This window comes from Lathamus discolor, chromosome 1, assembly GCF_037157495.1.
Source record: "Lathamus discolor isolate bLatDis1 chromosome 1, bLatDis1.hap1, whole genome shotgun sequence".
Taxonomy (NCBI): domain Eukaryota; kingdom Metazoa; phylum Chordata; class Aves; order Psittaciformes; family Psittacidae; genus Lathamus; species Lathamus discolor.
Window position 1 is genome coordinate 66,038,754 of NC_088884.1, and position 55,314 is coordinate 66,094,067.

General features: G+C 45.9%; 3 protein-coding genes across 4 annotated transcripts; 2 read left to right on the top strand and 1 right to left on the bottom strand.

Annotated features, from left to right (window-relative positions):
- Positions 1–4,306: 4,306 nt before the first annotated feature.
- On the bottom strand, positions 4,307–11,081 carry PDE6H (phosphodiesterase 6H). The gene is made up of 4 exons (XM_065665098.1): positions 11,046–11,081; positions 6,207–6,396; positions 5,901–5,941; positions 4,307–4,980 (listed from the first exon to the last, which is right to left on the bottom strand). The coding sequence occupies exons 2-4, from the start codon at positions 6,344–6,346 to the stop codon at positions 4,904–4,906; spliced, it is 258 nt and encodes an 85-aa protein (XP_065521170.1). The 5' UTR covers positions 6,347–6,396; positions 11,046–11,081; the 3' UTR covers positions 4,307–4,903.
- Positions 11,082–22,482: 11,401 nt separating this feature from the next.
- ARHGDIB (Rho GDP dissociation inhibitor beta) lies at positions 22,483–31,953 on the top strand. Its single transcript, XM_065675704.1, has 6 exons — positions 22,483–22,590; positions 26,050–26,238; positions 26,827–26,910; positions 28,289–28,365; positions 30,188–30,251; positions 31,169–31,953. Exons 2-6 carry the CDS (start codon positions 26,061–26,063, stop codon positions 31,366–31,368), a joined length of 603 nt encoding a protein of 200 aa, XP_065531776.1. The 5' UTR covers positions 22,483–22,590; positions 26,050–26,060; the 3' UTR covers positions 31,369–31,953.
- A 69-nt stretch (positions 31,954–32,022) lies between these two features.
- On the top strand, positions 32,023–51,872 carry ERP27 (endoplasmic reticulum protein 27). 2 transcript variants are annotated; one of them, XM_065675691.1, is made up of 8 exons: positions 32,023–32,239; positions 32,318–32,569; positions 32,759–32,859; positions 36,259–36,396; positions 40,148–40,261; positions 43,204–43,329; positions 50,480–50,677; positions 51,371–51,872. In XM_065675691.1, the coding sequence occupies exons 2-8, from the start codon at positions 32,449–32,451 to the stop codon at positions 51,413–51,415; spliced, it is 843 nt and encodes a 280-aa protein (XP_065531763.1). In that variant the 5' UTR covers positions 32,023–32,239; positions 32,318–32,448; the 3' UTR covers positions 51,416–51,872. The 2 variants fall into 2 exon arrangements, with proteins under 2 accessions (XP_065531763.1, XP_065531766.1); XM_065675694.1 differs by lacking the exon at positions 32,023–32,239 and having other exon boundaries at positions 32,253–32,569.
- The last annotated feature ends 3,442 nt before the right edge of the window (positions 51,873–55,314 follow it).

The following is a 55,314-nucleotide window of genomic DNA, read 5'->3' on the forward strand; positions in this document are numbered from 1 at the left end:
ACCACTGTCTTGACCGAGCCCTCAGGGTACCAAAAACTTTCTTCACTGCCAGTGCCTCCCTGACCAAAGTCATACTCTTCATAAGGTAATGATATAGTTCATCTGTTTGTGTCCTATCTATGGTCTGCCCAGCTATTGGGACAGCCTGGTGTATGTTATGTATGTGCTGGTGTTTGGTATGCTCAGCCACTTCATTTATAACCTCAGGAACGTAAGAGGCCCTTAGAAAGATGTCAGAGACAAGAAAGTGTTTGAAAACGCCTGAAGACAATAAGCCTTCATACTGAAACTATCTGTTTCACCCACCAGTAACAGAAAGGGCCAAAAATTTCACCACAGTTATGCTAAACTTCAAAAAGGGGAACCATGTAGAAAATGAGAGCACTTGAAGCTAGAAGTTGCAACTGATTCAGTTAAATCCTTAAGTGCTCCCAGCACAAAGGCTTCATCCTTCCCACTCCCTACAGATGGATTGCAGTCAGTGTGGGGAAGCTTGGGAGCCATAAGTGCTCACTGCCTTGGGCAGTCAGGACAACCTCTGGAGGTGCAGGAGCCTGACATCAGGCTGAGCCCAGCTTTAGCAACCCTGGCAGAACTATGGGGACTGGGAGTAAGATTTCAAAGTTAAGCAGTCCAGTATGAGGAAATTCCAGAACTGATCACATTTACAAGCATGTGATACTATCTTTAATTTTAATTGCATAATCTTCCGTTCTTTATTTTCCCCAATCTGTCTAGATTTACAGCATAGGGCTGTGGTGATGCTGAAACAGACTGCTGGCTGGAATAACCTGTTCACCCTGAGTGATGCTCAACATGTCATTACTATGAGGCATTGCATAAATACTCTCAAAATACATACTCATTTTTCCTCAGACCTCCAAGATGAGGTCTTGGATCTTACTGTCTGAGTGAGATCAGACTCAGAGAGAGTGAGACTCACTAATGAGTACTCATAGCTGCAACTACAACCAACAACAGCTGTATTTTAAACACCAAGACATACTGTTAAGCACTCTGAAAAGTCAGGTACTGGAGACTTAAAGGTGATGGATACTCTATACATTAAGTTTTCTAACTCTCAAAATATCATTTATAAAATAGAAAAATGTTCCACAAAACACAGTGGTATTGTCAGAGTACTTTTAGCCCATACTGGAAATTACAATAGTGGCTTGATACTGAGTGATGTGCTGATTTGAAAACTGCTGAAGGATGGGAATCTTGCACTGAGCATCTTCAGATCTCCTGAAGAATCCATCTTGCACTGAGGATTTTTTTTTTATCTTAATTGAGTTTTCTGAAGTGATTTGATATACTAAGGGAGGAAAAACAAGACAAGTGCTTCTCACTTTTCCCAAGGTCTATTCTTCTTTTCTTGCAGAGATTAAGGTTTATTTAACTTCCTCAGTAGATCCAGAAAATGAGGTCAGTGAGAATGGGACTCATCTTTGAGGTCACTCTTGCTGTGATACAGAATTTTACAGGGATCAGCTAAACCCATCATTAAGGTTGGTGCTATTAGGTGGCAGTAACCTTGTGGATAGAAGTTTCTTGGGTTTTCATAGTACTGTTTGGAAGGGATTTATAAAAAGGGCCCAGAATGACTCTTGCCTAACTCATATTTGTATCTCATATCAGAAGGCAGATAAAACTGACCAAATTGAAACCCCTATGTACATTTATAAAGAAGCAAAAGGGGATGAGTGTTAGCAGCTCTAAGTGGTATTCACATCTCAGTCGTTCTTTGCTATAGGGTAGAAACATGCCAAGCACTCAATTATCTAAAGAGTCCCAGAAGACATAACTGGCCAAAAGTTTTCAGCCCTAAGGAAATCATGTGCACCATGCCTGGGAGAGCACACCAATCATTACTAAGGAAAAACTGCTTCTCAGATGATACCACAGTCAGTCTTTATTGCCCATTGTTTGCAGATAGCTAGCAGCTTTTCTTTCATGAGGAGTGAGTGGTGTGTGGCTTTCCAAGCTTTCCTAAGGAAAAGATTTTAGAATGAAAAGCTAAGTCATCTGCCTTTCTCTGGATGTATTTTGTAAGCAAGTCAAACTATATTCTTACAATTTTAAAAATATTTTTATTCATTTTTATGACTTTTGACTTATTTTTATAGTAAAAGAATAATGAATAACATATTACAATGTATATAGACTAAAGTCCTTCAACAAGCTAGTTTAACACATTTACTTTCTTGCATCATAACTGTCTCACAATGTTTGAAAATGGAAATTTCAGGGGTTATAGCTCATTAGAAAAAAATCAGAACCTCAGAAAAAACAAGTATGAGGATGTATTAAGACTCTTCTTCCAAGCTTTGAAATTCCTTACAAGTAAAGGAAGGAATGTAATCACTATTAATGCATAGAAATCAGTTTTAAAATAACTAACAAACTGTGTTGACTCAAAATGTCTTCTGATACAAGTCATCAGGCAGGCATGAGAGCTGGGGTATGCGTATAATCTTACTGTACCCATCTAGGAAGGAGAATGGAGTAGTTCTCTGATGGGAGTTGGGATTATGACAATCAGATGTGAAATTTCACCAGTACCCTCACATTTGCTGAAATGCTTCAGTCCCTGGACTAAGGAGAACTTTGCTTTTATCCCAGTGTTTTCTGACAGAGGATCTCACCACCTTTGGACTGCTTTCCCAAGGCCTGGGATGAAATGAAAGCAAAAGGGCTAATTGAAAGTTTGTCTTCTTGATCTCTTGTTTAAAAAACACTTTAAAAAGGGAAAACTCAATGACAATAGAGGCAGCCAGCTTGCAGGATCCAAAACTGGATCCAGTTGTGTCTTTCCGCAGATAAAAGAGGGCAGACTGAAAGGTGGAATGAGGATCACATGCTACAGGATGATGTAATGTGAGGGAAAGCACACGAGCGTTGATATAGGAACATTCACATTTAAGCACAGAAGCAGAAGGCTAGCACAGGAACTTGTAAAAAAAGATGAAATTAGTCCTCTGCTGTAAAATCTAAATAAACTGTCATTTACATAAACAACACTTAGGGAAAGAAGAAAAGCCTTAAAAGGTGAGAAAGGTGGGAGAAATTAGGAGTAGGTGGGAAGGACACACTGCCTTTGCCCAAAGAAGTAGCTGTGGGCTGCAATTAGCTAAATGGTACATGACTCCTGCTCTGTGATTATGATGCGGTTCTGAACCACTCATTGGTTTACTCCTGTTTCTAATGGCAGGAGTGCTGAATAATAAAAGCTGTACTCTGGACTGCTAGCAGGAATTTCCTTTAGTTTTTGGTGCTGAAGCTATATTTTAAACAAAAACCATTAGCTTTTATTTCTGGAATAACACTAGTAGATAACTATATCACAACCATGGATTTATAGCAATGCTTTATGCATGGGGATTGGTCTTTTAGGCAGGCTTTGCTCTCCTGACTGCAACCACTCCTTGCTCCCATAAACATCTTTGGCATAGGAAAGGTAAGCTGGGGGGAGGTATTTCTTATGCAATGAAGCTCATCAAGTTGAAAGCAATGATAAAAAATGCCACCTCCTCTTATAAATATTATGTAGCTACAACAAAGCTTGCTCCTTGCCTCCAAACAAAACAAAAGCCCTTCCTTAGTGCCAGGGCAGCAGGAAATCTTGGTGCCTTCCCTGAGCATTTAAGTGCTTATGAGTGCCTCACCACTCACCAGCACTCAGGCTGTTGGCGACCAGGAGACACAAATCAATAGGGTTAAGTGGATTCGCTCTGTGCTTGCCTGCATATACACATCCTAATCTCCCCCTGCCTCCCCACCTGCTCTGCTGTTATCTCTCTCAAGGGAACTACCATTTGCTGGCTTGTCCAGACAAGCTCCAGAGCTTAAAGCTGCCAAGGGGTGAAAAAAGAAAAGCCTTCCTGCTGGTGAAGGTGTGTTTGTGGGAGGTGAAGGGAGACTTGTCGTATGTTAAATACAAGGAAGAGGGAGCAAGTAATGCAATACCATCTTCTGCTATATGAGACAGGTCTGCTGGCACTGTCTGGTAACAGATAATAATGATTCTCTGTCATAGCAGCTGGCAGCAAACATGTCCTGTAGAGCAAATGACTCATCAAAGTATTATGGGCATCAGGACAGTGCAAGTGTCACACAGGAGTGTTCCATCGAAGGACAGGAAACACAGTGTCATTTGGAGCACTGCTTCTTTGGAATTGTGACCACAAAGGAATGAGGAATAGGATTAATTCATTTAGCTATCGATCTCAGACACACACATTTTCATTTAACATTATTAGAACAGAATGGCTCATAGCTGTAGGCAGCACAGCAGAGACAACATCTACATTTCCCTTTGCTCATGAGGTAAATCTTAGCAGCCAATTCCTTATAATGAACCCTTGAGGAAGGTCTTCTTATGGAAAAATAGCCTAATGATTGGACTGGTGACTCTGCTTCTGTTCTCTACAAATATACTCTCAGCAAATAATCAGTGGCCCAGATAACATGGTGATATAGCCAGGTAAATTCTATGTAGAAAACTCTCAGGGAGGGAAGGAAACAAACAGAACAGGCTTAATATAATTAGGTCTGGATATACATGCACACAGTATCTCAGCAGATCAGGGAAAAAGTTCAAATACAGCCTCCCTGTATCTCCATAAAGAGCTACAACAGTAGGAGAAGACAGATTATGGTACAGGGAGGCATTAAGACATTTTTCAGTAGTTTCATCACATGGAGCATGAGGTCTGTTCAGGGACCAGAATAACTTCTTTGCCAAATTAATCTGCAAAGGACTTTCTCACAACTAGCTCTTACAGAATCCCTCTGCCCGTGAGTAAGTGAATGTAAGGGCCAAAAATAAGTTTCAAAGGTGATGAAGACCATGCTGGGACTGGTGGAGTCACCAGGTGACACCATTAGAGATGCTGGCACCTTAGATGATCCCAAACTGGGCCAGCTCGTGCAGTTCCAGATGGCTGAAAGCTTCCCATGGGCAAATCACTGTGATATCTGCAAAAGAGAGAGAATGAGAAATGGGTTCTGGTCACTGCATTTCTTGGATTTCTTTTGCATTAAGGGAAAGGCTGACTTACTTGGGAAACATTAAGAAGAAGACAACTCCATTTGAAGCTTAAATTAGCAGATGAGCTCTCCAAATTTTGTACTACCTACTAGACTGTATCTACCTACAGGATACAGGACAACCGTATCTTCTCCTGAGTAAGTTTTCTCTGTGAGAAAAATCAAACCAGCATTTCCTATATTCTCTTTAGTGACTGTGTAGACTGGTATAAAAATTCATTCTGGTTATGTGGTTTCAACTGTTCTTATAGACTAAGTGTAGCAAAACTGTGATCTCCTTGAAGACACATGCAATCTTAAATCAGATGCTGAGAAATTGTTCTACAACATTCAGAATCTGCAGCTCTTTGATAGGTGCAGCTATTATCGATACCCAAGAAGTTCTGACTGGCTACATCTCATCCTGTGCATGTTTCTCAATCCCAGACAGGTGCATAAAAGTCTTAAAATTAGAATTCTGGTGATAACACAAACACTTAACCAGCTGGAATTTAGTTCCTGTGATTTTTGGTATTAATAGCTTAGTATTTGTCATTTCTTTGAGAACCTCATTCTGCTGCAATTCTTAGCCAGAGTATTAGCTGAAAACAAACAAGCACGTTTGCAGCCAAATAAAAGTATCCAGAAATTGAAGCATGCCTAAATAGCCTTTCTGTCTTGGAGTGTGTCTAAACTTAAGCATGACTGTGGCAGCTTGTGGTGGAAGTACCAGCCTTCTCTGGTGATCCTGAGAGCTGCAGAGAGCCCAGGGAGACAGAGAGGCCATCCCAGAGAGTCCTCTCCTGTGCTGAAGCATAACTGCACAGACGTTCAAGCAGGACATGACAACAACATCCCACAGGGCTCACCTGTGCCAAGTCCCTCCATGCCTGGGATGTCATCTCCAAACCTAGGGGAGAAAAGTGAAGGTGAAGAGTTGAGTTTGGGCCAGCAGCACCCAGGAAAGGACAGCAGCCTTGCACATGCAGCCAGGGAAGGAGAATTGTAGGTGGGCAGCAGATGAAGAGAAGCAGCTTCAGGCAGGAGAGCTGATGGCACCAGGGGCAGGGGGAAACCTCCTGGCTCCTTGCCCAAGGGAAGATGCTACCACAGAAGCCTTAGCAATGGGGAGCCACCTACTAGCATGGCTTCTTTTCTTTTGAAAATGCTCTTACCCTTTTACTCCTTTTTTAGGGGGCTTACTCTTGAATTGCCTTGTCTGTCTCTGCTTGAACTTGGGAGGCCCCTTGCGTGGTGTGGTGGGACCAGTTGGAGCATCTCCAGTGTTGAGGTTGGTGGTTGGGTTCTCACTCATTTCTGGGCTGCTGTGTGTGCCAGGCACGTGCCTCTCTCAGATTCCTCTGGCTGCAAGATAACAGCAAGGACTGATGCAACATTCTGCTTAGCATTTCTAGGTATCAGTAGTCAGGTCACAGAATTATGAAAAATATAATTGTGACAGGATTAAAGATAAAGATGTTAAACATAAAGAAATATTGTAATGCATTCAAAGTAAGTAGGATAGCACTGCCTTTCATCTGGCATGCTAGAATTGAGATGCTAAACAAAGGACACTTGAGCTAAGGAGAAAAAGACACTTTGCCCCATAGTGCAATAATTTGCAGAGTCATGGAGAGTCACACCTTCTTTTGTCTCATACATAGCTGGACTTTTGGAGACAGGTCGCTGCAGTAGCTTTCCCCACAGTTTGGGTGAAATAGGAAGGTTAATGACAATGCAGTTGGTTTTCTAATAAGTCTTGAAACAGCAGTGCTGATGTTTTTACTTATTGGTTAAGGACATGACTACTAGGAGCTACAAAGACACACTTACGGCTTAGAGAAATATCCTATACTTGGGAATCATCATGATATACTTCACTTATGCCTAAGCGCAAGTACCTTTTACACACTGAATGCTGAGTTAGATGGGCCCTTAGTCTGGGTGCAGCTTCAGTTAGGGTCTCATATTTGTCAAAACCAAACTTACAGGAAATAGCACAGGATCTTCGAAAGGTGGTAAAGAAGGCTAAGGTAAACTGTTGGAGATTGTCTTTTAGACAGAATGTAATTCCTCAGGATTTAGGAGAGTAAAGCCTGGAACCTTCCCCAGGGTATGTTAATTTTTGTATTTTTGAGCATTATATTACATGTGTTGACCTCTTCTGCACCACACTGCACATAAGCCAAGCTCCGCTTCGCAAGGGCTAAGTAGTTATCAGGGAGCAATTCTTGTGCAGGAGACATCTCTCCGGCTTCAGAGAGCAGAACTGCTGCATTCAGAACCCTTTGCTTCCTTCCCAGATTGCACAGCAATAACTCTCACCAGTGCCCAAGGGGGAGATTCCAGCCCTTCATCAGATTTTATGCTTATTAGTATGCTAGAATGGTCTGAGCAAGTGAATTTATGGACAAAAATAAATGTCTTTTTTTTTTCTCCTCTCCTTGAAGTCACATTCTTCTTCCCCATGACCATTACTTAACTCCTCTCTCCAGGTGTTTGTCACTGTGCAACCAGGCTGGTGGAATCACTGATGGAATTAACTTCAGGATTTGCTACTAAGGGCTAATCACATTATGTCACCATAGTGCTCTGGCCTAATCCCCAACATCACATGCAGTGACACTCCAGACTTTTAATCTCAGAACTATAAATGCCATCAAAGATGTTTTGGTTTGTGGCTAATTCTGGTTTTCTTCTTTCCTTAGTCTGAAGACAGTTTGTGTCTTTGAGTGCCCTGAAATATCCAAAGTGCCAGAAAGCAAAGCCTGAGATGAGAGGAGAAAGATGATCCAAGCAATCCTGTGTCACTTCCACATCAGTGCATGACAAAGAGAAGGGTTTCTGCGTCTGTGGCAGTCTGGGAATACTTCGCCCCTGACATCTTTCCATCTGTGCTGACAGTGGCATGGATCCTAACGAGAGCACCTAAAGGCATTTAGTTCTCCTGTCACTTGCGGTCAGGCTCCTTTCTCAGCTGTAATACCCCGAGCAGGAAACTGGATGTGTTCCAGCAGCCCCAAATGGAGCAGCAGATGGTTGTGTCTGCAGCTGAAGTATGCACAGATGCTATTCCCCCGCCTGTAACACAGTGCTTCCTAAGTGCATACTGTGCCCACAAACACAAGGATCAACTCAGACTGTAGAAGTTACTTATTTAACTGCCATCTCTGCAGCCCAGTATTTACAGCTGTATCCTCACAACACAGTGGCAGGACAGGCAAACACTGTCACCTTCATCTTTTACAGAGTGGGAATGAGGTGCAGTGATTGGCATGACCTGGACTGCACTGCTGGAAGGAGTGACAAAATCTTTTGACTCACAGATTTTAGGACCAAACTGAGAGGTGAAGGCAGTTTGGCTCCAAAACAAAGAGAGAATTTGGTGCCTCACTTTTACTTAGGACCAGTGAGGAATTCAGATGTTACTGCTCTACAACAAAATGCTGCTCCATGATGTGTCTGCTAATGCCCCAAAGTATAACATTATGCTTCTGCCTCAGGTGCAGTTCTCATCAACAGCGTGTTTTTCTCAGTGCTAGACACCCCTCCTGAACTATGAGAGACACACATCCACTTCTAAGCACCATGCTCATCTGACATTGCAAGATACATGGTACCCCTCTCAAGGACTACTTGTAAAAGTACAACAGAAGAAACAAACCAGCTAAGAGATTTCCAACCCTTTGGACTGGCATCCAAAGCATGTAAAATACATCTGAGTTCTGTCTCCATGTGAGTTCCTGCCCTGCTTCACCAACCCTTGCTGTTTGCCAGCATAGTACCTTAACTACAAAAGAGTCTTTCAGAATCAGCTCCTCTTAGTTCCTTGAGACCACGCTTTGTCTCTGGCCTTTATTGAATAGGGAAATAGCTAATAAAAAGACAGTCTTTGGAGTTTCCTCTTCCCCCAGTCTGAGGTAGCTGTATCCACCTACCAGCTACTCGATAACCCAGGATTTTGTAGGAAAAGGTAGGATTTGGTAGGAAAATCTGCCCAAATCACACTTCACCTTCTCTCTCACCTGTATGAGTTCAAGAAAGAGCACTCAATGAAACTAAAAGGGACAATTCTAACTTCTTCCTTAACAGCCTCCCTCTACCTATTCTCTCTACACATCACCAAAAGAAATGGCAGAGGATGGAAAGCAGCCTTAATGCCACATAACAGCCTCTATCTTGCAGCAGGAATCAAACTGCCCTCCCACCATTGATCTGGTTGGATTCATACACAAGCCATCACACACAGGTATGTCTCCACTGATGCTGGAGAGAGCCTTGTCCCACAGCACAAGACCTGTCCCAGTTCCCACACCTCAGGAACTAGCTGCCTCTGCACACAGCCAGACATGGGGGGGGCAGACACCCCAAGATCACAGATGTGGAAGAAACACCACAGCAGCTTCCCAGGGAAATTTCCCAGCCTTTCACCTCCCCATACCTGGGTATTTGGATAGTCCTTGGTACCACACCAAGCAGATGGCTTGACAAAGGTCTGACGAGACTGAGTCTCCTTCTCTAGATCTCTGCAAGTGCTATGCTGCCTTCTCCCAGTGCTTCCTGGGCTGCCAGAGCCCTTCTGTTGCTGCAGGCGCTGGGATGTAGCTCCCGGGTGAGAGCTGGTGGCTGTGAAATCAAAGGCTGTTGAGGAGCAAGACGTTCTTCCATGCACTTCCTCTGCCCCCTCCTCTGACAAGGTATTACCAAATTTCCTTTGACAGCATTTCTGCTCATTCCAGGGTTTAATCCTGTGGTTATAAGCTTTGCTTACGTTCAAATGCTAATTATACCTAATACATGGTAATGGGCTTATCTCAGTTGCGTCAGATATCCCACCTCTGGGTTGCTGGCCAGGTTAATCATCCTTCTTTTAGTTTTGTTTGAACTCAAAAGGGCTTGAATACTTACTGGCAAATGCTTACTCTTTAATCTGCCCTCTCCTTAATCTCTGATTCTCTGTGGAAAATTTCTGTGACAGATAATGTAGATGCCTCACTTGATCTTCTTCAGACAGATTCAGTGTTGGAACTCATCTTCCCCTGTCTGAAACCTTCAAAAATATAGACTCCTCCAAGTGTCTCCGTAGTGCCTCAGGGGTGTCCCACACAGAACTCCCATGGCCCTCCATGCAGAGATACACTGGGAGCAGACAGCAACCAGGAGGAAATACCCTTGTTTTCACATCCCTTTTGATGGGGTTCTTGCATTCTTAGCTTTTGACTTCATAAGAGCAACTAGCATCACCCTTGCAGCCAGGCTCTCATCATGGAGTATTGCATCTGGTGTAAAATGCCTGTGAGGAGTATCACAACTCCAGTCTCAGTTGCTTGAGCTGGGTAATCATAGCGATGCAAAAAGTCCACTGGTTCACCCCTCTCTGTTCCTGTATTTTACACAGGATCTCAGGCCCTTCATTCCAGCAGGCAGAGACCCATTTAAAGTAGAACTATATTCCCACAACTGTTTCCCAGACGGGGACCATTGGATAGACTATGGCAGTTTAAAGAATTCAGTAACTCTGGAAGTACAGCATCACACGGTATAAACTCCCCACCAATGAACCCTGCATGTACTGCTGGGCACTGAGACAGGAGACACCATCTGTCTGTCCTGACTGCTCCTCAGGAGCCCCACCAGCGCTGCTCACACACAGGCTCATCTAGCCAAGGGCACAAGCCAAGAGGGTGCCAGGGAACCCCAACTAAGGGATGCCCGACATGAGAAACTGAGCAGCCTCATGGAGGGCAGAGCTGCTCGCACAGCCAGGGAGCTTTGAGGCAAACCACTGCTGCAGCACTTGTCCTAATGTTAGAGGAAACAGAAAGCAAACACCCAACAACTACATCTCCTTCTCTTAGCTACTGGGTCTGTTCACACCCTCCAAGCACAAACAACCAAATTTCTCCCCCATGGGGTTTTATCAGGACTTTTCCCTCCTTTGGGTTTTGCAGTCAGTTCTTCCTCCGTCCCCCTGCCCCCCTCATTATTGCTTTGAGATCCTGGGAAACACTTACAGTGCCAAGGGCTCCTCTTGCAAATCATTCAACTCCAGTACTCCAGCCTGTGTAGAAAGTGTCTCAAGATGTCCTGTCTCCTCCAGATATACCCTGCCACCAGGTGACATCCGGGTGTCAATCATAGGCGGGTGCCCACATGGCCGGGGGCGGGGGGGACACATGTTGAGAGTACTCTGTGATCCCGGCACTCTGCAGGCACAGCTCCAAGGAGGTCTGGGGAAGCAGCAGAGCCTCAGCACCGTTCTGAGGGGCAAAGTGCTCCTTTCTGCACAAAGAGGTTGTGGCTTCCCTGGAGCTCCTGATGGGAGATGTCTGGGGAAGCAAAGAGGAATAAGGAAATCACCTGTCCTTTGAGAGATGCTTCTGTTTGTGAACACACACATGGCTGCACATGCAGGGAAGGAGGAGTTGGTCCTAATCACCTCAGATCTCTCCCCTGTGCCGGTGAATGCATGGAGAGGCTTCCAGCAAACTTCTCAGCAGTGTCGTGGGGGTCAAGATTCATCTTAAAGAGCGGTGCATGCAGTCAGCCTAGTGCATGAGGCCTGAGTCCGCTCAAGAGAGTCATAGGGAACACTGCTGAGATGCCGTGCAGGAACCTTGTGAATATTTAACTGCATCCAGTAGATGGGATGGCAGGGGAAGAAGTGGGAATGTCTGCTTTGCATGCGGATGGCCAGCCAGCAGTGTGGCCTGTCACCTCTGAGATCAGAGGGACTGGGTTTAGGGTAACAGATAGGTCACATCTGGGTGCTAGCAGCATTGCTACTGTGAGGCACTGCCTGAGAAAGGGTAGAGCTGGTACCTCAGCCTAAACTGCAACCCAACAAATCTCTGTGCATGGTAATGCACACTGCTTTACCAACTGTTTTGTAATTCCAATGCATTTTACAAGCCTGTTATGACAGCCCAGCCCAGGAGACTGTTGTCAGAGATGTGGAAAAAGTAGGCAGAATCTCAAGGCGAAAAAAAAAAGTCCAGGGCCCAGCTAGAAGGTGCTGGAAGGTCATCCTCAGCTGAGGCAGCACCTCAGTCATGGACTGTAGCTGTCTAGCTGGAGGAATAACCAGAGGGTTAACAATCCTCCGGGATCTGTTGGCTGTGGTGAAGCACCACTCACTTAACCTTCTTGAGCATCCGGCTCACAACATGAGATCAGGGATGGCAGGGCCAAACATGGACCCAGGAAACAGAACTGTGCTAGGAGCAGCAGAGCAGTGCAGGAGCAGAAGGAAACCAAGGTATGGGTTTGTGTAGTGATGGATGGGCTTTGTCTTTGGGTAATGATGGAGGAGGGGATATTGGAGCAGCCATGACAGCCAGGGGTGTGACTGCATGTGACCAAGAAGGTACAGCCTCTGACATGACAAACCATGGCAGCAGGGACCAGTCCAGCAGTGCTCTGATGCTGAGCAAAAGCCCACAGCTAAGGCCTCTGGCTTTTCAGACTGCTGAAGTTAGACAAGATAAATCCTTCAGAAAGACTCTTAACTTACATTTAAAAAATTGATAAGGTCCTAGCTCTTGAATGGACACAGAGAAGCTGGGAAGTAAATCCTAAGTACAGCCAAAGGGCTTTCAATCTAGCAGAGAAGCAGCAAACACACTTAACGTTCCCACGTGTTTGAGGACGATCACACAGCTTTCGGAGGCTTGTGTGATAATTTCTGGGCACAGGAAGGAGGACGGGGGCAGCATCGTGTTGGCGTTGCCTCTTCCCTTTGATGACTGAAGCCTGTATACAAATGCATGGAGATTGATGGCACTCGGCAGCTCCTGACAGCAGGAGTGATTACAGTGGGCAGGGATCTGCTTGTGTGGCTATAAAGAGGTGCAGCGTGCTGGCAGCAGACTCCACTCCCATCCCCGCTGCTCATTCCCATGCCTCCATCTGCTGCAGACAGGTTTCCGGGGGCTCTCCCTCCCCTTCTGCCTTCTCCTATGTAGGTAAAGTTGCAGGGGAAATCAGCTCTTCAGCCCCCTACTCCTCTTTTCGGAACCTTAAAAATATATACACCAGTTGTTTTCAAAACACCCCTTTTATTTTCCTGTTTTCTAGATGAAATCTGGCTCATTTCTCTTTCACTAAAGTGGGCATGTGGGAATAAAATTTCCATGGTGACACATGAAACTATTTTTTGGCCACTGACAAAACATGTCAGAAACTCCCTAAAGGGCCGTACTTATCATGTTTTTTCTTACCTCCTGTGATTATTAGGCCATTCTCTCCTCTCTTTCCCTTTCTCCATTCCTCTCACAAAGCTCCTGGAATTTGCTTTGTGGGGATGTGTGTGCTTCTGTCCAAGGATAGAGTACCTGATCCCTGTCCCTCCCTGCCCCTCCCAGCTTCTTCTTCCCCTGGCCCAGCAAAGCCAGCTCCAGACTTTCGGGCCACATCAGTTCCCACCCGATCCAGACCAGAGCTGCAGCAGAAGCCATGGGTTCCAAGCAGTAGCAGAAGTGCAGTCCCTGTGGCTCCAAAAGAAAACCCATGAGCTTCATTACCTTTGTCCAGAGTATTCCCTATTCCAAGGAATCACTTAAAAACAGTGCCAAGGTTTCTGACCCTATTTATGAGCTGCTGTAGCCATGGTAACTCTGCATGTAACCAGAAATAGCAGCTCACTTGAATGACAAAGAAAACAGAAGTTTACAAGACAGTGACTTTTCCAGGGGCTGGCTGAGCTCATGGGACTGTGGGAGGAAATCCCAGCTGAGGCATGATCTCAGGGATGCAGCATATGAGAGCTGTGGCTGGCATGGGCCGCAATAACTCTTTAGAAATATATCTCTACAAGCTTGTGCCAGGTGTTCAGAAGACTTTGTGCCTTATTGGTAGAGCTTCATCACTTGCCACACAGATATACCTGACCAGAAATGAGCAGGGACTTTCCAAGGCATTCGCAGTTAAACCTCAGTTTCCCTCCTGCATGCAGGCAGCCTTATGAAGCGCCTCTGTATCCCTGACAAGAGAAGGACAGTGGTAGGACCTGGATTTGGAATGAGATTGTCTGTTGGTCATGTAGAAAGTCAGTGAGGCTGTCATGTCAACAGCATTTTGGTGAGAAACTCAGCATATCGAGGTGCCTGCAAAAGAAGATACGCATGCTGTAACTCTCCTTTACCAATGCCCATCATTTTCCTAAGATGTCTGTCATTTGTGTTAGTGAAAAAAAGAGAAAGAGAGTAGAGGATTGGGCTTTGCCTGGTGCAGATATTTATCTATTTGAATACATGCAAATCAGTTTATCAAAGATGCAGAGAAGAAGGCATCTTAGTGAAGAGTTTCATCACTCTTCCTCCAGGAAATCATGCACCACTGTTCTGGTGTTAGGATTAAGCATCTGTAGCAGCCTGCAACAAACTGGGTGTGCTGACTTTGGGAATCTGTGCCTGCTGCTGGCTAAAAGAGTTATGTTGGGTGTCTCCAAGCCCAGCTTGCAAAAGAGCCTGGTCTCAATTCTCATTTGAGGCTACCTCATCAATGACACAGAGATTAAAGAGTCTGAGGTCTGTTTTTCCACTGCTGGAGTTCTAGAGAGAGATTCCATGGTCAGTCTGGAGAAAAGGGTTCTTTGAGGAAACACCAGTCAAGCCGTAAGGTTTAGCTGATCTATCAGCAATCACCCTGTCTGTGTTAGAAACTGGGGACATGACCAGGTAGCATGGGGGACATGACTAAGTCTGCAAGCCAAGGTCATTGCCAAGGCTCTTGAGGAAAAATCAAGTTCCTGATTTTCTCATTCAGCCAAGGATACTTGATTATGCATGTCAGATCATTACAAGCCCCAGGCTTTCAGGCACCAACACTTTACAACATGCTGGGGCTTTTTATAGCAGATGATAAAAAAACCCATGTAGCCTGTCATACACTTCATTAATTACCAGAGAGTTACATTTTCTTCTGAGTAGTGAGTCTGGCCTTTCTTGGAACAGATAATCAAGTTTTACCATCTAAACACTCACAAGACAGCTACATTGGTATGATTTTGTTAACTTACACAAACTTTTCCCTTATTGGCATAAATAAAAGGAAAACCGGAATTATCTTTTCCATTTTTAGATGGCATTTTTTACCCACAGAGCTCAAAACACAAAGCTAAATTTTCATCAACCCTATTTGTAAATATGGAAGCTGATGAACAGGAAGTTCATAGACCTGCAGATGAGACCCAGCCATCCACACATCTGCTGTGGGGACTGATGTGCTTGGCCATGCAGCACAAAAAGCTCAGTACTTTGTAGCTGCTTTGTGATTCATTGTTTAAGAGCATCCCCGTGCTCATTGCAGAGTTGTCCCATGAGAAAGCAATAACATTAACGAACGTCCTTTCCATGCACAACTTTGCTGAATGTCTGCATCAGGGTGTTGGCAGTGCTGCAGTGAGATTGAGTTGTTAGACCATTTTAAAAAGCTCCCTTTCTTTCATGTTTTCACTCTGCCCAGAATAAAAATATCAGTTTGGGATTTTTTTAGGTTTGTGTTTTTTTTTTTTGTAAGATTATTTTCCCCCCAGAATGACATAAACGGAACAAGCTCAACATTAATATACTGAACCATACTTAACATTTTTCTCTTTTTTGATCAAATCCAAGTAGTTAATCTTGTTATCTGTGTGACTGCCAGAAAGCAGAGCATGTGGTTGCTCTTAAAAATGTACCTGAATAACAGTTTGCACAGTATTGTCTCAAGGGTCTTCCTTAGATTTTTCTTTTTCCATAATTGATTCCTTCTGTATGAATTATATGCCACATAGCTGTGAACAGTGATTAAACGACCCACTAGCACTCACTAAAATGATTACAGATTGAACTAAACAGAGAAGTAATAATGCTTTGTTAAAAAAAAATAAAAATAAAGAGACTGTGAGAATGTGTTTTTATTTAATTGGAAATCAGATAATTCCAGAGCTTTATTCCTTTTAAAACAGTGAAGCAAATGATTCAGTGTCACTCTAAGAAGACGAAACTGTACACAAGTCAGCTCCAGATGTCTTATTTCCTGACAACTCCTTTTCTCATCTCTTTTCTGAACGATCGATTTTTTCTCCTTGGCAACCACCAGCTCAATAAAGAAAGGCTCTTCTAAAACAGTTTGGTAGAATGTTTCTTTCTTCTTCTTAAGGGGACACATCTCTTCCTATGGCTTTCATACCACACTCTTCTTTCCTCCTCCTACCAGATAAAAGCACTGCTGCGCAATCTCATTCAGTTCAGTTCTTTGCCACCATTATTACGATTTTTTTCATGTAACAGCTGAGGCTTTCAAACAGAAATGATTGCTTCTGGAGAGCATCATGCACTCTCCTTGGGAGCATTCAACTAATGGGCAGAGGAGGCAGCTCTTCCTGCTCCATTATCTTGTCTCTTGGGTGGCTGCTCACCTCTTACATACATGGATGCTAAATGCTCTGGCTGCCATGAGATAGCAGATCCCTGGTGGAAATAACTGTGGAAGGGGAAAAGCCAGTGGATGAAAATATGAAAAATTCCACACACACCCCTCCCCCCCCATTTTCTCCTTTTATTGGTCAGGTGTATTGCTAGGTAATACACCTAGTTCTGCTCTCCCCTCAGATCTTGCTAATGTGTAGGGTTTAGTGTTTTAATGTGTGTAATTTTTTTAATGGCCTTTCACTGGCAGATCCCAAACCTTCTTTTAATTTAGATCCTCTACAGTCCTGATTTCCAGAGAAAGTACACACATCTATAAAGTGAATTAGAGTCTCTTACTGGGAGGGCAATAAGGATACTTCTGTGCCAAGAATCTGGAACTGTAGCCTGCTTCTTGAGCCCAGTCAAGCATCATAAACACATCATAGACTAAGTGAACTGTTGAGTAGCTATCATTGCACCCTGGGCATGCATGCATGACACAGAGGATGTTCTGACAATTTCATATACACAAAGATTTTTTTGTGGTGTCCATAGCTAATGGCATACTTTGCCTGTAGCCGTGAAAGTTATTTCTAGAGAAAAATTAAAATAGAGGAAGAGGAGAGAGAGGAAGAAGAGGTGAAACTTTCTCCAGTGGCCAGCTGGGGAAGGCAACGATGGGGTCCCATAGGAGCATCCTCTTCTGTGGGCTCCCTCCAGTGCAGCATGTGATGACAATGAAAAAGGTGAGGGTGATGATTTCTTGCTGTTCTTCTTGTTCTTTTCCTTAGTATCATGTATTTTCATCACGGACCATTTAAACTCCTTATTGGTTACTCCTGGTTGTGATTCTATTAGCTCTTGGAGGAAAATGCTCATCGTGTGCAAATGTTGCATATTCATTATTTGTTAAGCTTCTGTGAATACATATTATTGGATAATATTTATTGAAAATTGAAATAGCTGTTAGCTGTTTTGTTGAACATGACATTTGGTTTTCTGTTTTATACACTAAAGTCTACAAAACAAGACATAAAGAGGCAGAGTGAGGAGGGGTAATTCTCATACTGCTGCTTTCCACTAGAATCCACTACAATAACACTGTGGGGGTTTGCAGAGGCAGGGCTGTGACAGCAAGAATAAGGGAACAGCACAAGTGCAATAAAGGAAAACTGTTGCCACAGAGACGCTGATAATTACTGCCTCATGGCTTCAGAGAGAGCTTTTGTAGCTGCAAGCACATGCCCTGAGCACTGCTAAGGTGAAAGCACCAAGGCACATAAGGCACCTAAGAGCTAGCAGGAGCCTGGATGCAGCCTGACAGGGAGCCGTGAATTCCAGTATAAAATCAAGGTGTCTGCTGAGAGGAGTGTTTAGCACAGGCAAGGCAGGGTGCAGCTGGCAAGAGAGATTTCCTAAGGCCAATAGGGGAGGAGAGGATGGCACAGCTCTCCTCCTAATTTAGTCTCAGCTTCAGCTCTGGCTGTTTTGAAGGAAAGTCACAGCACCAGGAGGAGTGTTTGAATAAATACCTCCTAACACCCTGCCTGATGATCAGCTTAGAACTGAGATTTGATTACACTTGCTGAGATTTGACCTTACATAACCACCTGTTTTCTGAGAGGTCCTAAAATAATCCAGTCTTTTTTCAAATCCAGCTTCTGTGGGTGACTTCTCCAGGACCTGGAGATGCCGGCTCTCACCACAATATCTACTGAGCGGTGGAGATCAAAAGCTGCTTTCTTCCGTGCTTGGCTTTGGAGTGCAGGGGTGAGGCAGAGAAGATACCCCTGCTACCCAGTGGCAGGGACCTTCTTCCCTTCACCAAGCCAGGTCCTCTCACTCTCCCCCTTTTACCCGCTTAGCTCTCCCTCTCCTTTACTGGGATGCTCTGTCCATCCTCAGTCTCAGGCTAGCCTCTGGAGGAAACTGGCTCTGTTTTACCCCTACTCTCTCATCCCTAGCCAAATCAGGTTTTTTTTCCTCTTCTTGCAGTTTCTCTTGCTCCCCCAGAGGAATCGAGTCATCCAGAAGTGACATGTGAAGTCTTTGCACACCTTCAGGCTGGAGATGGGGTTTATGAGATAAGCATGTTAAGTGGCCTGAAAGCTGCTTAGGCAAGCATTAAATCTCCAATCTTCTCTCCATATTTCAGGAAATCTCTTCTGGAGGAGATGGAGAGGTGGGCACACAGTCATGTTGACTGGGGTCAGCTATTTGTCCAGCTGAGAGCCCTCAAGTTCTGTGGACAGGTGGTTTGAAGGGATTGCCATGAGATCGGGCAGTAGGAATGAATATCGGCTCCTTTGTCTGGCACTGTGTCTAGTGCCCATCCCTTTCCTCCATTCTTACCCCATCATCTGCACACTCCTCTGCAGCACTTTAGGAGGGGAGAGTAGCATGGAGTAGGAAGAAGACAAGCACGACATGTGTTAGGCACAGCAGGATCAACCTTAGGACGCTTCCTTTAAAAAACAAATCTTGGGACATGTTGTGCCTGCATCTGATTTGTGTGGAATGAATTCATGCTTCATTGCTTGTAACCCCTGTTTATCCTGCTTAAGTGGGAGGGAGAGGAGGCAGGGCTGGGTTTACCAAGGGGTTGGGTGGCACTTGGTGATGCAGTGAATACCCCCTCATATGGCAGGGAAAGGCCTTGCATTTGACCTCTCACCTTCCCCCATGCTCATCACCTTGTGACTGCCTCAGGCCTGGATTACCTCCTCCCGTCTCTGGAGGAGAAAGGAACTCTGCAGGTAGTGAGGGACACCATCTGGGGACACCCACCTGGGGATGCTCATGCCTGAAACTGATGCTTACCTTGCAGCAGCTGTTGACATCAATTTGCTGCATGAATTTGTTTTCTTCCCAGCATATCACTAGTCTTCCTGGAGACTGCAAAAACTTGAGGGACAGTGGCAGGATTCAGCCGTGTTACCTAAGTTAGTAACACTGTGTACTGAGTTCAGTGTAAATTCAAATGGGGAGCTCCAAACCACTTTTACAAGAGCAGTACTAAAAAAATATAACACTACTGGGCCTCTTACAGTTACAAAAACAGATTCCCTGCTGGACTGAAATCTCTTTTTATTTTTCCCCTCAGAACTTCTAGCCCGGGAAATTTCAGCTCCAAATTAGACAATTTTGGAAACTAAGGGTAGATGAAAGTAAAGGATTCTAACAGGTGAGGATTTCCTGAATTAGTCACTCCTGAAGGCCATAAAATAGCTCCTTTCCTGAAATGCAGCCACCTTTTCTGCAGAAGATGGAGGTGACATTTAGCAGCACGAAGCAACAATGTACCACCAGTCTAAAAAATTCAAACCCAGAAGCACTGGACAGCTCACAGAAGCAATCCAAACTCAGAGAAAAAAAAAATAAAAATGACATGCCTAATTTTTTTAATCTTACAATTTTTAAGAAATCTCATGATTTGTTGGGTCTAATAAAGTGCTATAGAAAGTGTATGACTGTTGAGAATAAAGGCTGCATAGTTGAAGAATATGTATTTAAAAATTTGCATAAGCTTTTGGCTATTTACTTGAAAGAAGTTTAGACAGTTACTGTTGATGATACATGTTAATGTGGTCAATTAATTGTACAACCAACTGTGATCAGTTAGGTCAAAGTAAATAAGTCCTAATCATAATATTTTAAGCAGAAAATAGTTTTTTCCAACTAAGAACACATTTGAAATATTACAGTTTCATTTACAATAAAGCTGGTATGCTCTAGCTGTTGTCCTTGCCTCCTTCTGCTACAGACAGAAGAATTGGATAGGGTTGGACAATGCTTGCCAAGAGATGATCTTCATTGCATGGCATCAGTTTGTCAGAGATTAAATACTCAGTGGTAGGGATTTGCTTTCAGTAATATTCTTCTCCAACACGGTTCAAAACCTGCCTTTCTTCCAGCAGATCAGTGACGTGGTTCCCCAGCAGGATGTTGGATATGCTGACCCAAAGGATGCTTCTAAGCTCTCATCTGCTTGACATGGTACATACCCAACATACGCAGCTCCTTCTCACCCCTCTTACAAATAGGAAGATGAAGCACAGAGCAATGACATGATTTGTCCATGGTTACATACCAGCTAATTTCTAACCTAGGAGTAAAATCTGTTACTCCTGTATGATAAGCAGACGTGCCAATATAGGTTGAGTGTACGTACTCTATGGTGGCCCATAGCCATACATCCCCTGTACATTAATGCATATTTGTGGACATACTGGTCTTGATGTATGCTCACACACATTTAGAAATAGTACACAAAGGCACAGGCAATCTGGTATTTATCTCCAACTAAAAAAAAAAAAAAAGGAGACAAAGCTAAACCCAACCACCCCCCAGCAAAAACGATTGTAATGATGCTGGAATTATGATTGCCTTGCTCTCTCTGTACACAGCCATTAAAAATGAGGGAATTTCAAGCCAAGCCATGAGCGAACAGTAACCTCAACCCACACACCATCCTAAAGGCTATTCTGGTTTCCCAGTTCAAACTGGGAAATCTATTGACAGCAGAGAGTGAGTACAGACAGCACAGGAAACAAGAAGTTGATGTACCAGACACAGAGGCTGCTTAACAAGACCATTTCCTCAAAGCTCCTCATAGTTTATGCATCCAGCTCTTCACACCTTTCTCAGGCCAGGGCTATTCACACAAACATTTTGAACCACCGTAATGTGGCACTGTCATTGGTAGAATTTGCTCTGTCCTTTCCGCAACCCTACACCATACAGCCCTTTCCCTTGTGTTGGCACAAGGGTTTAGCCACATTGGGCCACTGTGAACAAGGACTGGGAAACCTATCTGGGTTTAAAATTATATACTTATGCATTTGTTTACATATTTGTATGAGGCACATTTTAAACTCGGTGCAGTGCTGTGTTCAGTTCAGCTCCCTTGTGCTGGCCCATGGGCAGGGTTAGCGTAGGAGTGAAACGGAGCAGCAGAGAATAAAATAATTTCTCATGGCGGTGAAGCTAATTCATGGAAGCTTAAAATGTTTCTGAGGCTACAGCCCCTGCTAAATGGAAATTCATTGCCAGACAGACATATGCTCTCTTGGTCCCTTGAAAAGCATGAGGTCAGAATCAAAGTGCCACCCGTAGCCTAAATGAAAGCAATGGTAGGCTGAGAAAATCAGTTCCCGTCCTCTGAGATCTCCCGCTCCTTTAGGAGAGCCCTTTTACTCAGCTGTTTGCAGCCTTAAAAAATTTGTGTACGATACATGTTTTTTAATAGACTTGTGGCTCCAGGGCAGTGAATTTAAGCCCGCTGATAATAGATTTGCTTTGCTTATTTTGCTTTTGGAAATGCATGAAGAGCAGTCTATCAGTCATTGCAGATCCAGATTTGCTGTTTGCAAACCAATGATCTAATTTGTTGTGCATTGGCGATTGTGTGTGTGAAGGATTTTTCTGACTGAAGATATGTCTCAAGGAAGTGGTGTAAAATCTTCCTGAAAATTTCTGATCATTTCTAATCTAGGGAAAGAGAGCCTGCTCTTCCTGAGGTAGCTGCTCTATGAAACTGCTTGTGTGAAAATGGCTGGGAGTTGGGAACAATTAGGTAATTAAGTGCAGCAGGTAGCATATGTTAACTAGGAAAAATGAGGTTCATCAGTAATAAACCCAATTGCACCCCTCCGTATCCCTCCACCTATGCAGGAATACACTCTACGTGATTATCCGCTTATTTTAATCAGTATAAATCAGGGCCAGCTTTTGAAATCGACTGCAATTACACCAGGAAAGTAAACAAAATAAAAGCCAGGACTGCAAAACAAAGACACCCCCCCCTTTCTCAGGCACACGGATCCGGGCGCGGAGAGCATTCCCGCGTCCTTAACCGGGCTCAGCTCCGTAAACAAAGCCCCTCGCACCTCTGCGCAAAAAGAGCGCAGCGGGCGCGCAGACAAAGCGGGGCCGGCGAGTGCTGGTGAGCGCTGCAGCATGCGGGGCTGCGCAGGGCTTCCTCTGCGAGTGGGCTCTGGCGGCTGCGGCTGCCTTTTTTTTTTTTTTTTTTTTTTCCCCATTCGTGTGAGCGTTATTTTTTTTTTTTTTTTTCTCCTCTCTTCATCAACTTCCTTCCTGCTCCAACTGCCAAAGCTCAAAGCTGAGCGCTGAGTGGAGGACCCCGGTCGCAGGCGCCGCTGAGCCGGTGAGTACGAACCCCGGCGGGGAGAGTCCGGGGGGAACCGGGTAGGGGGACAGGAGAGGGCTCACCCCCAGCTCCATGTCCCCGGGCGCTGCTCAACTTTGCTCCTTTGTTCCCGGCGGCTGGCTCCGTTGCCCAGCCTTGCCCGGGGAGACGGACAGGGCCCCCACTGCATCCGAGGGGGAAGTTGGGCTACACGCTGTGATGGGCTGGAGGGACAGGGGAAGGAAAGGCAGCCCCCGGGGTGGTGGGAGGGCCCCCGTGGGGTGTCGGTGGGTGAGCCCCAGTGGGATGGTACCCGGCGGTCCCCGAGCTCCCTTTCTGCCCTCCTCCCCCACGGGGGTGCGATGGGGAGTCATGGCCAGGGGCGCTGGAGGGGTCGGTGTGTTTTGCCCCTGTTGTGGAAAATTACTTCCTCCCTGCTAAACCTACTTCCTGGAGATAAGCCCTCAATCAGAAGGTGTTTTGGGGGAGTGATGCACAGAGGGAGGGCAAATAAAATGCTGCCCCAGTGTCACTTCTCTTTGTGTCCATGGAGGCGTGTGGGGGCTGAGAAGGTGCCCACCATCTGCTGCAACCCTACTCCTACTGCAGGTGTGAGGGCAGCCACTTCCCTGCATAGGCAGGGCCCAGCCAAGAGATGCTTGCACCACTCAGCAGGGCATGATTCCTCTTTCATCTCCTGCAGCTATCTCCCTCTCTGGCAAGGACCTCTAACGCTGCCCTTGCCCCTCTCCCCACTGCTTTGTGGGTGCTGCCAGGCCTCAGAAGCACAGGTGATGCATGACTGTGGGTTGGGGCTGCAGGAACGCAAGTAAAATGTAGTGGTGCAAGGCACAAATTGTCCAGATTTCTCCTTGCGTGGAGCATTTATAGGATTAATTTTCTCATTTGTACTGTGGCTTGTGGCCTGAAGGGGGGTCTCCATTTTAGCCCAGCCCTTGGCTTGAGCAGTGGCACAGGATCCCAGGGACCCCGATAACTGGGTACCACACTCAGTTTGGGGAAGTGCTGGTGCCAAAGCCCAGTAGCATATCTCAGCTTGTAGAGCTGGAGCAGGTAGAGGCAGGGGCAGCCGTGATGTGAGCGTTCCTCTTGGTCACTTCAAGCCTGAGAATTTGGCAGGAAGGCAGGGTCAGGTCCACAGCTTGGGGAGAATGCCAGAATGGGCTCTTACCAGTGCCATACTAAGATGTGTGTGAGCCTGGGGTTGTTCAGTGAGCTACCCACATGGGCTGGCAGGGAATGTCTATATGGCTTATGTGATGCAAAGGGAAGGTCTGAGCGATGGAGAGCAACCAGCTGGTGCAACCCTGACTGCTTTTTCTTTGAGTGTGGCCATTGCTCTCTCTGGTGTTAGATCACCCCCACTCCCCTCCTGGAGGACAGGGGCAGACAGGCAGTTCTGCACTGTGGTCATAGTGGTGGCAGATGCAGCCTGGTATCATGAGAGAGCTCAGGAGAGAGAAAATTACTTGGGTCTGCAGCTGGAGCCCAAGTGAAAGGCAAGACCTAGTGGTGGCTGCTGCAGCTCATTACATTCTTTTCCTGTGCTGCATGTGGGATGGCACTGAGAGGATCGCAAGGCTTTGTAAGGTGACTAATGCTGGGGCCGCAGAGCAACGGGGCATGAGCAGTTGTTGCTGTCCTGAGGAAGCTTCTGGTTTCCCTCCTCATGAGGACAAGCTCAAGGGCCTTTCCTATAGTGTGTAAGTCCTTCACATTTCTCAGGCTGGGCATGAACTCAGCCACAGTTATTCAGCTGCTGGGATTTGTTTTCTTCCCTGTTCATGTGAGCTGGGATTCCCATTTATTTCCCAGCTGCCTGCTCTGCACTAATTCCTGACTCACCACAAAATTGCGAAGTAGTCTTGCGATGGCCGTTAGCATTCTCGACTGTGACACCACTCTTCTTATTCTTCTGCTGCTTGGTCCTTCTCTGTCCTGTTGTAACATGTCAATATGTCCCTCCCTGTTCTGTGAGGTTTTTGTTTTGGTTTGGTTTGGGTTGTGGATTTTTTCATTATTTTTTTCCCCACTGGAATTGCACAGGGAAGTCTGGATATTACTCACTGCTGCCTGATTCCACTTGCTGATTCACCCTGAACTGTTGCGTGTATAGCTTTTTTTTGCATTTCCTTTCTAGTTTAATGAATGAGAGAACTATCCCACTATCTCCCAGTTTAACTTATCGGAGCAGGGGTGAATGTTAAGACCAGCTGCAGAGAAGGATAAAGGGCTTGCTGGGGAAACTGCAAATAATCAGGCAAAAGGGGGATTTTTAGTTGGGACAGTCTCGAAAAAGGGGTTAATACAACGATAAGTGGAAGTGAACTGAATGAATTGTGTAGCTTGACCAAATCCTTTTGCTGCCAAATAGCAAGGAATGGCTTGGCCATTTGTGACAACTGCCGCTGCACCAGAGCACTGCTGTTTTCCACCTTTCTCCAAAGAATGGGAAAGTGTCTGGAACCATGCGGCTGGCTCTCTGGCTCTGCAAGGCAGGCAGCTGACTAAGGGCGACCTAGCACAGCACTGCTCACCTCTCCTGCCTATCTCCTGTTCCGCCATTCCATGCCCTGGCTGCTCATCAGTTGATCTCTCCCTGCTCTGGCTCCCATTTGGGTTGCCACCCAAGCAGTTTTGCTTCATGCCTGCATTCAGCAGTGCATGTCCTGGCTGTGCTGGCTGCAGGCTCCAGCCATCCTGCCTCTCTTTTCAGAGAAACCCCGCTGATGCAGCACAGGTACACATGGCTGCTCTGCAGCTGGGCTGGGTGCAGTCACCATCATGCTTCCTTCCTCAGTGGGAAGGAGACAAGATTGGTGCCTGAAGTGAGCTGTTCCTGGAGCAAGCACTGGGAACACCAGCAGATAAGACTATAGTGGGTGCATTTCCTTGAGAGCTACTTGCTAATATAAGGGAGCTGCTGCCAGGTATTTGAGCTTTCTGTGAAATGTGGCTTTTAGCCTATTGTGAAAGGGTAAATGAAACCCCTGGCCTTGTCTTTATTCATGTCTCTCTGTGCCGCAGTGCGTGGCAGTGGCTCTTTGTGTGAGATGGCTGGCGAACACTGAAGCCTTGCACGGTGGCTTGTAATTGCAGGGCTGCCGGCCACAACTGTGCTGCAGAGTGGCTGTAAATCACTCTGCTTTCAGCCTCCGCTCCTGCAACTCCTCCCCAGGAGGGAAGAATGGTGTAGGTCTGTAGGTCTGCGTGTGCGCGTGGTGCCTGCAGGGAGAGGAGCGGGGGCAGAGGGGGATTGTGTTCCAGCCAGAATATCGGCTCGGCAGTGCCGGGATTGCAGCTGATCACCAGCGCCATTTGCCTTTAACGATCCCGCTCCGTGCTGGGTGTGTGCCTGCCTATCCAGGGATTGAGCTGCTCTGTGCCCAGAGCAATTGCCCCTGGGGATTGCCTTCCAAACCAGTCTCATTGACTACCCCCTCCTCTGTTACCCAGACCAAGTGACCATGACTGAGAAGACCCAAGAACCTCATGTGGAGGATGATGATGATGAGCTGGATGGGAAACTCAACTACAAACCTCCTCCCCAGAAGACACTGCAGGAGCTGCAAGAGTTGGACAAGGACGATGAAAGCCTTGCTAAATATAAGAAGTCCCTGCTGGGAGATGGACCTGTGGTAGTAGGTAGGCTGGGGCATCTGATAGGAAGGGACTGGGGAGATGCATCACGACAGTGTGCTGTGGGGATGGTGCAAAGTGGCCTTAAAGAAGAGGGAGCTTGTTTGACCAGGTACATGAGCTGCTTCTGTTGGAGGACTGGGGATGGACAGGTGGAAAGATGCATGTCAAAGAAACAGGGAAGATGCACTGACCATTAGGTGTAAGGTTACTGGGGTGTGCTGACATCAGAGAGGGACTTGTGGTGGGAGGCCTGTGGGCCTTGGAGGACCCTTGAAGGGTTAAAAACCCCTGAGGGGACCAGTGTATGCTGAAAAAGAGCCTTGCTGCTCAGAATGACCTTAAAGGAGGATTGCCTTGGAATGGAAAGACCTCCTCTAGGTATTGGGATGAAGGCTAGAGGGATCCATGTTGGCAGACTGGGGTAGATGCATGGTTCTATTGTACTAACAGTCTGTTGTTACTAGGTGTTCCGTGAAGTGCAGTTTCTGTGTTTCTTCAGTGTTCAGAGACAGTGTTCAGTCTCCACCCCCCCCCACCCCTGCCATTTAATATTGCAAGCTGACAGCTTCCCCCTGACTTTCCTACCTGCAGACCCAACAGCTCCCAATGTGGTGGTCACCCGCCTCACCCTAGTATGTGACTCTGCTCCAGGACCAATAACCATGGACCTTACAGGTAGGCACAGACTCTGTCATTGTGCACAAAGGGGAACAAGCAAAGGCCCTGGCATGCTTCACATTGAAAGGGAGCTTGTCTTTGGGATGCTACAGTGGATTTTAGAGGAACTCTAAGGGCATCTTAGCCTTATTTCTTATTTTGATGTATATGTGTATGAAAAAGGAGATGTACAGAGAAAATTGTTGAGAGTTTTTCTCTGGCTAGACTAATCTAGGAGCTCCAGAGTTTTTCCTGCATTCTCTTCTTACTTCCTTTCAATGAGACCTCACGAGCACATGGGATGTGCATGTGTTTGGGTAACTGACTGTTTTGAAACTTCAGAATCAAGCAATGCTGCAGTTCCGGCTCCTGAGGACATGGGGAGAGAACCAGGCTTCACCTTATATGGGCTTTTCTGCAGAGAGAGGAAGCTGGGCCCAGAGGAGCAGAGAGGCTTCCTGTTCAACCAAAAGCACTCAGAACCCTGCAGAATCCAGGCAGCTTCACAAGCTGGGCAGCAGCTGTAAAACATGCTCCCTCACCCAAGCCAGGGCTGGGCATGGGTGAAGCATGCACATGCTCCTGCAGATTCCCAGCAATGGGTTTGTGCATAAACATCTTTGCGTATATGTACCCAGACCTGTATTTGTTTAGGCGTTATCTTCATAGATGTGGACACAGACACATAGAATAGAATAATCTAGAGTTTCACTTCCAGAGACAGCCCTGACCTCAACTACACAGCTAAGGCAGGTGTAACCTCAATATCCCACTGATTAGAGGGGCTGGGTTTTAGACGCTCATGCTGGGTTTCAGGTGAACATTAAATAAAAATTCCAACATTCCATTCAGAATCCATTTTCTAGCTTATTAATTCATTGGAATTAAATTAACATATGCAGATTTTCCAGTTTCTTTTTCCAGTTCACCAGAATCCTGTTTCCCAAGTGTTTCTACGCAACTGGCATTTGGTTAACAAATGAGCCTTTGACCCCCATGAGCATGTGATTCCCTTTTGATAGAAATAGGACATGCTGCTCTGAAGTTCAGCTGAGGTCCAAGATGGTCCTTGTTGATAGTCATGTCTCAGAATTATATGTACATAGTTTTTGCAGGTAGAACTTTTCATGATTCTTCAGTTTTCTTTGCATAAGACTATGCCAGAGATTGCTACCTTGTGCACATTCATAGAGTCAATACATATGTACACCTAGGCATTTCTGTGTATGTGCTCTCAACAGGTCAATTGCTTACACAGACCTCTGTGTACTCATTTTGCAAGTGCGCTGTGCTTGAAGGGATGCTTGCTTTCGACACCAGTCCCAGCCCCATCCTCCCTGCGTGTGGTCTCTTCTCACTGATATGTCTAGCTAATGGCTTGATCGTCTCTTTACAGGTGATCTTGAAACACTCAAGAAAGAGACCTTCGTATTAAAGGAAGGAGTGGAATACAGAGTTAAGATCCACTTCAGAGTGAGTTGTTTTCCTTCCTGTTGCTTCTCATGACTTGCTGAGTCTGGTCAGTGGCAGCCTACCAGATGAGTAGAGCCAGGCAGCATGCCTGCCTAAAAGTTGGGCCTTTGTAAAGTTTCCATAGCTTTACATGTCATTCTGCCCAACAAGAGATTGGGTATTTCCAGGGAATTGCTTGTGCTTGGTTGCCCCTTGGAAGAAGTTGCTTTCTGTCCACTCACAGTGGTGAACAACAGGTGGTTTGGAAGCCAGATGGGTAGTTTTGGCTGAGTTTGACTTTGCATTTTAGCCACCAGAACATCTTTACTTCACACAAAGTAGAAATGGACAGGGAGGATAAGAGAAAATTGCTTTCCATGAAGTTCTGGTTCAGTTGGCGTTGCTGAGCATCATGTATAGGATCATAGAATGGTTGGAGTTGGAAGGGACCTTAAAGCTCATCCAGTTCCAACTCCCTGCCATGGGCAGGGACACCTTCCACTAGACCAGGTTGCTCCAAGTCCTGTCCAACCTGGCCTTGAACACTGCCAGGGATGGGGCAGCCACAGCTTCTCTGGGCAACCTCTGCCAGGGCCTCACCACCCTTACAGTAAAGAATTTCTTCCTTATATCTTATCTAAATCTACCCTCTTGATGAAAGCCATTTCCCCTCATCCTGTCAGTATATGCCCTTGTAGGAAGTCCCTCTCCAGATTTCTTGTAGCCCCCCTTTTAGGAACTGGAAGGCTGAATACATAATAAAGGTTTAATACCATAGCATTTTGCTGAAGATGCCTGAGTTCTTCTGGGTCACGATATATCCAAATGGGCTCATTTCTTCCCCTCTCCCGTTAACCAGTGTGTCAGCCATTTCTTCTGCTTCCAGCTGAAAATGAAACTTGGCCACACTCCAGCATGGCATCCAGTGCTGAAGTGATCATCCCCAACAAATGTTTGCTGCAGACAAAGCTGGGCTTGGCAGAGCAGGCTAAAAGGGAAGGAAGATAGCTCTCCTGAAATGGACAAGGGACAGTGTTAATGTGTTTCATTCTGTAGGAAAGATTTCCCTTCTTCTCTGAGGCTTGCTTTTTCAGAGATTAATTTGTGTCCAGAGACACCTCCAGCTCTCCTTTGTGCTATGAAATATTTCCATCTGTATCGGAAGCCTGTTGACAGGAGATGCCTGGAGCCAGACAAGTTATTCTAACTCCCTCCCTCAGTCCTAAGGCTGGTAAGAGCTGGCACCATGTGAATTACCTCCTGGGATTTAAAAAGATCTCCCCGTTTTGTTTCCAGATTGAGTAGTGCTGTGGAGAGGCGATGTATGCTGGAGGTGGACAGCAAGGGATATATTCAAGCTATCCATAGGAGGTCTGAGGAAAAGCTATGAAGAAAACTGTGCCCCTCTGTCTTTTGAGGAGAAACGTGCCAGCTCTCCACAGAGCTTAGAGAGTAGCTGGGAGTGCTCAGTTAACCTTGCCCCCCATTTGTGCTACATGGATAACCCTAGTCATACATGTCTGGTTTTCAACACGGAAATTGTTAACCAGGAATTCCCTGCTTCACTTTTCTTTGTCCTCATCAGCCCGTCTTGTGAAGCTGGCTGATGTGCTTCAGTCAGCTTTAAAGTCAGGGGAAAGGATGGAGAAGTGCAGGAAATGCACAGAGGATGCTGCAGGTCTCCAGGTGCCTATGGAGAAGTCCTCAAAATGTGCCTTGTGCTGAACCTTTGAGAGCAGTGGTGTAGGAAGCCAAGATGGGTGTGTCTCCAAGGAGAGGGAAAACCAGCAGCTATTAAATCAACCCCCTTCCCCTGACACTTCTTTCTGGTCACTTCTTGCAGGTAAACAGGGACATTGTGTCGGGACTGAAATACGTGCAGCACACCTACCGGACAGGGGTGAAGGGTAAGAGCTCTTTGCCTTGCACATCAGTGCTTCTATCTCTGTGTTCCCTCTGCTTAAAGAAGTGTGCCAGGATGGACACTGGATAAGGGTAGGGCCTCCCCTGGTTGCAAGGCCCACGCTGTACCACCATGTAGGAAGCAAGGCTTCTCAGCAGAGTGCCTTAGCCTGCACCCTGAATCACCCAGGCCAACTGCTTCCTCTTCCTGTGTGAACTCAATATGAGCCAGCTCTGGTATCTCTATGCTACACCACTGTCTGCAGCAGCAGCCCTCAGAGACACTGGCTAGATAGTGCTTGCCACAGATTTCCTTTCTATACAGAGCTCCTCACCTCCCCTCCTCCCCTTTAGAGTGGCTCAACCTGTGTGGAGCTTGTCACCCCCTGAAAGCTCTTCCAAATGCACTTGGTAAAATTCAGAACTCTATGCTCTATGGAACTTCCTGCTGTGTGCAGAGCCCTGTGTTTGCCCCCAAAAGCACTCCTCTTTGTGCAGTGCTGCCCTGCCTGGATGAGGCAGAGGAGAGCCCCATTTTGCATACACACATCCCCCATGTGTATTTCTGCATGCAACCACCTCTAAGACTCCAGCACATGCAAGTGGTTTCTTCTCACAAGAAAAATAGAGTAGCAGGGGATCAAGAGAGATCTTGAGCCATACATTGGGTGTACCCACTCCCTTCCAGCAGAACATACATGTGAGAGGGTACTGACTAAGTTGCTTGTCCTTCTGCCCATCCGTTTATCTTTCCAACTGTCCTTATGCTTCACTAAACTTTTTCCACTGATTCTGTTCCCCTTGCTGACATTGATTGTCCCTTTTTCTCCCCACTATCTCCTTTCTCTCTGTGACTTGTGCCCATGCTCCTTGATCATTCTCCACCTGTGGGACTCATACCTTGTGGATTATTTTCTCCTAGTGGACAAAGCCACGTTCATGGTTGGCAGCTACGGGCCACGGCCAGAGGAGTATGAGTTCCTGACACCTATTGAGGAGGCTCCTAAGGGTATGCTGGCTCGAGGCACCTATCACAACAAGTCCTTCTTCACAGATGATGACAAGCATGACCATCTCACCTGGGAGTGGAACCTGTCCATCAAGAAAGAATGGACAGAATGAGTTCACTCAGTTTGCCTTCCCCCTTCCCATCCCCTTGCCTCCTGCACCAGTCTCCAGGTGGGCCATGCCCGCCACGCTGCTCCTTCCTGCCACCATGGCCAGCCACAACCCTGGCAGCCCTTCCCATGGGTGCTGGGGCTCTGTGCCAGCCTTGGTTGATGCACAGGCCTGCAGGCGGCCTTTGCTGCTGCTTCTGATACACTGAAAATAACCTGCCCTTTCTCACCACCACCCCATCATTACACCTAATGAGTTAAATTGGGAAGCATCTCCCTCCCTTTCTCCCAGTACTTCCTCCTGCTGCCTCCATTTCTCCTGTACCAACTCTGGTCCCGGAAGTGCCTTTTCTAGGGTCACCTGGCAGGGTGGACTGGTCCCTGGAAAATCCCTATCTCAGTTATACTTGCCATATGTTCTGACTCACCGTAAATGGTTACTTACCTTCCATGATGGTCTCCTGGTCTGTATCTGGTGCCCCACCCCCTTAAAATCCATCCTTGTGCAGGCAAAACCAGTCAGGGGGAATGCAGCTAGATGCTGTAACAAGACTTCAGTGTTCCAAGAATAAAACCAGTTTCTTTCTTCTTTTCTGTATAAGCGTCACATTCTTTCTAGAGTTGTTTTCCAGTGATGTGTATGTGGAGAATGCATTATAGGAGGGCTTAAGAGCATGTTTCAGTAGGAAAATAGCCTGCCTCCTTCAAAGCATGTCCCAGTGACTGCCCTGTTGGCCAAGCACAAGGAAGCATCAGCCTCTGTGCCCCAGCACTTGGAGAAGTGCAATGGTTCCTTCTGTGAGGAGAGATGTTCTTACCCAGCTGGGGCACCTGATCACACAGACACAGGGTAGCCAAAGCGTTCAGGGCTGCAGGTAAGGATGCACTGGTGATGGTGTTGGTGAAGCTCTCCAAGACTGCTGCCTCTGCAGCAGCGAGTGGCTTTCTCCCAGTCAGGAAGTTATCTCCGGAGCTGAAGGCTTCACCCTGGGCCAGCTGCTCTCTTCCCACCACGCAGGGAGTGGCTGTGGGCCCCTGCAGCAGCTGACGTGTCTCTTGCTGGAGAGGAGCGGAGCAGAGTGCCATGGCGAGGACAGGGCAAGCTGGCACCATGAACACCTCCATCTTCCTGTGCCTCTTTATCATCCTGCTCACCAGGGGCTCTCCAGCAGTGTGTGCTGGAGACAACAGCTCCACATCCCACAGTAAGTGAGAATTCCTTCTGGCTTGGGGAAAGGCTAGGTCTGCTGTGGGGAGTCTTTCTTACCCAGGAGGGTTCTGTTGAGCTTGCAGGAGAGGTGTGTGGGTGAGACTGTAAGGGGTAGGATGTTTTCATGTGTGTTGGGGGGAGCTGTTTTTGTACCCTCTGTCCAACCATGACCTCTCCTTTCCAGGCACAGCCAGCACTGCAGAGAAACCTGTCCTGTTGGACAACGTTGCAGATGCTGAAGCCTTCATCAGTGGGGCAGAGGTGGCGGTCATTGGATTCTTCCAGGTGTGTTCACAGCACCTCCCCTCCGCCAACTATGAGCTCAGTCCCACCCTGATGAGAGCATGGAGCTGGATGTGGCATATACACCTTCCAAAGGCAGCTCCTGTCCCAGAAGGTGCTGGAGCTGTGACAGGCCACAGAGGGAATGCAGAGAATTTGATCTATGTGTGGAAAGGGAGATGAAGCAAAGGAGGAAGGTGAAGGGAGGTCATAGGAACCCTGGAGCCAGAGAAAGAGAAACGCTGCAGGGGAAGCAAAATGTGGGTGGCAGAGAACCAGTGCTAGCGAGGCAAGAGTGGGAATGTCAGTTGTTTGCTTTAATCAGCAATGACAGAACGAGGCACTGCCTGTGTCATGGGGCTAAGGAAGCTGGGTATTGGGGAGCAGCACTGGTGCAGGCCCTCTGAAGTCCAAGAGTGAGCTCGAGCTGCAGGCTCCTCCCAGGGGCAGTGTAGGCATGGTCTCTCTGCCTTGCTGCTTTGTTCCCCAGAGCTGATACCCTTGAGGCCTCTGCCTCTCCATGCATGAATTCAATTGAATTCAAAGGTGAGGGATGGTATGCGTCCCTTGCTCCAAAAATGACGTGTTTTTCCTCAGAAAACAAGACAAAAATATTTATTTAGAGAGCCGCAAAACAGGGACCTCTTTATCAGGATCCTCATTACTTTTAAGGTGCCCAAATTGCACCTTTTCCCCCCTTTTCCTTGAGCTCTGCTCTGGGCTTCTGCTGCCCAGACACTGCCTCATTGCTTCTGTCAGAAAAGATTTCAGCTTTTCAAAAACAGCTCCTTCTGAAAGCACCTTCCTTCTTCTGCCCCATGCCCGGGGCCGGAGGGCAGCCTAGGGAGGGCATCATGGCCTTGGCATAGGGCAGTGGCATCTTACAGCCCACCATGGAGTTAGGACTGATGGTATGAGGCAAGAAGCATGTGAGTGCTGGAGGCTTGTGCCCCAGGGGCCTTGCTAAGCACTGATCAAAGAGCACCAGCTGCTTCACCTGCAGTGCCTGCAGGCATTTGGAGCTCCTCGCTCTTACAGTGCTGCAGTGCTGCAAACCAGCAAGGGAATCTCACTGTATGGATGTCTCCCCACTCCCCCCAGCTGAGCACCAACCGATACCTCGTCCAACCCTCCAGTCCTCCCAGCCCTTCCGGGTCACTCTCAGTTACATCCTGGGCATGACGTGCTGTGGTATGGAATACCTTTTTGGTCAGCTTGGGTCAGGTGTCCTGTCTCTGCTTCCTCCCGGCCTCCCCTCCTCCCTGGCAGAGCATGAGGCTCAGAAAGTCCTTGGCCAGACCAAACATTTGAGCAGCAACTGAAAACATCGGCGTTATCAGCACTGTTCCCAGGCCAAAAGATCAAAACACAGCACTGTACTAGCTCCTAAGAAGGAGAAAAATGACTGCTGCTGCTGAACCCAGGACAATGGAGATGTCTCCTTCCCCTTGGAAAGCTGGATGGGCTTGTGGAAAGGCTGTACCTGAGGCACAGAGCCTGCTGCTAAGCAGCAGCAGGGACTGTGGGTTCTTGCTGGGCAAACCTATGCAAGGGCATAACCACTGGTGTTTTGTGCCACTGTGGCCTCTCTGTTGGTGCAGGATTTCATTGCACAGAGTCAGACAGGAGGCTGGTGCCATGCGGCCCAGGCTTCCAGGAGAAAGAGGCAAAAGGCAGCAACGTGTTGGTCATTCAGTGCCTGAAGCATGACAGGGCTGCATTTAAACAGTGGATAAAGACCTATGTGTGCCATGTGGACTTGTCTTGGCCCTCTGCCTGAGAGTATATTCATCCACATAATGCCCATGTTCTCTGTTCTCCATAAATTATTTTTCTACTGCAGCCTTTTATTTCACTGTAGTACGTGGCTCGGCAAGCTCCCTGTATAATGAGCACGGCTTCTCTGGCTGGGAACAGAATGCCATGATGGAAAAACAGCACGCTGCTCCAGAAACCCTGCGTGTCTGCGAGAAAGGGCAATACTTGGCCTGAATAAACCCCAGCTTTCCTAGGAATGCTCTGAAATTCAGTGCGGTTATTCACACCCCAGGCTTTAGTGCTCTCACCAGAGCCATGTCAATGTGCTGGCATTTCCAAAACAGGTCACGAGACTTGTTTTTCTTTTGAATAAAGAAAGAATTTTGTTTTCCATCCTCTCTGGGCTCACACACAGCTGAACTGATGGTTCAAACTAAAAAGAAAAACAAACCAGTTATTTTCTAGCAGAGACTATGTCTTGAGAATTTAAATCCAATAAAAAGTATCAAAAATACATTACTCAAAAGGTTGGAATGGGAATAGGAAGGGATGCTTCAATACGGGTTAAGCCAATGCTCTTGCTCAAGAAAGAAAATGGACCTTAAATTACTGAGAAATTGCATGTTTTTATCCCTTGATGTGTTTGCATTGGCTACTTTTTAAAGTATGTGTCTAAGACACCTTTTTTAAAGGAACCAGGATACTACTAATGCATGGTGTTTTTACAAAAGTTGTAAACCACTGACTCTAAAATCAAGGTTATCTTAAAAATTCTATTTTTTATATATTTATTTTATACACACATGTATGTGGATAATTATATGTATGTATCTGATACCTAAAAGGTGCCTACAAGAAAGATGAAGAGGGATTTTTTACAAGGATGTGTAGGGACAGGACAAGGGCAATGGCTTTAAGCTGAAAGAGGGTAAATTTAGATTAGACGTTACAAAGAAATTCTTCATTATAGGGTAGGTGAGACACTGGAACCTGTTGCCCAGAGAAGCTGTGGCTGCCCCATCCCTGGCAGTGTTCAAGGCCAGGCTGAACAGGGATTGGAACAACCTGGTCTAGTGGAAGGTGTCCCTACCTATGACAGGAGGGTTAGAACCGAATGAGATTTAAGGTCGCTTCCAACCTGAACCGTTCTGTGATTCTCTGATTCCATGATTTCATGACATATATGTATATATATTTAAGCATGCTACATCCAGATTCTGGCTTTCTCCCCTCCCTTTTGAGACCTCTGGGGCTTCTCACGATCACAGTGTCACCTGCAAGCGTGTGGGTAAGACGTGTGGGTTCGCAGAAAGGCAAGGCCTGGCTTCAGCAGCGCTGTGGCGCCTACCAGCTGTGTCTGTGACACTCACAGCGCGCCGGGCATCGCCGCCTGTAACATCCCTGATTCTGGGGAGGAGAGATGGTTGGCGGGGCAAGGGGAGGAGGGTGATCTCTGCAGCATCCCTGCAGCGCAGGCAGGGTGATAAAGGAAGAAGCCATTTTCTCCCCTCTCTCCGGGCAGAGGGGTTGATCCGGGCGGTTCTCCCGGACGGCCGCTAGGTGTCACCCCCTCGCTACCTTATGGAGGGTGGCGGGTACCGCTCCCCACCGCCGCCCTCCGCGTGTTCCCTCCTTCCTCCGCAGGAACCGGAGAGCTCCGAAGCATCCCAGTTTCTCCTGACAGCCGGCCGGATCCCGGAGGTGCCCTTCGGCCTCAGCACCAGCCCCGCGGTCCTGTCCCACTACGGCGTCGAAGCGAACACCGTCACGCTATTCCGCACGGTGCGTGAGTCCGCGTTGTAGCGTGAAGTGACGGAGCAGCGTGTCAGGGGACGGCACCCACCGTGCCGCCGCCGCCAGATGACCCCGGGGAGCCAGACGGGGGGAGCCGCGGCTGCCCCCGAGCTGCTCCCGCCTCGGGAAACAGGGTGCCGTGCAACAAGCTGTATCCCCCCCAGAATCACCTTCCCGGTTTAGAAGTTCCCCTGCCCGCTAGGGTTGATGAGAGGGGCTCTAGGACAAGTGCTGAAGACCTGCCCGTGGTCACGGTAGAGAAGAAGTGAAATCTCCAGGCAGCAGTGACAGAGAAGTTTAAAGCTTCTCATCTCTTAGACATAAGGAAGGAATTCTTCACTATGGGGGTGGTGACACACTGGCCTAAGGTACCCAGAGAAGCTGTAGCTGCTGCATCCCTGGCAGTCTTCAAGGGCAGGCTGGACAAGGCTTGGAGCAACCTGGTGTAGTGGAAGGTGTCCCTGCCCATGGCAGTCACCTTAGGGGAAGCCAAAAACAGCGGCTTGTCATTGACAGTCATTGCTTGCCCACCTAAAAGCACATCTGTAGAGCTTCCTGCCCCAAAGAGGCCTTTTACTTTTCACTTGCAGAGTACCCATCACCAAAATATGCAAAATGTGCAACATTTATTACACCTGATAAGGTTCTCCATTTTAAGTGTTTGCCCCATGGATCTGGTCCAGCACCCAGTGTAAAGAATGACATCTCTGTTTCTGAGTGACCTGCCTGGAACTCAGTTTTACTTGGATGGGTTTCTGTGGTTTTGGTAAGGCTCCTGAGGCACACAAAGAGCATCTAGAGGCCATGTTACAACAGATCAACACAGCAGGCATGATATCAGATCTTGCCAAGCATCACTTCAGACAGGCAAGGCTGTCTCAATCAGTGCACAACTTTTCCATCATGACTAAAAACAGATCCAGACCAGGTCTCTGCAGTTATAAATGCTCTGCCACCAAAAGAAGTCCCAAACACTTTTTCTGTCTGCTACACTATGATTTGCAGTTATTCCCTAAATGGGCTTTGGTCATGTGCCCATTAAAAATGTTACTTTGCAGTTTCTTAGGGATGGATACAGTTGTATTCAGCAAGTGCTGGTGCCTCACTGAATTTGAAGCTACTGAAGTTTGAAGTTTGCTGAAATTTAAGGAGATGGTATTGAGAAGGGCTATATACTTGCTTCAAGAGTACTGAAAAAAGCTAAGAACAAGTATTCTGCTGATTATATCCATTTCCTAGTGTGGCCCCTTCTTACACAAGTGTGGCACTAGAATACTGGAGAGAGAGATGTATCTTAGAAGAGCAGCTCTAGGCAGCACAGGATGTCCTGAAAGCCAGTGAAGTCTGTTGTGTCAGCAGAGCTCTAACCACACCCTGGGAGTGGGAGTGCAATGAAGATAAGCTGTGTGTACCGCGGAAACTAAGTGCAAGAGCTTGGCCAAGTCCTAGATCCAGGTTGGTCAAAGATTGGACAAAGCCAGTTTGTTCCCCTTCCTTTCTCATCGTTTCCTGCGCCGTGTTTACCACTGTCATTATCCAAATAATTCAGAAAGGATGATCTAAGAGTGAGCAATAGGTAGGCAGGTCCTTTTATTTAACCTTTTATTTGCTATGTGCAGGTGTTGCAGTTTGAAGCAACACCCATCTCCGTTTTGTTTCTTAGTCATGGTGGTTTCTTCCAAAAATACTGAAAAGTTCCTTTTGTTTTTCACTGTGGCAGATAGTGAGGATGACTGCATTGGGAGGGTGTTTGATGAAAGAAAATGTCTGGATTGTTAGAATTTGGATTATATTGAATATTCTTTGTTCACAGTCCAGTTTTTGCAGCTGAACTCTCTTTTAATAAGGAAAAAAAATCCCAACAAAACAAAACAAAAAACAAGCAGGCAGCTAATACACAAGTCAGGTTTAGATGTGGTTGACAACTCACTTATCTAATTATCAGTTTTTCTTAAATTAAGATATTCAGATATATTATTTTTCCTTTTATTGTGTGCTGAATACTGTGTAGGAGTAAGGGATCAAAGATAAAAAGGAAAAGAAAAAAAGAGCTGAGAGAGGAACCTTGAATCGAATACGTATTTGAAGCTGTGTGACCAGGACAGCAGTGAATCAGAAGCATAAACTCGTTTTTTCTTTGCTTTTGCAGAGCATGAAACACTTAGAATGCTTAGAAGTTTAAACCGTAATTACAGTAGTAGGATGGGCTGCTGTCAACTGGTGACACTTTTTTGCATATGGTGAAGGGAAACTGATTTGTTCTAGTGAGGAATCTGGCCTGATAGATCTATAAAGAACATAATTAACAAATGCTAGAAAGCTAGTTATATGGAGTGATAAAGACATTTTGACTGATATTCAACTATTAGATGCAGGCTGTTTCCCAGCCTTATTTCATTAAGATCATGAATGTTGACTGCAGATTTAAGAAGTTATTATCTCCAAATGGAAATCAGATGTTTTAAGAAGCCCATGAAAGTCAAGAGAAGACTTTCCGTGGAGTCTGGAGTGCTTTAGACTGGTTCCCAAGGCCTGTCTGTTCTCACCCACCAAGGTGTCACATTGGCCTGATCTCATTTACTTGAGTAGAACTGCCCTTTCATTTTATGGAGGGGAAAAATCTATGAGAGGAATGAGGCTGTGCAGTCTGAAAAGCACTAGTTTGAGTTGCCAGACAGACAGGGTGCTGTGGCCCCCTATGAGATCAAAGACCTTTTGAATGACCAGAGAACAGCAAAAAGGGCTTTAGATGTCTGCACGCTGCTGGAAAAACTAACACAAGCACTTTCAGAGGTTGTTACAGATGCAGAGAGTAAAATACGGGCTATGCATGTGGACTTTTCCTCAGCCCTGAGAACCTCATTCAACATGTGTATTGAAGGCCTTCAAATACCAAACTTTGATCCTATTATGTGTCAGAGCCCAGTGTCCCCATGGCTCAACTCAGTCATGTCCTGCATATGCTGCAAGGCGGCTCTGCCCCTTCAGGTGGTTTAGCTGTCTTTCAGTGGTTGACTGCTTTTTTTTTTTTTTTTTTTTCCTGTTTACAGGGTCACCAAGACCTCAATAAAATCACATCATCTGGGGGGGGGGGGAGGGAGGGAGCGTGGGGAGATATGTGGCAGGGTGGATTTGGATTTGTTTCTAAAGCTAAAATGTGCTGGGCTTGATATTTTTCTTTTCCTTTTTTTTTTTTTTTTTCTGCTGTACTGGGAAAAAAAAAAAAATCCTCTTTTTATTGGAGAGATTTCCTGCTTTCACAATGTTTCCAGGAAATCCATATAGGCCATGCCAATGTTTATTACTTGCAGAAGAAACAGAATAACCAGATGAAGATTTTGAAAAGGGATGTAAAGCCAAAGTTGATGCTAGGAGTTAAGCTATTTCGTGATCTCTCCCCACAACACCTTGAATAGTTTATCAGCTAATCCTCCCTGTCTCCAGTGCATCAGGAGAGGATACTGTAGGGATGTCTGGAGTCCTTGGTGATTCCTGTAATGCTGTGAGTTTGCCTTGTCTTTGGGAACCTGAAAGAGGGTGGAAGATCCTTATATCTAGGAGTGCAGGCTGGTCTCTGTAGGTGGTGGACTTTCAGAAGTGGGGATTATGTGGTGGCGGGGAGAGGATGGTGGTGTCCCAGGCAGTGGATGCCTCTGTGAGTGAGTGCAAACAGTGCCTCTGGAGGGGGCGATAGGAGCAGAGGACAGCTGTGACTGTTGGTGTCTTTGCATGTCTTCAGGTAGACAATCAGCGGAGGGATCTGGATATGAACAACAATGATATTGATGCTGAGAAGATGACTCGTTTCATTCGGATCAACGAGCTCCGCCTGGTGACAGAGTACACCCCTATGGTAATTACAAGCTCCCCACAGCCCTCACCCTGTCACTTGGCCTCCTCCCCAGGGACATCCTCTGGTCCAAGAGTTTGCATACGCAGACCTGTGTGAGGTTGTGGCAATGGGGTGGATGGAGGAAGGCACACAGTTCTGCTGCGACTCCACATAGGGACAGGAAGCAAATGCTGTGCTGGGGCAGGCAAGTGGGGTAGGGAGAGGCAGGGAGACATGGTGGTTCATTTTGCTTTCCAGTAATTTCGGGGTGTTGGTGGGCTGAGAGCTCCATTTCTCACCACTCCTTAGCAGCGCTGCTTCCTCCCAGCATGGTATTTGCCATGTTGTGCCATGCCTGAAGACTCTTCTCAGCCAGATCCCCTCTCTTTGACTGAGAAGCCTAGAGAAACATGGGAACTTGACTGACCTACTGCCAGAAGGCAGACTTCTTCATGGCCCAGCAGCACACACGGCTTGATGTAAATCTGGCTATTTGAAGGCATATTCAAGAGTTGGTTGGAAACTTCCCAAGCAAGATTTTTCCCATTCCCTCCATCCCTTAGTTCAGAATTCATCAGTTCAACAACAAAAGAGTCAGACATAGGATGCTTCCGTGTTGGTCATATTCATTAGCTCACCCATCGTGCTCTTTCCTGCTATAGAGAGTGACAAAGGATTTAGGCTCCTCTGAAATCTCAGCAGTTCACTGGTTGCATTGCTGTGAATTCAGTAGGTCTTAGAAGTCCCAGTGGCCGCAAGGCGGAGACTTTGTCATCGCTGATGGGCTCTGTTGCAGACTTCTGGATAGCTGTAACAGTGTTGATCTGCCTCAATTTACTGAAAGGAGAATGGGCCAGCCTGTTTCAAAGCCAATCTTTTCAAGTTGATGTTAAGGTTCAGCTAGTTGTTCAGGTACAGCCTGCCAGTAGAGAGAGCATTTTCCTTTGGAAATGAAACATTTTGTTTCCACAATGAAATACTGGAGAATTTCTGTTGTTTTCTCAAGGGAAAAAAAAAAAAAAAAAAAAAAAAAAGTGGATGTGTTTTCATCTTGATAAAGAGCATGAAAAATTAATTTTAAAATTACAGAGTATTTTGGAGGACAGAAAAGCCTTATCCTGTCCCACTGTCCTTGCAGTGAACACTCAAGACATGTCAGAAGGGATGTTCTTGTTACTTGTTATCTTTATAATTGCCCAGGCTTTTTGAACCCTGGGACCTTTTACTGCATCTCTTAGCAATTAATTCTATCATGACTCTTTCTTCATGCATTTCTGCTGATGGCTTGGTCTCTTGCTCCGTGGCATCCTATTCAGCACTCAGGCTGTCTCCCTTGACAGAGAAGCCCTAAGCTGTTCAGCTGGTCCCCTCCACCCTGACTGGCAGTACACATGTTGTTCCAGGTTTTTTTCCAGGTGCTCTGGAGTGCTGTCAAGGAGCTTGAGTTGACAGTGCCTCCTGCAGTCTCCAACCCAAAGCCCTCCCAGCTCCGCTAATGTATCTTGGGTTTTGGTAAATATTTATTCCCAGTGCATATGCTGTTTACATCTAAGAATACTGCCGGGCAGCAGAGGCTGGGGTCACATGGATCACACTGAGTCCTGCCAAGAGTTTCTATCCCCACCCTAGGGCCCTTACTGTTTCCCCCACATACTTTGAGATTTTCAGGCAATGCTGACCCTATGGGCTTTCCAGGAGAGTCAGATGTGACCCATCTATGTTGATGAGCTCTGCTGATTGCTGTTGCGCAAAGTTCCATGGACAGCCGTGCTGCCACACCTGTGTGTGGAGCTGCAGGAGGAGCTGCTGCTCCAGCCCTGCCCTCTCTCAGTCCAGACTTGTCATGACCCTTGGTGCTGGGTGACTTCACCCTCACCTTCACCTCCATCCTCTCCCATGAGGTCCAATGCCCTCCAGCCTTATTTTGCACCCCTCTACTCTCCCCTTCCCCATCTGCACACCACCAGAGAAGTGAAGGGATACAAAATGCCTCATAAACATGAGGCTAATGGCAGAGTCCTGGCTCTCAACAACTAGATGCTTTGTGATTCATGGCCCTTGCCAGTGTGCACTTCCTGACCCCTTCCTTATTACTCCTGGAGCTTGCGGAAACTTTTTTCTCCTGATGTCAGGGAGCTGCACAGTCTGCACTTCTGTGGTTTCAGTGGCACGGGGGAGGCAGCAGCTCTGGTCTGGCTGCTGTTTAGTTTGAGGGAGAGGCTGCAGGGCTGCAGGAAGTGGGTAGAAAGAGGAGCAAAATGATGAGTGAGGGAGTGCCTGAAGATGGTGCAGCACCTTCTTCGGCAGTGCCAGCACTGTCTCCTTCACAGAGGGCCAGTGTTCTGCCCACTTGGCCCTTACCCAGGGAATGAAGAACAGCTGGCTCCAGGTCTCCCACTAAGAGACTGCAGAGACAATTTTAACCCTAAGCACTCTGGAATACCCAGGCCCTGCAGTTGCCGAAACTCTGGACTCGTCCCCATCCTACACACAGCTTAATGCTAAAGAAATAAGGAAAGGTACCAACCCCGACACTACAAATCCTTCCCACATTCTTGGTCCCATGTTGTCCAGGTGCTGGATCTCAGTCATTCAGGGCACTCTTAATGTTCAGTGTTTGCTGGCCTTCCTTCTCATCTTCCTTGCCCCTCTAGTTTTTGGCTTGCTGTGTCCAGGAAGTCCCCCTTCCTAGTCACTGGCTATCCTGAGGCCAGTGATGAATCCTTGTGGTCTTTAGACTCTCATCTTGGGAATAAGCAAAGTCATGAGGTTAAGTGTTTCCACAGAGCACCCAGATTGGATCCCTCCTGCTTTAAGAGATCTCTTTTTTTGGGAGGCTGATTTGCAAAGAAGTCTAAGATGAGACATAAGGACCAATGTCCCTTCAGTGCTGCAATCAATGCAGATTGAATGTTCTCAGTCTCCTTGTCTCTGTGTGTTTCTCTCTCTGTCTGTGGTGGCAGACAGCAGTAGGTGTGATGCAGAGTTCGTTCCAGCTTCACCTTCTCCTGGTCACAGACAAAACATCCCCGAAGTACCCTGAGCAAATGCGCAGATATCGGGAGGCAGCAGAGCTCTTCAAGGGAAAGGTAAGTCCAAACAGATTTGGAGAGCAGTGATTTCTTCAGTTGATGGGGATGGCATTATTTCCTTCTCTGTGGATTAGGGGAGCAAATCCTACTGGCAGGAAAAGAGGATTGGTTGGATAACTAAGTGGAGGGGTTGGATCTGTTCACCTTTTGCCAGTTTTCCTCCTTGTAGGGAAAATATCCTCTGTATCTTGCTCCTCTGCTCCCTCACTAGGACATTATGTACTTCCTTGCTTCTGGTTCAGTTTTGTTCCTTTGTATTAGGAGATGACAAACAGCTGCTGCACTTCAGTCTGGTGATGATTGGATTCCACTGATGTGAGAGATGATTTTGTATATACAGCCTGCAAGATGCCAAGGAACATTATATAAGTAACCAGTGATAGCAACTAATGTCACAGTGATTCTTAACCCTTAGCCTTCTGGTTGTATCCTGGGGAAACAACTATTTTTAAGAGTTGCAAATAGGTTTGTCAGATTTCCCACACTAAGGTGATGCTGTAGATGGTGTCTTTCAGAGAAATTCTGCCTGGTTCCCACCCTACAGTGTGTGGACAGAACTTCCCAAATAGTAAACATCCCATGGCCGATTCTCTGCCAGCAGCTGGATTACAGGGGAATTTGTGTTCATGGAACAGAGGAAGGAATGGAAAGCAAAGGAATGCATTTGGGGCAAGGGAGAAGATTAGAAGGGAGGGGGCAGAAGATCACAGCAGGGGGGAAGGCTGAGCTGAGAGGCAGTGGAAGACATGTTCCTGGGTGATGTCTGGAGCTGGAAAGAGAAGGTTTGAGAACATAAACATCTGCATGCATCTGTTTGTGGGACTGAAGAGGCAGATTAAAAGTATGTAATCATCCTCAAATGGAGGGGCCACCTCGGAGCTGTGCGCCCTCTAAAGTCTTGAGACTTGTTTACGCAAGATTGCTTTGGACCTTGCCATCTGTCCCACCCACTGGAAACCATGCATCAAAGTAAAAAGGTCTCTTCAAAAGTGTTTTGCTTTGATTAATACTTAGTGATAAAAGAAAACCTGCTCATCTGAAAAATTACAGCCATCTCATGTGAGATATGTGTTATAGTAACACCACTAGCAGTGTCCTCCATGAGCAGCAGAGTTTGATACAAGTCTCCCCACTCCAAGCAGCTAACTCTTCCAACATAACACATTACTGTTTAACATCACTATCCTTTGCTGGTGCAACTGCAGCTAGCTTTCTCTTCATGTGACATGCCTAGATCTGAGAAAATGTGAATAACTTTCCTAGAAATATTTCACAAAACATTGGATAAAATGTTGTACTGAAGTCCAGATAAATTATGGATTGCCGGCAAGCCAAATCTAATTTTTTTTTTTTTTTAATCCAGGCAAGTTTCCCAGTCTAGAAGTTTCCCACAGTAAAAATAGAGATTAAAGATATGGGGATTTGAGTTATTATTTCTACTGCAGTGGTACTGAAGAATATGTAGATGAAAGGGCTTAGAGTCTAATATATTTTTTTTTCACAAAGGACTGCCATTCTGAGGAGTAAATTGTGATTTGTGCTTCCCTCTTACAAAGCAGTAAGACCCCCCTGTTTGGGTCTTTGACCTGGATAGTAAGGAGTAAGCAGAACAGTATGCCCACTTAGGTTTGACTCTTGTTCTGACATGTAGAAAGACATGAATCACTTTGGGTATCAGAAGCAGCCACTGAACAATACCACAGAAATCTTTCCTAGCTAATTTTCCTAAGTGGAGTTACCTGTTGTCAGGCTCACAAGTTAACTCAGGTTTACTTCAAAACAAGTAAAGTATAGAGTAAGTTTTGCCTATTTGCAGCTCACAGATTATGTGCGAATAAATGCAAGATTCTTGACTTGAATTTCATTCAGGATTACTAGTGAATAATTCACAGCCTGTGGGCTGGTGGTGAAAGGCTTGTTTGTGCTGCAGGGTTAGTGCTGTCAGTGGTTCAAGCAAGGAATTGTGCAGTGGAGAGTTGTTCAAGCTCCCTCTGAGCATGTACCACTGCATCCATCAGCACTTTACAGTGATTGCAGAGTGCCAGAACAGAGAGGGGAGACTTGGTGTGAGTTGCAACTTCTTTACAAGCCAGTGCAGAACACAAACAGAGCCTTGAGATGGTTCCCAAGCAGGAGAAGGGGTACTGATCCTTTCACACATCTCTACTTTGCTCTGAGGAAAGGGGTGTCCTTGTCATTGCCATCACTAGCTGGAGGGAGAGGAGAAATTTCTTGCTTGCATTGATGGAGAGATGAAGTGGAACTGCTCCTGCTGAGTGGCTGGCTCCAAAGAATGAAGAAAACCAAAGAAATAGGATCATTTAGGTTGGAAAAGACCCTTAAGATCATGAAGTTCAACTGTTAATAGATCATGAGGGAATGATTAATCTGCCAGTTCCTGGATTATAGTCCCTTCATCTCTGGTTTATGATCTTTTCATTTTTGCCTGAGAGGAAGCTGAGGTTTTCAGCTGGAGGATCCATGAAGCTGTATGGTGAGGACTATTACTTGAAAACAGCCTGAACTTCACTCTGAGCAGTAGTGTCTGAAAGCAGTTTAGATTTTACCATGGAACCTGGGGTCTATAAAATTATGGAGTGGAAAATGCAAAGGTTAGACGATGCTAAGACAGCAAGAGCTGACAAGATTAGGAATATGATACTTTTCTAGCAGATGTTGAGAAACAATTATGGGTGGGTAACAGTGAACAGACAGAGCTCGGGGAGCTACGGCTGCAGAAGTGAATCCACCAGCCTTCTTGGAAGAATCCCACTGCAATCAAACATGTGCGTATTTGGGAAAGTACCGCCAAGAGTCCAGGCTTTCTACTGGAAAGGAAATGTCAGGGTTTGCATTGCTGAGCCAAATTAGCATAAGCATCTTCAATTTTCTATTGACAATATCAGAGCATAACATGTCAATTACAGCTGGCATACCTCATGGATGTTTGCAGAAGTTTCAATAAGGCAATGTTGGGAATAACAAAGGCAACTTTTGCTGCAACTAATGTAACTGGTTTGCAATGTCAAAATTATTTGGATAGAGATGTTTGCAAAGGCCCTTTTACTTTATATGTAGGGTTATTTAGAAATGGGTTCTAAGAAACTCCCAAGAGCCCTTCGGGAGTACTTCCATGGAAAGGAATGGATGCTGCCCCTTCTTTTTCAGGCAGTCATTCATACACTTTTGATTTTTCTTGTCAGTCATTGATAGTCCCAGAAGTGAGAGGGATAATATTTAGAGATGTCTTGTCTAGCCATAGCCAGGGGAGCCTGTAAATACAGATTGTCTATGTCATTTAAAGATATCTGCAGTAAACTTGTTTTTATAGCTTGCTTTTGTTTTTGAATTTGTGACTGATATTTTTGTTTTGCTCTGATGTACTATGCAAGCTATGTAAGAAATTACTCAATCTACAGTACTCCATCTTTCTGCTTATACAGTCTCCTCAAAGAATGAAAGTTACAGCTTCATGAAGCTCAAAGCCAAACACTGGACATGAGGTTGGATTATCCTTCCTGTTTGTCTTTGTTAGAGGAAAAACTAAGCAACACCAGATTGGTTTCTACCCCTGCAGTGCTATTTGCAATTTTAATTCCTTGGGTAACAACATCATTCTGTATCTTAGTATTTACCGGGAACTTGATGTTCTAAAAGCACTCAACCAGGAATCAAGCTGTCAAGGCATCAAGATGGCACCACTGTACAAAATTTTCTGAAAGAGAAATTTGCAGGTGACAGTGCACAGATAATATAATGTTGGAGGGGAGAATTTTTGTCAAGAATTCCTCATCCATGCAGGTGATCCTTCACTGCCTGTAGCAGCAGACCTCTGAACACAGGCAAGAAAATTGCTACAAAATGAAACAATTTCATAGAAATCATTTCAGAATGGAAAAAAAAACCAAACCACCCAACAACAAAACAAACCCAGCTATTGTACAGGATAGTATGAAATAGAAAATGAACTTTCTGTCTGGGATGGAACTACCTGGTTTCTAGCAGTGACGTAACAGTTGGCATTGTAAGTGGGATATGTTTTGTGAATTATAGCTTTGTTAAGTTGTCTGAGCAAAGGCTTTAGGCTCCTTTCAGCACTAATAGAGAAGGACATGTCCTTCTTTTCTTCTAAAATAGGTGGAATAATGTGCCTGCCGCCGTTTATTGCAGAGGTTATGTAAATGACTGTCTGATACAAGACTACGATCTGGATGTCAGACGTTAGGCAAGGTAACTCTTGTCTCACGGCCAGTGTAATTTTCCATGGTCACAGCATTCATTCTTTGTGATTGCAGCTGGCTGGGAATCTCTGAACCAAATAAATTCCTCATGAGAAAATGCCAGGTGGCTTCTATCATGGAAATGCCCCCACTGAGAAACTTGCTTGGTTTCCAGCTACTGAGGAGACCAGCTTGCAGTGCTTGTGGCCTCAGTACCAACACACCTTACAGAGTGCCTCACAGGTGTGACTCTGAGGCTGCACAGGTCTTGGCAGGACCCCTGGAGCACATCCAGTGCAGGGTGCACATCCTTTTTTGAGGATTCATCCCACATCACAACACCTACCAAGAATGTGTCATTCTAAAACGAATTTAGGATAAGCCCTAAGGTGTCTTCTTTCAAGTGACAGTGGACAAATGCAATTACCATCTCTCCTGTACTTTTGGGATATGAGGAGAAGGAAACTTGCTATACTTTGGCATCCTGTAACTCCATGAGCCAAGTGTGAGTCATTAGAGAGATCCAACTCAGGAACTGTGAATGATGACATCTCAGCCTTTCTAGCTGAGGGGCCAGTGGTTTTTGTGGTTTTGTTTTCTTTTGTAAGGAAGAAGATGTTTGGAGATCTAAACCCCAACCTTTTTATTCTTTTATTCTTACTCTATTCTCTGTATTCATAGGTAAAGTATGTACAGCTTTTTAGTTTGGAGATTTTTAACAAAGGCTGGAAGCTTGATAAAGTGAAGAATATTGACTGATATTTGTTTATATTACCATCTTTTTAAAGGTAGAGGATATTTTGCATAGAAAATGACATATAACAACCTAAATATTCTAAATGTTTTGGGGTTTTTTTAGCTTCTTGCTTAATATTTGATTTAAAAGATGTTGCTGTGTAGTGAATCTTTCATAGAGAAACCTAAAAGCTGCTGAATGAACTGGTGAAAATATGACAGCATATCCTGTACCAGCCTTCTGAAAGTGCTTCTCTCCAACACTGTCCTCTGTTTCCAACTTGCTAGTTGGAAGGAGAGCCCTAAAATATACATATTGATGCTCCAGCTGAAAGTTTCCTATATTGGGTGCTTAGACCTGTGACCTTTAGATTTGTGGCCCTTCTCTAGTTAATCTATTTAGTGTTTTATCCTGGAAAAGGATGAATTTAGCACTCAGGGAGAAGTTTCCACAACCTGTCTGCTCACTAGCTTGTTTTCCTTGGGGTACAGCTGACTTTTGGAATAGAAATTGCAAGTGATAAATACCACGTATCCAGTGAAAAGTGTTGTTCCTGTTTCTGTATTGCAGTGATTAACTGGAGTTAAACTTTGCACTAGCCTAACTATCCATCCTTCCCATAGGCTGTTTCCTAGGAAAGTTTCCAGATATATTTGTTTTTTTTTTTATAGAACACAAATTTAATAAAGAATTTGAGATTTACCAAGTTTATTTTTAGAGAAGAAAAAAGTTTTGGAACTAACTTGCATGTTCTTGATCTAAAAGAAAGAAAAACATGAGTCACAGCCTGGGAACCAGATACATCATCTTCACATTGCATTCCTTTCCTTTTTTTAAACTCTTTTTGGTTTTTGTGTAAGTTAACTCATATCTATGTCCATAGGTATATTGAATATGCTAGGCCCTGTAGACTGCACAGGACAAAGATAAAATAAAATAGTGCGTGATAGCTGGATGTTTGTTTCATTGACTTGGATGTCAGCAGCCAAGGGAATCTATTTAATCAGGTCACTGATTAAATTTTTCAATTGCTGTATTTTTTATTTTTAAATTTGTACGTAATATTTGCACGTAGCATTAACAGATAATTTAACAAAGATCTTTGAGATAGCTGTATATTTTATTGTTAATCTTTCAGATTAAAACCATTTAAATTTATACCAGTTCCTACTGCACTTGTAAGATCTCAGCTGAAACTTATTCTTAAAATAAAACCATGGACCTGCTTACCATTTCTGCTAAATCTGTACTATTGAATCATAGAATCACAAATTGTTTGGGTTGGAAGGGACCTTAAATCTCATCCAATTCAACCCCCCTGCTACGGGCAGGGACACCTTCCACTAGACCAGGTTGCTCCAAGCCCTGTCCAATCTGGCCTTGAACACTGCCAGGGATGGGGCAGCCACAGCTTCTCTGGACAGCCTGTTCCAGTGAATCATATGCCAGAATCCTAACCCTTAGCTTGATCTTGCTCTCCAGGACTATTCGTGAGCCCAGAAAACTGTATGTTGTTCTTATCTTGGCTTAGTCATTGTTGGGCTTCTCTTCTCAGGTCTGAACAACCCTCCATTGATCTGGGCTGTATGGACATTCGTGTCTTGCCACCAACTCGTTTCCTAGATGATTGCATCTTCATTTCTATTCACTGCAGCTCACTTAAATGTTTGTGTTTGGCTCTCTCATGTTCTTATCCTTGCAGGCTCCTGCTGCCCCATACTTCACTCCCACATTCTTGCAACTGAGTTTGATTTTTACACACCAAAACACCTTTTTACTCTGCGACTGTGGGTCTTCCATGGATGTGACCTTATCCAAATATTGTTCAAGGAGAGGAGTCAGCTTCTTTTGCATGTGCCACTAAGATAGAAGACATTTTATTTCCTCAACTACTAAGAGAATCGAAGTGGAAATTGCCTTCTTGCCATAGTGTAGACATATTTTAAAAGAAGGTGAAAGAAGACATTTTATTTGGTAGTGTAAGACTGGACTTGATAAAATACAGAAAAATGCATTGTGTGGAGCAGTTACATAGTGGCAGAGGAAAGTGATATCCTAAGAGAGTATAGTAGGCTTTCTCTAATTCTTTATAAGAACATTGCTGTTAATCTTTGTATGATCACTGTCTGGCAAGCTGTTCTCTCTCTCAGTTTCCTTTTCGCTTACATTTCCTCTCCTGTTTCCATCACAGATTCTCTTTATCCTGGTAGACATTAATTTGAAGAGCAATGACCGAACAGTGTCATTCTTCAAACTGAAGAAGTCCCAGCTGCCAGCTCTGGCTATATTCAACGTACCAGATGAGGAGCAGGATGTCTTGACTCTGGATGAAGTCTCCGTTGAGCGTGTACAGGACTTCTGTAATGGTTTCATAGAAAGAATGGAGAAGGTAAAGGGGAACTTTGGTACAGTCTACAGAAATCTGGGATCTTGTAGGACAATGCAGTTGCTCACAAGGCTCTCTTCAGTTTTTTGAACTCCTCCCCAGCCCTGCCACCTCCTGTTTCATTTTCACTTCACCTGGATATCAGAAAAACGTTAAATCTAGAGGAAAACAGAAATAGATGTTTTTTGCAGAGTTTCTTTCTTCATTGATTTCTGCCTTCTAGTCTACAGCAAGAAGACTTCACTGACCTCTGCAACTGTATGAAGGTGTCAGTGAAGCATGTATTTTCTGGGGGCAGCAGCTGGGAGACAGAATGAAGGGTGCTTTTGGGCACTAGGAAGGTAACACATGAGAAGATCAGAGAGAGAGTGGCATGGAGAGGAAGGAAATCTATCAAGAAGGCCACAGAACAGAATATGCAGACGAAGGCTCAGAACTCTAACAGAGGTCTCTGCTGGTAGAGGGACAATTTAATCTCCATGTTCATTCAGTGTTAAGAGCTTTCTCTGTCAAGGCTCATCTTCCTATAGCACAGAGGCTTTGTGTGTCAGTACCTTGTGTTGTGCAATTGAAATGGGATATGCAGGGCAGTGGCATAGACAGGAGAGGCTTTTAAGCTGGTTTGTTCCCTTTTATCATTATGCTGAAGAAATCGAGCAACATCAAAACTGATTTCATGCCTCTAATGTGTTTTAGGGTGAAGATGAACCTGAGGAGAAGGCTCCCAGTGAGGAACTATGATTCTTTCTCAGCCATCAGGATGACTGTTCCCAGAGTCTTGTTTCTGGCATATGAAGAGTTCACTGAGCCCCCCAGCTCAGGAATTCCTGGGATGGCAGGACTATGGGACCACCTCAGTCATGGATTCCCATCTCCATGCCATGTACATATATGCTGTCTGTCCTTTCTAGGAATCTCTTCTCCCTTCTCATTTGCTGTCTCCAGCTCTCATTTTCTCAGTACTTCAGTAGTTCTGGTATTGCCCTACACCATATCCTTCCATGACAGCTCTGTGACACAGCAAAGTGGCAATATCAGAAATGAAAAATATAGTTCCCAGAGATGCTTCCCTCATTCTCTTTTCTTTTGGTGCCCTGCTGAGTTCTACTGTCAGTCTGTCCTGACACTAGGAATAGATTGGTTGCTTGATGTCACGTGAACTTTTCCATTTATTTTACTAAATAAAACAGAAAGTAAATAGCCTGATTTTTTATTCAAATATGTGATTTTCTACTTCCCATGTCTTTCACTTAAGGACAAAGCCTGTGCATTTCTGAGTGAGTAAGCTCAAAAATCTCCTTTCTCTGCATTTCACCAGGCTTGCAATGCCTAACCAGTCAGATTTGTTGCTAAGAATCATTCCCCATGGAACTGTACCCATCATCAACAGGTATTTTCAGCAAGATGAGAGACTTCTTTGAAGGTTTGGGATCAGAACAGCACTGGGTACAGCAGGTCTGAACTGGTGCGGCAAAAACGAATGAGACTAAGATGCAGATTGAGGCTAAGAGGAATGGGAGCTGTGGCAGAAGGGCAGTAGGAAGTTGCATTGCAAGATAGGGGATATCTCCACATCGCATTAGAGAGGGAGGCTAATGTCTGTGTATTGACCTCAGACATCCCTCAGAGGTCCAAGTGCTGGCATACAGGGGATGGGGACTTTGCAAATGAGGTGTATGAGCCATCCATGTGCTGCTGTACTAGATTCATGCAGGCTTGCCTCATACTTGGCTGAGCACCCTTTGGCATGGAGCATGGATGCTTCTGTCAAACAGTGACTGCATTGTCTCTCAGGGCTTGAGAGACTTGGCTTGGGACAGGGAGCCTAAGAGGAGTAGAGCTGAGAAACCTCACTTGGCCCTTTCTCAGTGATTGGCCCAAGGGGAAGAACTGGGAATAGAAAGTTGTTCTTGCGAATGAGACAAACACAGCTCCCCACCACAGAGCGAGAAGTCAGGAGCTGGAAAGGATGCAAAGTAATTGGCAGTCACCATGATGAGGGCCATAGCAGGAAGGCTACAATAGAGAGGCAGGTGCCAGCCCTGCGTTAGCTCTTGCTTCATCCATGAGGGTCAAGCCGATGCCTTCCATCAACCTAAGGCTCTGTCTTCCTTGCAGCTGGACTCAGGTCCTTCAGGGCTCTACTGTCCCTTCTACTCTGCTTACCTAAAGCAAATCCAATGCTGCAACAGTTGGTATGGGGAATCAAAATTGCTGCGCATTTCCAAGGAAGAGTGGTGTGACCAAAACAGTATGCAGGATTGTGCCTTTTGTTGGCAAGGCTGGGCAACTGTTTCCCTGCCCAGGCAGCTATCCTCTAAGAGGCAAAGTGGTGGGCAATATGGGGTCTTAGAAGCTCCATGGTCAATAAATAGCCCAGAATTGTTTCCTAAATGAGGCAGTTCAGAAAAGAGCAGAACAGCGAGGAGATGAGAGAGGCAAACCACCTCTGTTCAATCCTCCTCTTGTCACAGCTGAGTGCTCCCTAACTTCTGGTTTGTATGTGGCCTCTGAGAACAGGTAGTATTGCTTCTGGCCACAGCTGGATAGTAACACTGAAGATGTCAAGAGAGATGTGACTTTGAGGCATTATGCTCTGCATATTTGTTTCTTTGGGCTGGTAAAAGTGGAGGCACCTGTCCTCAACCCATAAAATTGTTTTGCTTGTGTCCTTTCTTCTGAGCAACCATTTCACAGTGACTTTGTGCCACTAACATGTCCCAGAAGAGGGTGTGTCACCATCACCACCTGGAGCCTACAAGGCCATAGGGTTTGGTCCATGGGTGTAGTGTTCATGTGACAGCTGGAGTGAGCCATTTCTGCAGGCCTTTTAAGTGTCTTTGAAGCACAAGACTATTCAGGGTGGTCACATACCTTCTGCTGTGTTTGGTGCCCTGGATTTGCAAGCTAGTCTTGGAGCAGCAAGTGAAGACTGCTTCTCAGTGGCACTACTTGGCATGTGGGGCCTTGCCTGGTAGTGTCATGTGGCTGCACTGCAGCTTCTCTACTGCTTGGTGAGTTTCTTCAGGAGATGTTGTTGTTGAGCAGACCAAAGTATGCCCTCACCATTGGTAGGGCCAGGGAAGGGAACTGCCTGCACCAGATGACCTCTTGGGTGAACATGTGTCTCATGCTAATATGTATGCCTCTAACCTGCTGGATGCTCCTGTGGCTTTTGCACGTTGAAGAAAGTCTGCAGAAGTACAGGAAAGATGCTGAGGACAGGAAGCCAAAGTCTAAAGTGTCGGAATGTCTTGCTGCTTTTGGCTGGTGTCTGAGCCCCAGGGTATGGGCTGAGGTTGCACTGCTGGACTAGAAGAGCATGAATAAAGTCTAAACTTTGGCAGTGGAGTTCCCCGTGTAATGCATGTGGCTTGCCAGGCCTGTGTGTGCCTGTGCAAGGGGCGTTGTGGTGAGATCAGTTGCCTCTGACCATATGGCTGTGTAAAAGTGTGAGCACAGGGCTCAGCCCCTCTGAAACACTAGGGAGCCACAGGGTCTCATCCCAGACTCTGTCACACACTACAGCATTGGTGATCAGACATGGCTCATCTCATACTGGCCCAGAGCTCAGGCAGAGCAAACTCCTTCCAACATCCCATGTCAGTGGTATGTGATGGTTTTGAACTCCTGGGTTTATACCAGTCCTAGAACACACAGGGCAGTGTCTGACAGCAAATGCTCTGCTTTCCCTAAATAGGAAAATTGCTCTTTTTTAATAGCTGTAGCTTGTTTCTCCCTAGGAAGGGTTGTACCGGTTCCTCTGTGGTAAGGTGAAGTGGAAAGGTCTTCTGCAGAGACATCTGTGAGGAGCCTTGATGTTGTAAATGTTTCCAGTGTCACGTACCTTCAGTGGTCCAGACCAAACAGTGTGGGGGAACCGGCCTGGTCCATGGGCGTCTGAGGTTCTTGTCTTGGTCCTGTGTGAACACAATAGCTGCAGGAATTGGGCACAGCGACGTGACTCTTCCTCAGTGCTAGAGGGAAAAAAAAAAGGACATGAATGAAGCTCTGGTTCTGCAAACAGACTTGGGACCAAGAGCAATGTCCCCATTGACCGTGTTTGCTATGTACACAGCTAATTATAGGTACAGCTTTTCAGGAGCTTCATTATGTACATTGGGGAGTTTCATTCCCTTTGTGCCTTCCAGAGCTCTGCACCTAACCAACAAACTTGGGAGCCACAAGGCAGCCACAGGAAAAGCCTCCTTCTTCTTCAGCTGCTCTAACATACTCTCTGGGACTTGCATTTCACAGGCAGCCCTGGAGTGCTATGCTCAAGATGCCCTGGGCACAGACAACAGTGGTGGTAGAGCCAGGGGTCTGCATGAATTCCTGTGCTCCAAGGCTTCTGCAATGCAGCTTTGGTGGGCTTAGCCACTGTGGGGGAGCATAAAAGGTAGAAACCAAAGGCATAATATTATGAAGGGACAACCTCTTGTTTATTGTTCTGGTTTGGGTTTTGTCCCTCTTGTGTTATCCCTCTGACTTGAATTTGTGATGTACTTGGCCCAGATGTTTTGAGCTGGCCAGAGAGGCTGGGTTGGTTTTCAAGGGAAGGAGTGCTAGAGACTGACAGAGGGAAGCATGAGGGGTTCCTATTCCCTTCACTATTATTGATGTAACATGGTGTGAGAGCC

What these genes read in the sequence shown, in the direction of transcription:
- ERP27 (XM_065675691.1), top strand. Translation starts at nt 32,449, where the DNA reads ATGGCGAGGACAGGGCAAGCTGGCACCATGAACACCTCCATCTTCCTG. An exon ending in CAACAGCTCCACATCCCACA is followed by an intron (nt 32,570 to 32,758) that starts GTAAGTGAGAAT and finishes TCTCCTTTCCAG; the next exon opens with GCACAGCCAGCACTGCAGAG. An exon ending in CCGTCACGCTATTCCGCACG is followed by an intron (nt 36,397 to 40,147) that starts GTGCGTGAGTCC and finishes GCATGTCTTCAG; the next exon opens with GTAGACAATCAGCGGAGGGA.
- ARHGDIB (XM_065675704.1), top strand. Translation starts at nt 26,061, where the DNA reads ATGACTGAGAAGACCCAAGAACCTCATGTGGAGGATGATGATGATGAG. An exon ending in AGATGGACCTGTGGTAGTAG is followed by an intron (nt 26,239 to 26,826) that starts GTAGGCTGGGGC and finishes TCCTACCTGCAG; the next exon opens with ACCCAACAGCTCCCAATGTG. An exon ending in CTACCGGACAGGGGTGAAGG is followed by an intron (nt 30,252 to 31,168) that starts GTAAGAGCTCTT and finishes ATTTTCTCCTAG; the next exon opens with TGGACAAAGCCACGTTCATG.
- PDE6H (XM_065665098.1), bottom strand. Translation starts at nt 6,346, where the DNA reads ATGAGTGAGAACCCAACCACCAACCTCAACACTGGAGATGCTCCAACT. An exon ending in CCTAAAAAAGGAGTAAAAGG is followed by an intron (nt 5,942 to 6,206) that starts GTAAGAGCATTT and finishes TTTCTCCCCTAG; the next exon opens with GTTTGGAGATGACATCCCAG. An exon ending in CATGGAGGGACTTGGCACAG is followed by an intron (nt 4,981 to 5,900) that starts GTGAGCCCTGTG and finishes TCTCTTTTGCAG; the next exon opens with ATATCACAGTGATTTGCCCA.